The sequence below is a fragment of the Centroberyx gerrardi genome, chromosome 11 (assembly GCF_048128805.1).
Source record: "Centroberyx gerrardi isolate f3 chromosome 11, fCenGer3.hap1.cur.20231027, whole genome shotgun sequence".
NCBI lineage: Eukaryota > Metazoa > Chordata > Actinopteri > Beryciformes > Berycidae > Centroberyx > Centroberyx gerrardi.
The window spans coordinates 9,104,960-9,177,048 of NC_136007.1; the positions used below are offsets into that span (position 1 = coordinate 9,104,960).

At 40.2% G+C, this 72,089-nt stretch overlaps 1 protein-coding gene across 4 annotated transcripts; it reads left to right on the plus strand.

The window, feature by feature from the left end:
* The first annotated feature begins 3,569 nt into the window (after positions 1-3,569).
* On the plus strand, positions 3,570-58,872 carry gabrg2 (gamma-aminobutyric acid type A receptor subunit gamma2). Of its 4 annotated transcripts, none has more exons than XM_071910682.1 (10): positions 3,570-3,685; positions 12,896-13,035; positions 19,001-19,068; positions 22,967-23,187; positions 25,043-25,125; positions 28,073-28,210; positions 50,199-50,351; positions 53,712-53,917; positions 55,858-55,881; positions 58,591-58,872. In XM_071910682.1, exons 1-10 carry the CDS (start codon positions 3,570-3,572, stop codon positions 58,870-58,872), a joined length of 1,431 nt encoding a protein of 476 aa, XP_071766783.1. The 4 variants fall into 4 exon arrangements, with proteins under 4 accessions (XP_071766783.1, XP_071766784.1, XP_071766785.1 ...); XM_071910683.1 differs by having other exon boundaries at positions 58,594-58,872; XM_071910684.1 differs by lacking the exon at positions 3,570-3,685 and having other exon boundaries at positions 12,900-13,035; positions 50,202-50,351; positions 58,594-58,872.
* Positions 58,873-72,089: the final 13,217 nt, after the last annotated feature.

A 72,089-nucleotide genomic window follows, 5' to 3' on the forward strand; every position in this document is an offset into this window, starting at 1 on the left:
GGTGGAGGATTACACTGCTGCACAACTTAGCTAACAATGATATTGTTTTTACTTTCATAGTTAAACATGTAAATCCCTGGGTTTCAGATTTTGCTGACCCTAACAATGATTTAAATCTTGACAGTCCTCATAAGAATGGTAATGCAAAACATACTGCTGGCCTCTGACACATTTTGGATCTTAAACCAAACCAACTTCCACTGATTATCCAGGTCAGTGATGAAGCTAAAGCTGCTCGGTTATATAAACACTGAGTAGAGTTGTGTTTTGTTGTGAGCGTGATGCTGTGATCAGTCTAAATTTATTCCTCATCATTAGAGATAAAAAGAGGGGCAAAACATGACCTACATTTCTTTCTACATTGTTTTTGAAACTGATATTTAAAAGAAGTTTTGAGGCAGGCACGGGCTGAGGAGTTACATCCCAAACCGTTTATAAAAGTATACATTAAATATTAAACAAGGCTTCCTCTCTATACTTCACTCTGAGGATGTTGTGGGTTTACTCTGCTTTGAGGAGTGCCGCATTGCTGATGAAGCATCTTTCAATTCTCTTAAGATGATTAAATCACTTGGAGCCTCACTTGCCACAAATAACAACATGATGGTGTTTCAAATCAGGCACACCTCATCTTCCATGCATGTCACACTTAGGCGGCAACAGCGGCAATCAAATTTGATTGCTACAAACACAAAATAGTAAAAGTAAATAGCTTCAGTATAGCTAATGTGCAAAAAAGGGCACAAGAAAATGGATAGTTATCGTTCTGAGTGAATGAGTTTATAAGGCCACAAAAGTAAGAGCAAACAGTGCAACAGTTTACCATGGCTGCATCCTCATGGGACCTTTAAAGGGCTAGTGCAGCATGTTTATTGTCTGTATGCCTGTGGAATAAATGCTCAGAGGGGAATTTGGGCTAATGCACCATGACAAGATGGCGACTTTGCAAGCACCTGCTTGTTTTGACTGCACCTGTCACTCCGCTTGGTGCTTGCTGTTTTTTGATTCAGCTTTTTTTTTTTGTTGTTGGTGTGTTGCTGGGCAACTTTGTTTTCACTGGATGAGTACAAAATATCAAAAATATGCCCATTGGGGAGTAGAAAAGAGTGTGTTTTAGGGGGAAAATGTTATCCACAGTATGCCTGCTATACACTACCAGTCAAAAGTTTGGATACATGCATTTTTATTTATTTTCACCATTTCTCACATTTTAGAATAATAGTAAATACATCAAAACTATGAAATAACACAAATGGAATTATGCAGTGACCAAAAAAAGTGTTAAACAAATCAAAACTATCTTGTATTTTAGATTCTTTAAAGTCACTGCCCTTTGCCTTGATGGAAAGGCAAAGGCTTTCTTTCCAAATCTTTATATTTGTCTAAAAAAACAAATTTCAAGCATTTAAGCATAAGCCTTTAGATCAAAATGGCTTTAAGATAATGAAAAACATAATGCATTCAATCAGGTGTGTCCAAAATGTTTGACTGGTAGTGTAGTTCTCTACTTTACACCAAGTTTATAAACCACTGTGCTTAGATAAATAGGAAGGTTGAATTGCCCTTTGACCTTCCAACAAAGATAAAACAATAAGACAAATCCAACTCAAATGAAAGATATCTTCAGCATACTCAGATGTGATATCATCCTCAGGTCAGTCAAAACACAAACTGTACAGAAAGATGCTGCTAAAGACAAATGACCTGCTTTGCTAACGCCACTAGCATCACACAGACAACCTTAACAAGCATTAATTTTAATCCGGGCATGTGTATGCGTCACTGTTTTATTTATTTATTTAACTTTGTTTTGTTGCTCCCCCGAAGGTAACATTAAATGAGACGTGTGTGTATGTGTGTGTGTGTGTGTGTGTGTGTGTGTGTGTGTGTGTGTCAGAGAGAGAGAGAGAGAGAGAGAGAGAGAGAGAGAGAGAGAGAGAGACTGCACAGTGTGACAACACTATCAGATGAATTTATGAGATAGTGCAGGCCGGGCTATCATTTTGTATTTTAGATTATGAACACGTATTTTTTTCCCTCATATATTTCTTCAAGGAGTCCTTGGGAAAAAAAAGTTACAGCCTACCAAAGCAGGAGCATTAGCATACTTATGTAAGGATACTGAAATGGGTACCAGAGCACCTTACAAAGGACAAAGCGTAGCTCAGGATGCTCTCCCTGGATTGGTTTCAAAACATGTCAAAAGACTTGGAAAGCCACATACATCATCTATACAGCCCTATACAATACTGATGGATTTGTGTATGCTGCCTAAATATAAATATATCCTCTGGCATAGGCTGCATTCCTATTTAACCTCATTCAGTCAAACAATCAATTAATGTACAAAGGGGTTAGTGAGGTAATCTAATCAGATTCCTGGGTTCCATTTTGGGGATGAGAGCACTTATTTCCGTCACAGCAAATTGGCCGTGAGAGAGAGTTTTCTCTGATTAAAGCAGCAGCAAACTGACAGGAGCTGTCCTTGGTGCTGATTGTGTTTTCTAATGCAGCTCAGTGTAATGGAGCTGTCCGTAGTGCTGAAAGTGTAGCTGGACTCGGGCCTGAAGCTCATGCATATGGACTCCCAAACAGATCCGCATCAGACCAAGGCCCTCCCACCTGAGAATAGTTTTGTAATTAGTTATGATTTAGCAGATAGTTGCATAACTGTCTGCACTGTGGGCGGGGAGGGAGGCAGTGAAACCTGTGATCAAAACAGTCATTCTTATACAGTCTCTCATGAAATAATAGTGAAATTAAAGCTGTTCTTCATTTTGCTCGGGGCCACATGGAACCCTCTGAAGGACCCCTGGATGTCCCCTGGACCCCATTTTGGAAACCCCTACCTTAGTGGTAGCGCTATCTCACTGCTCCATGCAACACATTTATATATTTAAATAAAGATATTATTATTTTTTGGAATTGCCAATAGGTTATGATGGTGACATTTTCACACCAGCCACACCAGCTAGTATTACCTGTATTTTCAGGTGCTGTGCTATTTTAGGTATCATATAAAATTATTATATATATTTTTTTATATTAAACTCCATCGCATAATATACACCTATACTATGCTCCTATCAATAAATAAGACCATAATTAGTGTTTTCCTTGTTTTTTGGTATAGCATCAAGCTAAGGCTTTTTCCCTATTCTCCCCAGCTATGCTTCCGCTTGATGAAACCACGCATGTGTTGATCCGTGCTGCAGCAACGTGCATCAGTTCCTCTCTCTGACCCCAGTGTTAATCTGCATTCAGACCGAGGCTCCAATGGTTTTCTCAGCTGCTGGATATTAGAGTAGCCTATTACGGGGCTTCAGTGTCTGTGACAGTTTTTTTAGGGCCTACCAGGCTGTCGATTCGGTAACAGACACACAAAAACGAGTCATAAGAAATTTAGCTTTCGACTTGCATCGATTTTTGTTTTGGCTGTTTTCGCTGCACCGCACGTCCGCCTCGGGTCTAGATTTTCAGACCCGCTCCTGCTATGTGCGTAATGTATCATAGGGAGGAAACACAGTAAATAGACGGACACGTCCATCTGCAATAAAGAGGAAACGAAGATGGTGATGATGGCTTCACCGAATTTAGCCTCCAAATGCTCGACAGCAATGGCGAAGCCTTCCCTTCCTCTGAAGCTGTTTCTCTGGGTGTTTATATTCGTTAATCTTCCTACAAGGTAAGATGGAGATATTCAGGAGTGATATTTACCCTCGAAACCATGCTACTGTGTCGGCTGTGCTAGTGAGCATATTTCTTATTCTATCAGTACTAAAGGGCAGATATTTGGTGGAATTGTCTTAGGATATTTGAGCCTCCCTCATCTAATACCGAGCCTTGCTTTTAGTGGGATTCTGATGGATAAGGTGGCTGGGAAAGGGAGTCTGTAGTTGAGGTAGAGAATCAAGGCATGCAGTTTGCATATCGCACATTTAACGGTGGTTCGACCGGCTGAATGGGTGATATTGACTCATTTAGTGAGTCACATTGCCACATGAATTGCATTTGAGACGGCTTTTGTGTGATATATTTATTTTACAGAAAGCAAAAGCGACCAACAGCTACAGGCTGGCTACCGTATTGGGCTGTGGACATTTTTTACAGATGATTTGATCTTTCACACATTATTTTTTGCATATAAACATTTCTGTAAAGAGACTAGCTAGTTGTCTAGTATCCATCGCAATTTGTGCGGCGTTAGAAATAGCATATCCATTATAGCGGTAGGCTATGAGAGAAGCTAAGGCTACATGCAGTGAGTGCTAAGCTGTCTTCAAGGATCAAGTCTATTCTAAGAGTCAAAGCCTCATTCTGAATACAAGTGTTGTATTTGGCATAACGAAATATGCAAAGCAACCGTTTGTAATATAAACAACCATCGTGTGACTGAGAGTGCATTCTCATCCATGTATTTGAAATTTAAAAAAAAGAACATATTTCAAAATGGCAGACAATCACACAGAGAACACAACTGTAAAGGCACAATAAGGACAAGGATGACACATATGGACTGATTCTGAGCCTGTGTGCATTCACGTTCCAGGCAAAAGGGCCGTCGTTTCAGTTTTTTACTTCAGTGCAGATTTGAGTTTGTTGGAAGAAACTGCTCAGTTGTGCTCATCAAGACATGATTCCCCTTGCACCAAGATAATAAGAATAGTTAAGAGGAAGCGGATGGTTGGGCTCCTCGCATCGCTTCCGTCTTGTGCTGCTGGAGGGTGAAAAATGGAGGCTGATAAATCAGTCTGCATTCAATCACCGTAGTGCTGAATGCAACCTCAGGGCTCCCTGCTCAGCCTAGATTGTAATCTAGACCCTCTGCATTTCTAATTGTATGCACACATGTGTTCACACAACCCTTGCACACACACATACACATACACCTTGTCTCATTGAATTACATCCAGAATACAGACATATGGCCAGTTTATGTGCTTTATAACTTGTGCATGAGTGAATGAAACCTAATGAATGAACCTGAATTGCAGCTCAGATTGATCAAGGCAAGGTGAAATGTGGGTGCATCCTAATTAATCATAATATGGCGATGTGTGCCACATGAGATCTTCATGTAAACACCTCTGTAAAGGTAATAGCATGGCTCTAAGCTTACATAACAGCTAGTTATGCCCAGTGACTGACATATAATTTTCTTTTGTTCAAACAGATAGTGGAGTGGGCCTATTTGTTGTGTAATAATTTAATGACAGCTATTACACACTAAACATACCTCTTACATAAGACAATATTCATAAAGGCCACTGGTATGCTTTCAGTGTGATCTATGCAACTTTGTCATTTACAATTACTTACAATTATTATTATTATTACTAATGTTTGATACCACATTAGCTTCAGCCTTCCAGCACACAATTAGTTACTGAGATCAAAAGTATTAGAGGACCCAGTTTTGGCTCGACACCCTCAGACTGACGTAACCTAGCAACTCAGGGCTTTTGTGGAAGATGAACAACTTTTTGGCATTAAGTCTCCGTCAGTCAATACTTAAGCTTCAGATCAAGGCCCAATACCCACAAGGAGAGTTTGTAAGCCAAGGATGATGTGAAGGCCATAGCAGCAGGAAGTGATGTCACAGTGAGGGAGCTCTGGTGGGACTCAAGGTCTGCCAGGTGAAGTTTGCTGTATTTCTACACAAGCTGTCAACCGTTTTCACATGCGTCATTAACCTGAACAGTTATTGTGGCTGGCAGGTGTACATGTATTTTGTAACTGCAATTTGTGACACACCAAACCAGGTATAGGTTGGCATACCTTGTTTATGGCAGTTTCATGATTTATTTTTGATTTTCTGAACTTCATGCCCTGGAACATATTTCACTTTCCATTGGAAAAATAATCCTGAATTTGTTCACTATCAGCTAGCCCTTATTGCAAGTTCAAACATGATCAATAAGCGTCTAAAAAGGTTAGATTTTTTTATTAGAAAGGTAGCTACAGTTAGGTTCGCCATTGGCTTGGTGCTAAATTTTCAAACCATGTGATTATGTGAAAGACATTAACTCATATTTTGGGATCTTCTTATGCCTATGTTTAAATGTCAAGTGACTATTGTTTATAAACGCTGAACATACATTTTTGAATACATTTTCCCTCTGCTGCTTCTGACATTTTCTTATCATTTCATGTAATGATAATAATGATAATATATTCAGCAGCTGTTCTCAATGCATGGATACTGTAGAACTCTATTGAAAAGTTGTAAAAAATCCTCTCAAAGCTATAAGGGACATTTTCTCAAAACTTTGCATGGTTTCACAACTTTGAACAAGCCATTATTTCTCTGATATCTGCAATTTATTTTGCAGATTTTCTGATCTTGCTCTTTTACAAAATATGAAACCAAAGGAGTCTCTTCTGGTCCATATGGGATAATCTGGTAGCACTTTTATCTGTTAAGTTGATTTTGTGTACAGAGTGTGGACTCTATACCTTGTCTAGCATTTACCTATGATTTAACTGGATGTTAAACATGTATGGCTCACACCATCTAACAATGCCAGCTATAACAGCTTGCTATGCCAATAGTAGCAGTAATGCTCAACCTGTGTGTGTCATTTTGAAGAGAAATGTGTCACAACAGCCTAACAAATACTTTCCTCTTGCTAAACATACAGGTAGCTGCTAGATGGTAACAACATACATGTATATGCCCACACAATGACCTGCAGTTAACACAATTTCACACAATTCCAAGACACTGAGTTCAATTAAATCCGGAAAATTTACAGGCAACAGTTTCCATTCTCTTTGGCAGCTGGCACACATGGGACAGGTGGGTTAGACTATCCAGAGAGATAATCAGGTGGCTAAAAGTACATATGCTAGCAGTCATAACCCATGGCCATCATACATTGTTTTCTACAAAATTATACACAAAAGAGAACACACATTTTGCATTAACAACCATCACCACTAATAAGCCTGAATAAATATATGCGTGCTTACAATTAGGGTCCAACAATTCAGCACAGTTTTGCAGCCAAGTTGTCAGCTGCTGTAGTTTCATAGGTATTTGACTTTCACAAAGATGGGCCAAATTTCACAACAGAACTGATTTTCTGCCATAATGCTTCCCATCCACATCCCGCCCCGGCACTTGTTGCATTCCAGTTATCTCCCATCTACATTAATTCTCATTAAAAGGCCAACTACAGAAAATGTTTGTAATTGATTTGGTCTATAAGTAACTGGAGAATGTAACTCCTTTACTATTCCATAATCTCAAACAGGAAACCTACTACAGTACTTTGCCCAATGGACTCTTCCAAGTCGTCATATCTGCCTCTTGTCACCATCTGGAAAGGACTGGGTCTACGCTGTTGGCATATCTTTGACAATCTGTCAAGCTGTCATGTATCCCTTAATGAGTATCTGATGAATTTGTATTTTTCTGTGTCTCAGAATCCTTAAAATGGCGCTAATACCATGCAGATGTCAGTTGTTTTTTCCTTGTAGAAGACAGTTGGGCAGGACAGAGGGTGACGGCAGTTAAAGCTCATAGCTACCTCTTGCTTGTGATTGAGAGTCTGTCATATTCATCACCCAGAGGGTATTAAGGTTAGAGTTAGAGCCAGATTTTTTGGATACTGTTATGAGGGTTTGGGTTATCAGTAAGTAGCGCACCCCCTAGTGAGTATTACAATAATCCTGGGTCAGGTGGATTGGCACATGTCATCATAAAGTTGACTGACCTTAATTTCCATGGTATAGCTGAGAGTGTTCACTGTAAGGTCTCTCACTATGGCCACTGCTGCTGTCTCAGCCCTGCAGGTAATAGTCCTATCTTTATCCTCTCTGGATAAATTTAGGTCTTGAGGCTATCCTTTATCCAAAACAGTGTGTGAATTTCTTTTTAAAGGGCACAGGTACATAGCAGGTGAATTGATGGTAAGGGGTAAGGTGTAAGTTTTAGAATTTAAAACTAGTCCCCCAGCGATGTGTTTCTACCCCTCACCTGCAATATGAAGTACCTGCTTTCTCATGCAAGGAAGGGATTATTACAAATCATGGAGGTTTAGTGTTGAATTAGATTTGGACTCTTCTCATAATTCACCTGTCTTGGATATATGCTCACTGCCATATCCCCATCAATATGAAGCCCCAAAGACTTTAAACTTCACTTGATACAGCCACCTTTTCAAATTGGCCTAATTTCTCTTATCTTACTTACCCATTGGCAGGAACAAGATGGTTTTGCCTGTCCAGATTAGCCTAATGTTTCCAATCTATGCGATCTTGTTTAGATTGGACTGAGGGCAGTCTGTAAATAGCCTGTCTGTCTCTACTACCAGAGGTTAAATAGAGCCTAACAGGCCACCGTAGATCAGGTGATTTGTTACTAATAGCTCTGCATGTCCGAAGACAAAATGACAGCCAAACTATTCTATTTCCCTCAATGACAAATGAGCAAGGAACAGGGAGGCAACTCAAAATGCTTGCAATTGGTGAATCTTATTGGTGAAAACTGATGAGCTGGTACAAGGAGCGCCATTGTATTGTGTTATTTGCTTTCATTAAGAACAGTGCTTGTGAAAGGAGGGCTCACATGGGTTGTAGCGACTCCTTGGCACAGTGCTAAGAGAGGTGTGTTGTTGTGTGGCTGCCATGTAGGCACAGGGCCTATTTCATATTGGGTAATAAGCAGAAGGGTTCATTAGATTCTGTTTCTTCATTAGCCACAATTATAAACATGTGGAGATGATAGCTCAAGGGAACTTGATGGGGATGCTGATGGTAGGCAAATAGTGGTTTCCATAACTGATATTGCTATCATTGCCCTCCTCAGACTTCCGTGTGAATGCATAAAACTGCAGAGGATGGGGCAATTCTCTGCAAACGTGTACAGAGAGCTACCTTATGATTTAGCGGGGTGATCAAACCTGAAATGAGATTTTAACTGGAGAGTTTTAAATAATACAGACTTGGTTTTCACATTTTATCGCCCTGAATTGGTTATGATACTCACGTCCTTTTGACTGCTGCATATGGAGGAGATGAGAGTGATAAAGGCTCTCTTGATGATGGCATTAAATGTGAAGGGTACAGTATATGAAACCTCAATGGAGGTAGCTGTGAACACAACACTTTACTCCAGTGCTCTCCACCATCGCACGCACACGCGTCCAAATGCACGCACACGTACATACACAAAGGCATGTACACACACACTCACACATGCACTTGCACAAACACATAGCGCAGGCCTCTCTGTGGACCTTCAGGTACCGAATTAGCAGGCGAAACCTCAGATCTGTCTGCAGTGGAGAACACATGGCTCTTCCTTTGATCTGCTCATCTCTGGAGCATTTCCATATACAGAGAGATACTCCGAGAGATGAATATAGATCATAAAATTGCAGCAGCACCTGAAAAATGCCAGAGGTTTTTTGGGTTCTTACAGTCCACTTTTCATCTATCTATCTATTCATCCATCTCCCAAGCACCCACATGTCTGTCTATCTGTCTGTCTATTATCAGTATGTATGTATGTATGTATGTATCTATCTATCTATCTATCTATCTATCTCTCTTTGGCTCTCTCTTCTCCCTCTTTCTGACCTTTCCTGTTGAATAGAACAGAAATTCAGAGAGAGGTGTTTTCAGGATATTTTTTCACAGCATCCTGTAAGGCACATCTAAAATGGTCCACCTAAGTAATATGATGAAGATTTAATGTGTAAGGCACCGGCGTTAGGGAGGGGATAGATAGCACTTAATGGCACTTAATGCAGTCTAAGGAAGACTGCTGGTCCAAACATGATGCCCTGCACCCAGCCTAAGAGCATGAGAAAGCTATTAGGGCTTCTGTCTTTTTGTTTTCACCATGGAAACACTCTTCTTTTTTTTTGCCACTCCATTTCTGATTCTTTTTTATTTCATTCAGAAGCTTGGCAGTCTTCTTTTTCCTCTCACTGCTGTAAAGCCCTGCTGAAAGCTCACAACTTGTTCAACGTTGCTCTTTTGTACTCTTGCCTATCTCTCTGGTCTGATTCCATGGTTACTGGAGTTGCACAAGTGATCCAGAACTGTGATTGTTTGAGATTTAGACACAATGGAAATTCTTCAAACCCCATGCCCCCATCATCATCATCATCATCATCATCATCATCATCATCATCATTTCTCTCTCTCTAGCTTTCATTTTTTGTCTCTAGCTCTCTTGTTTTGCTCTTTCCCTTTCTCCCTCTGTCTCTTTCTCACTCACATGCACACACACATCATCATCATCCCTTTTTTCTGTCTATTCACTCTCTCTCTCTCTCTCTCTCTCTCTCTTTCTCTCACACGCTCACACACATCTAAGCCCTGCCCACTGGCAGTAGAAAACCTTCCCGTAGCATTTATGGCAGGCAGCATTCTCTGCTTCGCCGTCAGCATATCAATCGCCTCTAATACACCACCACCACTGAAGAATGTACTATACCTCCATCTTCTGCTCAGCTCCCAAAGCCCAAAGTCCCATCATAACAAAAAAAAACAATAAACACAGCAACTTCATTCAGAGGCATGTAATTTACCGAGATCATTCTTGTCTAAGTGGGAGCGAAAGCAAAAAACATTTACTGCTATGGCGTGGCAGCGGTGGTGTTGGTGGGCTCTTGAGACGTCATTATGCTTTCAGTTTCAGACACTTACTGAGGTGAGGGAGTCAGCTCAGGAAAATTGGCTTGTCTACTCCTGCACTCACAGATGCTCAAGGGCCCTAAAAACCCTATTTAAAAAACAACAAACAATTCAGCCGTCAAGTTCCTCAACTTTACCATCTTTGAAATTATTCACTATTTTCATGAGAGTCGCTGACTTGAGAATTGAAAGAGCTGTAGTTGTTTTTTCCGTGCTGTTGCTGTTGTGATCGCTGTTGTAGGTGAAGGTGGTTGTTGTCTCATTCAAACCTCGGGTCAGACTGTATTTGTAGATTTCATTCTTAGCATTTGTTTAAACTTTTTTTTTTGAGTGCCGAGTGGGTGGTGTTTTCTCACACACGATGATACAATGGATGCCAGAAAGTTCGCAGAATCAGAGGAAAGTATTTGAAAGTCAATTTAGTACACTTTAGTGTGAACAGCTTACCTGACACTCCCTGTATTGTGCTGATGCAGCAAACCCAACCCATCTGGGATTCTAAGTAGGTTAAAATAAACAACGTGGAAAGATTTTTCAAATGCTACTTGACCCAGGTTTGGTCTTGTTAGACATTCCCCATTTATATTTGATTCTGCGATACAGCAATGTACCAAGTGCCACAATTAGGGGAAGAATAATCACATTGTTTAATGAAAGATCCAATCCAATCTTCCTTTTTCTCTTTTCTTTTCCTTTTCCGTTCTGCCTCCGTTACACACAAACTACTAATGGATGTTTGGTTCAGTTTAATTTATTTAGTTGTAACAGTGATGAAACAGAGAAGTGAAGCGATATAAAACACTGTAAATTAAAAAATGACAAATTTGTGCAGGTGAGATAAAACACTATCAATAACAGCAACAACAAAACCAATCAAGCAGGAATGGTCCGCATTCCAATTTCCTGCACTAAACAGACTACTGCATTACTTTGTCTTCAGTTTCATTATCATTGTCCTTGTGTCTCTTTTTTTTTTTTTTTTTTTGGCGCTGGGGGGGGGGGGTATTGTTGAATGATGATAGTGACTCTCAACTGGCAACGCACACTAGTATACAGTTGAGTAAGTTCAGATAAATTTTTTCTCAGCCAAAAAAAAAAATCTATACAACACTACAATATTGGATTGCGTCCTTGAAAACTAATGAAATCAACAACCGACCACACTCCCCCTCAAAGTTAATGTAATTTTTCATTGGCCAGCAGCTCTATATATTTTATATCCTCTTGAATGCGCATACTGGGCTTGTGCCATTTTCAGGCCATTGTGCTTTGTAAATTAAGCATTTCGTGTAAGTGTGCTATATGGCATCAGAAAGACTGAGAACCACAGGATTATGAAAAAATCCAGATGTCATCTGTATGCAGGCAATACAAAGACCAGAAGCATTTGAGTTTAGTCCTTTCATCTCCTTTTGACTTCAAACAACAGGCAGCAAACAGTCTGTACCTAAAAGAATGGGGTCGAAATGTGTAGTGTGATCGATCTTGAATAACTAGTGGGTTTCTCATCAGAACACTGGGGCCCAAATGGGCTTAAATATGTTAGTCTAGAATAGCTAATAAGAATCTGAATCTGAAACAAAATGAGAGTCACTTTATTTGCAAAGTATAGCGTACTTTGCAAATAAATCACTATAGCATTACTGCAGTAAAACATCGACAACTCACATAGTGACAAAAGTATGTACTGGCCCACATGGTCCACAGACAACAGGACCTCACAGTGGAAAGGGACGTTGCAGGACATACAGTACAATAGACTTTAATGTTTTATGTACTGAAAGAGTGCATAGTGTGTACATTCTAGACTGGCCATTGGGTTTTGTTCAACAAAAAAATAAATGCTGGCCTAAATGCATGTTCTGCATGGAATGACTAGTACTCTTACAGTGGATTTGTGGCTTAGTTGATTCACATTTTAATCTACTCAAGTTAATACATTTTCAGTGTGTAGTACATCACTGTATTTCACTCTTCTCTGTAATTCACATTTGCATTTGTCCATGTTAAGTTGGTCATTTATTGAGTGGACAAAAACATTTTTTTTTGTTGAAAATCAAGTTTATTTTGGTGTGTCCACTGTCCAGCAATGATGTAGTGGTTAAAATGTTTAAGATTCTGTCTCCCTCGCTGCCTAATATTTCTCTATAAAGGAAGCAAAGCACTAAGGGGAGGGAACTGCTTGCGCTCCTTTTAAAAGAGATTGATAGCATGTGTCTTTTTTCTCTCTCTCTCCTCCCCACAGCTCCTTCCAGACCGATGACGATGATGAGGTGTCTAATAAGACGTGGGTGCTGACTCCCAAAGTGTACGAGAGTGACGTCACACACATCCTAAACAGCCTACTAGATGGCTACGACAACAAACTCAGACCCGACATTGGAGGTAGGCGTTCATTTTTCACAGATGATCCATTTAGTCACAGAATCATAAAGAACCCACACATCTACCCAAATTCACACACACACACACACACACACACACACAAGCACATTGTCATTGCAGTATCAGCAACATCACGATTTAAAGCTCAGAATCAGAATGAGCAGATTAGTTAGAATATTTCACAGACATTGGGACAAATTCTGTCTTTAAGACTTTAACACAGCATACATCAAAAAATAAGAAAAAAGACACTCATCCCCCATGTGCAGATTCCCACCCAGACCAGACCAGGCTTTTTAGATCATGAGGGAACCAATTTGTATCTAAATCTATATCTGCTTTTTAAGCATTATTGCTGTCAGATGAAAACCTCATATCTCCTCATATCAATTTTCAGGAACCGAGGAAAACATCCTTGTTTTCAGCCTGATGACAAAGCATTTTTGATATTATCCAATAAGTTTTGAAAGGGTTTCATGAATCCAAAAGGTTGGAGAATGTTCTCAACCCACAGAGGAGCATGTAATCCTTCAATTATGGTGAAAAAAATGAAAAGCATTACTACAGCATTATTTTAGCCAGTCATGATATTAGTCTTGTCACCCATATTTGCCTGTCACTGCTGCCAACAGACTGTAAAATGGTAAGGATTCATAACTTTGTAGTCTCGCTTAGTCAGACCATTCTCCACACTGAGGGTGCCACACCCAAAATAATGCCAGGGGGAAATATTGTTGTGGAACTAGCATAACATTAGCACTAGTTTTCAACCAAACTTGCTAGCATTCTGCTGCTAGCTGGATGGCTAGCTTCATAGTTGTTGTTGTTGTTGTTGTTACTGCAGGGGGATTTTGGAAGAGGTAAAACACAGTGCAGAGTGGAAGGAGAGGGAGCCGGCCAAAATTTGCTGGAGCTAATGGCAGGATTATCCAAGCGGCCAACATCCGTTAATAACTAATAACTTGATAATGGCATTAAATAAGAATGGTAGCAACACGAGCAAGTCAGCTGTAGCCCACAAGCAGCCAGATGGCCCATGCGTATCCATTCAGGTTGTAGAAGTTGAACACAGTAAAGATTTTATGTACACAGCTTCAAGTGCCTGTGTCCATGCATATACTGTAATTGTGTGTTTGTGTTTGTTTGTATATGGACGGGCACGCCCATCTGCATATGTATACCTATGTTTATATTTGTGTGTATGCATGTGTGTATGCACATGTGCTGTGTGTGTGGAGTGTGGTCAGGCTAGTTGTCCATCATGGTCCTTTGAGCCTTGTCAGTATGAGGAGTAGAGGAGTAGCTTTCTCCCTTCACTTTGACAGGCAGCTGGGCAGGGCTCCATGTCTGCAGAAGTGCATATATCCTCAAGCTTGTCAAGCACAAGAGGAGAAAAGGGAGAAATTCGATACCCTTGAATGCTTGATTCATGGGTCAGTGTTTCTGGGAAAACTGTTTACGTCAAGATCTGTCACACACAAACTGCAGGATTGATACAGACGTACTCATCAGTCGACACTCTTTACATGCTTGCTGCATTTAGCGCTGCGTCGTTGTTCCCCCCGAAGAGGAATTGTCTGTCCTGTAGTGCTCGTGCAGGATGGATGTACATGCAGGGTTGGGGGATTTCTACACAGGCTACCACTGTATTAACACTGCACTCGGCAAGATTTTTATGTCTTATCAGCCTAAATCACAAAATGGGGCTGCAACAGAGAAGAGCGTCCCATCCCCACTAATCAAAACCCTGTAGATTCATTCAGATCTGCCCAAATTAAATTCTGATGTCGGGTATGTTCACTTCTCCGCCCACAGGAAGTAACGAATCGAAACTTAAAAGCGAAATATAAACTGGTCTCCTAAACAGCAACAAGAGAGCGAGCGCTCCATCCAGAGAAAGCTGGACTCACCAACTTTGGATATTTTGACTCTCTCCTCCCTTTGGTATCCGTTGGTATAAAGCGATGCCAGAGGAATGAGCATGCTGCACATGAGCGTACTGTGTGCAGTTTACTGACATCACGTTACATGATTTCTGAAGTTATACATTTTCAAGCTTTAAGCATGACTTATGAATTGACTGAAATGACAGCACAACATAAAAGCAGCTAAGTGTAACGGATATATATATAACGTCATTTATTTCCATATACAATGCTGCGTATAGCGTGGCAAATTTCAATGGCAAATTATGCACTATATAGGACTGTAAAAAGACTGCATCTTATACTTGAGACTTTAGAAGTGGGCTTGTACTATAAAATGAACATCAGCTCAGATCTGGTTTGAAGTGCAGCTTCAACCCTGAGAGCCACCGCATAGCTCGGCTGCCGACTGCCACCGTCTTAACCATCATCTTCAAACGTGCTATGATCTTGCTCTCTCAGCGTCGGTCTTCCAGCAGCTGCCAAGTTACACAGCTACAGAGTGGTTATAATTAGCTGGCTGTACTGTCATCGGCGCTACCAACCAACCAACCGACCAACCAACCAAACAACCATGCCAAGGCAAAGGCGAAGTTGTTCTCCTCCTCCTCCTCCTCCTCGGAGCGCTGAAATACTGGGGATTTGGATTCATTGCAGATTGTGCCACAGTTTTCTCCTTTGAAGTCCATTGTGAGGCTCATTCAATTTTAATGCCCCTGCAGTCTATGTATAAAGATGGAGCAAATGAGAGAGAGAGAGAGGGAGAGAGGGATGGAGAGAGAGAGAGAGAGAGATTTAGAAAAATCCTTCTTTTGATTTATGATAAGAAACATGGCATACAGTATACTTCAAGGTCATTGTCTTGCAGTAAAGAAATTATTTCATAGCATTCACAAACATGGGCAAAAATGGACATGTACATAACATTACTGTATAGTCAATTGGAATGAACAGCTCCACAATGATGAGGTAATGTATGGTGATTCATTTGGTCAGATTCAGTATCCCAGTATGCCCATAATGGGAGTTGTGGCATGCATAATTGTGTCCTAAAAAGTAATAAGCCCCATAGGAAATTTCAGCACAGTCACACTATGTTCGCTGGCATCTCGTCACCATGTTTACTTGGCACCTTTAAGTGCATTTATTAAAGACATCAAGTTTGCAGTTGGCCATATGAAATATGAAAACTAAAATCTGTTTTTATTTATATATTTTTTTTATTGGTGATGCCATGCCAATGACTCTAAAAGTGATTTTGCTGATAATGCAGTCCACAGTCACGCATTTCCCGTATCATATTTTGAAGTCCAGCCTACAGGAGTTACTGATGCCAGTGCGGTAAATGTGCATAAGTATTCATAGCCACTCGCTGATATATCTGGCAAAAAGCCCCACTTTTTATTGTGAGAACTTTATTGTGTGAGTATCAAGTGTAAGCCATTTTGACTATCATTCTTATTTGTGTGTGTGTGTGTGTGTGTGTGTTATAGGTGCATGTGTGTTTGCATGTGTGTATGTGGGCAATGTACATTTGTATGCGCATTCATGTGTGTCTCCGAATGACATGAAAAATGGATGTAAACCCCCTTCTCTCTCTCTCTCTCTCTCTCTCTCTCTCTCTCACTCACTCACTCTGTATCTTTCAGTCTCTTTCTATTTTTCAGTCTCCCCCTCGCTCTCTTACTGTATTTTCTCTCTCTATACCCTGACACCCACATCTCTCTCTCTCTCTCTCTCTATACCCCGGCCCGGCACCCACATAGCTCCCACACATCGAGCTATCAAGCTGGTTGAGTCTTAACTCGTCCCTCCTCTCAGACATACTGTCCAGTCATCCATAAACATACACATTAGATGGCGACGTGTAGAAGTTGATCCAGGCCGACCCAGAGGAAGTGACAGAGCATAGATGTCCCTTTGACACCAAGCTGTCCACTTTCCTCAGCCATACTTTGTCTGACATCCACCCTGCCATCTCGCTCCATAGCACTAAACCAGTGTAGGGAGTAGACATAGAGAGTTGTCACGCACAGATATGGATGAATGTAGATATACAGAGACTCACTCACACATATATACAAAAACACACATGCAAACAGACACGCATATACACTACCAGTCAAAAGTTTGGACACACCTGATTGAATGGACTATATTTTTCTTTACCTTAAAGCCATTTTGATCGAAAGGCTTATGCTTAAATGCTTGAAATTTGTTTCCTAGACAAATATAAATAGTGAAGTTGATGCCTATGTATGAATTTCTTTTCAAAGCCTTTGCCTTTCCATCAAGGCAAAGGGCGGCTACTTTAAAGAATCTAAAATATAAGATAGTTTTGATTTGTTTAACACTTTTTTGGTCACTGCATAATTCCATTTGTGTCATTTCATAGTTTTGATGTCTTTACTAAAATGTGGAAAATAGTAAAAATAAAGAAAAATGTGGTGTGTCTAAACTTTTGACTGGTAGTGTAGATACATGCATTGACATAGATACACACACACAACACAACTTGTCTCTCCACACTGTGTGCACTAGTTTGCCTACACTTTGATATTCAACGAGTTTGAGTTCTTGAAGAGTCATTTACTCAATAAATTTTAATAATTTTTAAAAAACTGAGATTTAAGACTATTTTCCCAAGAGTCTGCTGCTCAAATGTTATATTCTCTTTTTGTCTTTTGGCATTTATTTATTATTGCCCTCTTTTACTCTTTTCTCCGTTGGGGCTAAAAAATTTCATCTTTCCTTAAGTCAAGTCAAGTCGATATATTTATGAGGCACTTTTGGCAACAAAGTGCGTGTGCCTGTGTGTGAGCACTGGGCCGACAGCAGGGCAGTCTGGAAAAGAGAGTAAATGATAGACTATCAAGAGGAGCTCAAAGACCTTAAGCAGGGAAAGAAAGAAAGGGAAAGGGATGAATGGGATGTTACAGAGGGCACAAAGGCATTCTGGTAAATGGGTCTGGAGTTTGGCCATAAATACAGAGAAAGTGTGTGGTTCTCTGACACTGGCAGGAAGCTTGTTTAGGACGAGGCTCTGATGTCTTCTCCACACAGACGAGGGGAAAATGGAGCCTGATTTTCTATTTCACTGGCACTATGTGATGTATCTTAGACCAGACGAAGCCCTGAAAATTCAATACAGTGCGGTAAATGTAAAGTGGGATAATCTGATTAAGGTAAATTATATGGTTGAGTGGAGTGAGTTGAATGTCATTAACTTGAAGTGCAAAGTCACAACCCCTTCCCCAGTCATTTTTCCTCTTAGGGTTGACACACACTACAAGATTTCTTGAACCAGTTAATCACCAAGGCTGCTGTCACAGTGTTTTTATGATTATTATTATTAGGGGTCCAAGCACTGCAGGTGCTGGGACCCTGTTGTTTTTGTTAGGATTCTTCTTCTTCTTCTTCTTCTTCTTCTAGTATGTGGGACATTATGTCGTCATGGTGGCGTCTGTGTGCCGACACATTCTTGTGAACAAAATAACTTCAGAACAACACATGATAGAAACTTAGATGATCTGATTAGATTTTGGAGCACCCACCATGCTGCATCATTTTGCATAATAATGAGGAAAAACGGATTTTCTTGAAACTTCTATAACCCCTTAATGCTTTAAGATCCGGAGTTCATACTGATACCGCCTATGTGCTATATGAAGACACGTATGCTGACATAGAATTATTTGCTAATAAATGCATTAATTTGCTTAATTAATTACCTCATTAGCATAATTCGTTATGTTTTAATATATCACAGTGATTATGGCGGGACATTAGGCAGCTCAAGGGCCTTTTGTTATACATGATACTTAAAAAACATCATGCATGTCTTTCTTCTTCTTCTTCTTCTTTTTCTTCTTCTTCTTCTCCTTTTTCTTCTTCTTCCTCTTCTTCTTCCTCTTCTTCATTGTTAATAGTGATGTTTATGATGATGACTAATATTTGATATAGGCACCACTATAAAAAAATAAAATGTATAAATGCATATCGCTCATCTCTAAAATTGATTTCCCTGTTCTTCTTTGCAGTCAAACCAACAGTGATCCACACAGACATGTTTGTCAACAGTATCGGTCCAGTAAATGCTATCAACATGGTGAGTAATACTACAATATGATGTTCATGTATTATTAATGTTATTATGTTATGTTGCTCTATGTATCACTGAAGGAGAAAGTTGTCTATTTTCTTGCCTTTTGCCTCTTGGTGGGATTTCAGTGTGTTGCTCATGGACACCTCAGCAGGCGGATGCTTGCTGTCACGGCGGATTGGCCGGTCTCCCTAATCACTGTGCTGCCCTACTGCCCTTGTAGTGTAGCATTGCAGTACAGGTGTCAATCAGCGGCTTACAACTGTGCTGGCCTTTGCAGCACAGTGGGTAAAGGTGGTCCATTTAGTGCATGTGATCGCTGAGTCATACCCTGCTTAGAGCAACCTCCCTCCCCCCCTTGCATTAGTAATGCTGATTAACAGTTACTGGGCAGTAGTTGCGTTGCACAATATACTGGCTAGGTCAGACCTCGGAGCAATATATTTGCAAATGGATGCATGCATTAGCGGGACTTGAGATGTTCTCGTTTTTTACTTGCCAAGACTGCAATCGGATACAGTCTGAGGCATCACCTGAAAAAGCTCTTTGTGGTTTGTTTAAATAAACGTACCAAACTATGATTTTCTCTGGATGTGGTATCAGGAGAGGACTTTTTTTTTTTAGGCTTTTGATCCTTTCCTTCTGGTGTTATAGTTAGAGTGACACATTAAGAATTGTGTGTTGGTTCCACTAAATTGATTACCACACGTCAACTACCACACTGTTGTTTTCTATAAAATCTCCTTTGATGTAATATGTGAATTCACGGTTTGTTTTTTATTCCAGTGTTGCCGTGTTAGAATGATAAAATAACCTTGTAGTCACATGATACACATGATACATTTACTCCTACTGACAAGTATTGTAGAGTTGTTGCATTTAAACTGGTGGTTCCATTATGTTGAGGCATTTTTTATTTATTTATTTTCTTTAAATGAGTGAATGACTGAAGCTTTGAATTTGTCAAATTTTAAGTACAGTAGATAATCAGTAGTTAGTTGTCAAAATGTCAAAATAATATATCATGTCTTATTGGAGAACCAGCTGATGTTAGCATTAGTGGTGATAAATGTTAATGTTTTCGTTTTTTGCTTTTGACAAAAAAAAGCTCACTTTTTAAAGTTCTCCTTGTCTGTAAAATAATTAAACACCAGTAATAAAAGCAAATGATGAACAATATGAAGTATTACCAATATCAAACTGGAAAAAGTAAAATCTGAAAGGTAGTTAAGCCCCTTCTCCACCTCAAGGGCAAACAAGTAAACCCTGTTCCATGTGTCTTTGACTCCCATGCGTGCTGTTGTTTTAAAGGCGTAGTGAATGCACGGAAACACAGATGAACCCTATGCTATTTGTAGAATAGAGTACAGAGTAGAGTATAGAAGTTAAGCTGCAGCGATGGTAAAAATAGGGCAGGATAGGGGGTGGCGGCGGCAAGGAACGAGCTTAGCGAGAGAGAAAGAAGGAGAGAGAGACAGACAGAAAAAATCCTTGCCGTCACCACATCGGTGTAGTGTTGTGTGCCGTTGTTTTCTACCTCACAACCCTGCTGGGAGCCCAATTCCATTGTAATTCAGCAGAACAGTTTGCTCTACATGGTGGCAGGGTGCCATTTGAGTTAGTCTTAGCTAAAAACACCCACTCTCTCAATAACTACGGCCGTAGTGGAGTCAGGAAAGAAGCACTGCTGTGACCAGTTAGAAAGTGTGTGTGTGTGTGTGCGCACGCTAGTGAGTGCGTGTGTGTGTGTCTTTGTGTGCATGCGTGCGTGCATGTGTGTGTGTGTGTGACAATAGTTGTTCGCTCACATGAAAGGGTGATTGATTGGTTCGCATTCAGATGTAATCAGCGTAGTTGGTCCAGTGCGTTCACACTAAATCACATGACAAATGTGGCGAGGATGGTAGATTCTCTGAGGAGGAGAGGATTATATTGGAATAGACTGATGGTGTGGGGGTGTGCATCTAAGCATGAACACGATTTTGAATTCTTAATTATGCATTAGGAATCTATCAAATATGGCAATGTTACAACTTGTGTGAGCGTTAGAGAGGGGGAAGGGAAGGGACAGAGACAAACAGACTGAGAGAGAGCGAGAGAGGGAGAGAGAGAGAGAGAGAGATGACAAGGGCATGAGGTTTCAAGAAGCAAAGACTCACAGAGGAATAATATATCATAAATTGTTGCTTTGTGGCCAACAATAGAAGAGTATGGTTGTACTGGGCAGCCCTTAGCTGTAAATCGGTGTCAGTGTATGAATTTGAAGCAGGGCGATGCTGGGAAAGAGCTTGGATAAATAAAAGTGAAAGAAAAAAAAAAGATGGTTATCCCACTCAGCGTGGCCCAGATGAAGATCCTAAGGCTTCGGATCCCTCGTCATCATTGGATTTGAACTGTCTAACTGTCCTTAATGAAAAAAAGAGTGTAAAAAAAAAAAGAAAAAGCCTGCTGAAAGAACAGGAATGTTACTGGGTGAAAATGTTGTTCTTCAAATCTCGTTTAGGACTATTTGGCATGGATTTGGGCTTTATTGTTGGGCTAAGCTTTGTCAGGAAGTTAATGCCTCCATGCCCTCTCGCACACAAATCCCCAGATTTTTTTCCCTCCCTGTACTTCACTTTGAACCTCGGGGCTCAACCATTCCATAAATATAACAAAATAAATAAGAAAGGCTGATAGCTCTCTCTCTCTCTCTCTCTCTCTCTCTCTCTCTCTCTCTCTCTCTCTAGCTTTATCGCTCACTCACTACCAACCCTCTCCCTCTCCTTTCCCTCCCACATTAGACCACATGTCTCTCTTGCTCCCAGCTCTCCCTCTCTGTCCGCGACTGTTGCCATCCTTCATACGTAGTTTCCCGCACGGCTCTCATGCGGACTGAATGGGAGACAGAAGGTTTTGTCAGGACAAAGCACTGCCAAGGCAGCGGGCTATGGGGTTAGATAATACTTCAGCCAAACAAGAGGAACTATTAATTGCCCCGTTGAACATTTAATTTTCAGGTTGAGGGCGTCAAGATGGTCTCGTTCAACGGGGCTCTTTAGCAGGGACAAAAGGATCTCCTGGCCTGAATAGACGGCCATCTTGTCTGAGGAGAAAAGTGCCTGCAAATGTGTTCCGGCGTTACGGTTCCATTGCAGTAGTTAAGTAGCCTTCGGAAAACCAGATGAGTGCTTTTGGAGATGTTTGTTTTTTTGTTTTTAAGGGACTGTGGCGCTTGTAACTTTAATTTGGCTAATGAATCCCATAGCCAGGCAGCCTCTCTAAGCTGAAATTCACCAAAAGACTAACAGAGTGGTTTAGGTTAATTCACAGGTTGATGTCTTTGAAGACCCCATGAAATGGCATCTTTACTTCCTTGATTACAGGGTGATGAGGGCGGGACATAATGTAGTGAAGGATCATTCAAAAGTCTAAACCAATGGAATATGAGTCAGGGAGAGAAAGGCAGTTTTATTTGATGGGGTGCGGAGGGGCGGGATTGTTAAAAAATCTGATGGTTTTATTGGTTAGAAATTTATATTTACGCCTGCTGGTGCAGCATGAGGTCACCATGAAAGATACTCTGTTTTCCAGGAAGTAAAAGCAATGGGAGTTCATTTCATGGGGACTTTAAACAGAAAAGAAAAAGCACTTGTGAAGAGTGTGTAGTGGTCAATTCAGAATTTGAATTCAGCTCATGCAGCCTGTGTTTTGATTTGATCTCATTGCATCTCACAATAACAATTTATACATCGCTGACAACACTGGGCGCAAACAATACTGTGTGCCAGCTTTTATATTCTGATAAGCAGACACTTTTATCTAGCATCGTTATATAAGCTTCAGCATTTACCCAGAAGTGCTTCGGCCCTGTATAGTTTTACATAACAATTCCCACAAAACTGTGTGTTTTATCTGCCATCAGGAGTACACCATCGACATATTCTTCGCCCAGACCTGGTACGACAGAAGGTTAAAGTTCAACAGCACAATGAAGGTCCTGCGTCTCAACAGCAACATGGTCGGGAAGATCTGGATCCCGGACACCTTTTTCCGAAACTCCAAGAAAGCCGACGCCCACTGGATCACCACGCCCAATCGCATGCTCCGGATCTGGAATGACGGGCGAATACTCTACACTCTCAGGTGAAACGTCAGGAAGGCCTAAGACAAGATAATGCCGGTTTCTGTTGAAGAATATTACACCATCTGTGGTATAATATTCTGCAGCCCACAGTGTGATTGTTTAATTGGGTGGCAGGATTATGCAACTCTATCAGTGCCATCTCATCGCACTGAAAAGTTCAAGCCATTCTCAGCCGTTTTGCATCCTATCTTCATGCCAGTATGCCTAAACCTGAGGATGAAGGATAGTGCCTATAGTTACAATTATAGCAAACCAAACCAAAATTTTGAGATATTTTGGTCTAGCTTTCAGATGTTGGCATGACAGCCATCACAATGACTAAGATTAGTTCAAAATCTATAGTATACAAAATGAATTTCAGTATTCTCAAATGACCAAAACAATAAAATAAATAACTAACAGAACAATGACAATAGTTGAAAATACATAGCCATATTACCAGAAAGAGTAAAAAAGTTCAACAAAGAGTTCAAAACTTGTCATGTCTCCACAATCTGAGCAGATTTTTTAAAATTTTATTACATATATTTTTAAATGTTTATTTTATTTTATGTATTGGGATTGCCATTAGGTGCCGTTAAGGTGCCTGCTAATCTGCCATAGAAGGCATCTGAAATACCCAACAAGTTACTCTACATAAATGATTCATCTCACTGATTACTCTGAACAGGCCGTGGGCAATTTCAAATTTGAGCCTGTTAAATTTGACATTAATTACCAGGCAGAGATTTGTCTGTGTGACAGAGTCAGACTGGCAGTTTTCTATTTTCTGACAACTGAACACTAGAACAACATTATCCAAATTTGGTGTCTCCAGGTTGTCTTGGTTTGACTCTTACAGGGAGGTTAAGTCTTAAAGAAAATAATTTATAAATATTTTTATTAGTATAGTCTGTTGTGTCCCTCTCCCTCCTCAAGAGCTGGGGTGTTTTTGGGGCCGTTTCTAGCAGCCAGACAGAGCCACTGCTCTGATTGGCTGGTAGCACTAGAGGATCCACCCCCATTCACTGCCCCAGAAGTAAGATGTTTGGTTAGTTAAGTCAGCTTTCCACCTAACAAACTGACCATATTCTGAGTTTGTGAGTGTAAAACCCATGGAAAACTTTAGATTATCCATTAGACCCCACCCCAATTTAACACCCAGAGAGAAGGTGTGTAATGCAGTAGGATATACAGGTGTAAAATATTAATTGCGCTGTTTATCATGTTTAGTATGCCATCATAAATACAGTAGGATGTTACACTGACACCACAATGTATCATCAATGATAATGGGAGAGAAAGTGAACTCTGCTCGACTCAATCAAGCCGTGATGGATGTTCTCCTGCGCAGAACAGTACCCCTCCACTTCATTAATTTGTTAAGGAACTCAGAATTTAACCAGTGGCAATTAGCACGGCCGCTCTGATTCAGAGGAAAATGATACATGACAATAGTGAGTGCATGGATGGGTAAAGTCATTTAAGGTCATACTCTCATTAAGGGGAAGTTTAATGACTTTGCCTTCAAAACTCCCTGAAGTGTGAAGAGAAGACTGCTGTGTTGTTGCGGAAAACAGAAATTCTGTTGTGTGAAATTTTAATTAATAATGCCTGGTGTTAATACTGATAAGGTTAGGGGTTGTATTCTTAGTTAGGCAATGCATCCAACAAAAGTAAATGTAAACTCGTAAAAAAAGTAACAGTAAACTCTTTTTTTTATGGTAAAACTGCATCTCAGGTGACATGAATTACATAATATTTTGTATTGTATAATAAATGTACTCTCTATTGTTGAGGTTTTGCATATTATAGATTTAGATTTTTTATATAATAGCAGTTGATACAGTGGATGCAAACAATGTGTCTCTGCAGGTTGACCATCGATGCCGAGTGCCAGCTTAAACTGAACAACTTCCCAATGGATGAGCACTCCTGTCCCCTGGAGTTTTCAAGCTGTAAGTTTGGCCATATGCTGAAACCCCACTGTCTCACCCCTCCCTCTCTTGCTCTATCTCATCTATCACACACACACACACACACACACACACAAATACACACACACCTTCCTTGGCACTGACACCCACTGTGGCCATGAACAAGCACCATATGAGCCCAATGAAGACATCATTATAAGCACTATGCGCAAAATACGACTGTGTATTCTAGGCCAAATTAAGGAATTCTTTGGATTTCAAAAAAGTAAAATGTATTGCGTTATAATTACAATATGATAAATGTCAGCACATATATTTTGTTCATTCATTTATTCATAGAACATACTGGCATTCTGTAAGTGGACTCCATATTAGGTCTAACATTGCCAGGCAGACATATTGAGGATTATGTAACTGAAATGGTTCAATAACCAAAGGAGTGATTGATTTGCCGACATTTTATCAATATTGTTCTGAAGACGTTTCAATGGATGACACAAGTCCGACTGAGCCAATCCTCCATGTGAGGAGCGGATGGGGGTAAGTTATGCTAATGAGTCTGTTATGGAGCTACAGAGAGATGCACCATGGGATATTCTCCAGAGAGAATGCTTCCTAAATAGCTGCAGAGCAACAAGAAAGAGGAACGGGGGGGGTTGTAGGCCTAAAAACGGAACAGAAGCATGCATTTAAATTTGATGAAAGCCGTGGATGTTTTCGGCACTCCGAAAATCGGTTGATGTTCATGGGCTCCATCTCATAGAAGCAGCAGGCAGAGCAGTGAGCAGCGATTCATCACGCGGCATATTTTCTCAGCACGTGCCACAAAGTGTGCCTGTTACAGCCGTGAAGCATGGTACATTTTCTAATGCAACCTCTCTTGCAGTGGTTGTAACTCTCCTCAGTTTTAACTCTCCCCAGAATTTAGATCAGTGCATTCAATCAGCAGTGAAAAGAATAATTTATAGTTGACTTCTCTTCATCGGTAGCCCATATCTTCCCCATATATTTCCCAAACAATACAGTATATCATGTCAGGTTCTGCAAAAATGCATACTCATTTTTATTTCTTGATTGCAGCAGCCATTCAGAATTGGTTACAATTAGTTCAACAAAGTCTAAGTTTGATATTCATCTCCAAGATCATTGTTCTTCTAACTTCCCAAAAGGACGCTGAATCAATAATATACCCTGGATGCATTGCCAGTGGAGGGGCAGACTGGCTGGCTGGCTGGCCGTAATGTGGGAAATGGGCAAAGCCTTCCATCCCATGTTCCTCTGAGGTCCGGCATTACTGGATGTCTGAGAGCACTTTAATTATAAAGCCCATTAAAGTTTGCGCTGAGGAATGTTCGACCCCTCCCGCCCATCCTGCACACAGTTCATCCCTTTGGTGTCCTGCCCACTAGACTGAAAACTAAAGAGAGTTAGCTGGAGATCATTAACATATAGTCAAAATGTAGTGCCAGTACCGGGGTGCATTTATTTTATCCAGCGCATTCATTTAATTTGCTATCAGAGAGTTGGAGAGAAGCTTAATTGTGTACCACAGGAAGTCATGCACAGTGATTTTTTGTTTGTTCGTTTGTTTTTGCCATCTATTCTTTTAATCTGACAACCAAAGAGAAGTTCAATAATAGAAAATCATATTTGATTATGATAATACTTCTGCCCTTCTCAGTGAAGCAGACCTGAACAGAGAGATTCCCATTGCGGTTTTTACTGGAATACTCATGAGGTAATCGAATTCAAATCCAACTTATAGCAAGTCATGGAGCAATTTTGTTACATTTGCTTTTAAATCGTCAATGTGTCAGAAAAGTAGCTTTTTCTCCACAGATGGGCAAGATATGTTGTCAACATGGCTTGCTGGAGTCTGCAGTGTAATGATACTTTAATGAAACTGTTTATTTGCAAGCTACACTATAGTTTGATGTGGAACCTGCTTTGTTTGACATTTGTGAGTACGGCAGTGTTCATCATTGGATTGCTCTGAAATGAACTGTCACAGGAGACAAATAAAGTTGAACGGTATTGTTTCATATTCTATCGTGTTGCATCACATTATATTATGTCTTATTGTGTCATATTGTAAAGCAGCAGGCACATCTAAGGGGGCATATTATCAGCAATGGTGAATGGTGAAACCAAATAAAACTGGAGTTTTTATCTTATTTTTGGACTGCAGAAGACATTTTAATAAATTTATCTCGGGAATGGTTTTATTCCAACTTAATTATTGCCATGCAGATAGTCTTTATTCACATAGGACATGGGTCTTCCACCAAAGTGAATGTGATGATACTGGCTGCAGAGCAGGTTTCCCTGGAAGACAGCACTCTGTGCCATCTGTCCTTCCAGTGTCTTTGGTTAACTAACCTGATCTTCATGCACCGGTCCCTCTGGAAGACTGAAACGTACCAGTGGGATCAGTCAGTTGATTTTCTCTTGTTCTGATCAATGTAATATCACAGCACTCAGCCACTCAAGTAACCTTTACATGGCAGAAATAGACTTTGTAATTACATTTTTCTTCATTAAAATTTTCATCTTTGCCAGAAGGTATTTCAGTGTTACAAATACAAATCTCAAGAGTATCTTGATACAAAATGCATTACTTATTAGATTTTTTCATGAATGCTGAATACAGATCACAAAAGACAAGTAAATAATGCAGAAACATGCAGTGTTAATACTGCCCATCTGTGTTGAAAGGGATAATAGGACAGACAATACAAATTAAAGAGCATATGAAAAATGAACGTGTCATTCTTTACATCACAATTCCTATCTTCCCTTCCCGTCCCTTCTCTTCTCTCCTCTTCTCTTCTCTTCTCTTCTCTCCTCTCTTCTCCTCTCCTCTTCTCTTCTCTTCTCCTCTCTTCTCTTGTCTTGTCTTGTCTTCTCTTCTTCTCTGTTAGTATCTACTCAGCTCTAAGTCTTGCTAACTCCCCTCTCTCCCGTCCAGATGGTTACCCCAGGGAGGAGATAGTGTACAAGTGGAAGAGGAGCTCAGTGGAGGTTGGGGACATTCGCTCCTGGAGGCTCTACCAGTTCTCCTTCGTCGGCCTGAGGAACACTTCTGAGATCGTCAGGACCGTCTCAGGTAAGAACTCCATCCACTCAAAATAGTATTTTGTAATGTCATTTTTGCCCTTTTTTAGTTTTATTTATTTTTACTGATTTGTACTGTTTATCTAAAGAAAGCCGACTGGACACACTCGCTCTTTTCCACCAAAAATCACAGGACAATAAAATATTTAAAAGTCAGTTTAGTATATTTTTATTACACGGCATATACATTATCTATCTATCTGAATTGTCCTAATGTGGTAAACCCCACCAATCTGAAGGCCACTCTAACTAGTAGGTTGAAACAAACACTAAAAATGATTTGCAACTATTTCCATTTTCTGTTCCATTTCCATCCTATTCTACTGTATATGTCTGCTTTTTTCTACCCAACTCTGTTTCAAGAGTTGCAGATATTCACAGTTTTGAAAAAAAACAGACACCCACTCTTACAGAATGATTGCTGGTGTAAAAGTACAGTACATTATAGCTTAGCTATTAAAGTTATGAGACACTGTGATATCTTTACTTACAAAATGGTTGTTCAGGTAAAAATCATTTCTGTTTTTAAAATATTGACTGATAAATTTCAGGTTGCAAAAGTTTTCCAAAATGGATATTAGCATTTTGGAATGAAACCTTTTCATTTTTTTCCAACTCTACTTTACATTAATCTGCCATCCTCTAGACAATTGTCCTTTGTCGTGTGCTCTAACAAGAGTGCATGAATTTAGAGTATGTGGTGCCCATTAAATAACAGAGAGAGCAGAGGGAATATGAACATTATTCATACAGAATTTTTTATTGTGTATTGGCTGTATTCCATTAGAAAATAATGCAGGAATATGGCTTTGCTTGAGGGAGAACAGCTGCTTTCTGTAGACAGTGTTCATGTCTTAGAGAATGGCTAAAAGTGTGTGTTGCATGCATATGCTTGTTTGTTTATGTTTATATTCATATGAGGTTGGTAAGTAATGTATGTATTGTTGTGCAATACAATCATATGTAAATGTATGGAGTCTTTATGCAATCTGGGGCTTGTCTGTGGTGTGAAGCAAAGAGCCTGCCGGAGAATGTTACCTTTGGCAAAAATGAAATCTATCTCATTAGATTAACTGCATCTGCCTGAGGAACTGACTGAAAAGCTAAAATAATGTCTGTAGAATCAAAGACTTCCTCATAAATCCTACTGTTTAATCACTCAGAAACATGTGCTGGCATGCTGCTGAATGAGAAATGATTAAAAGAAAAAGACTATCATATGTATGCCTATTATCACCATCATAAATGGTGCAATCTTCTCCTTTTTAGCTTCCTGTGACAGTGATTGTAAATTCTGTTTTTTTTTTTACGAGATATTCAATTTATTTAGGCTATTCCCTTAAGTGAGTATTGATCAAGGGGAATGGATCTTTCTTGGCTATACTCCATCCATTTAGGACATAGGCTGGGAGGCTATACAATGTAGAGGTAATTGTATCAGACATGTGGTAGTGGGGTCATTATTCTTGCTATCATCTGCAGGTCAGTATGTCTAGTTATTAGTAAACTGTAGACTTCTTCCCTTTCACAATAAGAGCCTTGTTTGTCTTGTGAGAAACAGATAACACAAATGCATATTATTAAAAAGTATTGAACAGAAAAAGAAAAATACGCCCTGTCATCAACAGTTTTGGATTCTAATCCTCTCTAAAAGAGCGAGAAGGAACTGTGCTATAATGTCTTTAGTATTACTTTTTTTAAGGTCATTATAGTTTAAGCTGGTTGAGTGTTGAGCGGCCAGATTCATCGATCACAAAACAGACAGAAAGTGGATGTAGTGTGGCTGTTATTTGGCTTGTTAGAATTAGAAACTTTGATGTCCACGGCTAATCTCTCACCTCTCCTTACATTCATAACTCATTTACAGTCTTAACTCATCTGCTGAACCTGCGACTAACCAAACACTGTGCATGACGCTTTCCGCTTTCTGCTTTTTGTTGTTATTCTTTGAAGTTAAATCATACAACAAGGCAACTGAATGACAGTCTAATCCAAGTTCTCACCATCTCCCTCTTCCCTAAACAAACTTGAAGATTGCTTCTTCAATTATATGGGCTAAATTGACTTTGACAATTCTGTGATGTACCTGTCTGGTCCCAAAAAAAAATCAGCCAGTTTGTATTTTCTTTCTGTCAAAATAGATAAAATTCTGATAGAAATTTATGCTTCATCAACTTTGTCTATACAAACCTAAAAGCCAAAAGCATAAACCAATGCTATCTGTTGAAAAATACCAAGTTTGTTTAGGAAATGAGATATCCATCATTTGACAAGTACCGCCTACTCTTTCCTGATTGATTGCATAAAATGTAAACAGATCTTGGTACTTTTTTTAAATATACTAGGAAATTTAAGTCCTTGAATGACAAATTGATGACACTTTTGCAGACTGGATCCTCTATATTTTAGATATATTGAATGGTGAACTTCACATAAGATGTTTTGTTGCTGTTGTTGCTGTTTTTCAAAAATGGATTTATAGTGTTCAGTGGAAATCAACTCTTTACTTGAACTTGACTTAGACAGACAGAAGCGATGGATGGAATCTGATTGGCCCCGAAACAAGAAAATGAAACAACCGCAGAGTGTCAGTCAAGCTCATGTGGGTGTGTGTGTGTGTGTGTGTGTGTGTGAGTATGTGTGTGTGTGTGTGTGTGTGTGTGAGGGCCACTTTAGAGGTGGATATTTTATGTCAGTAGTTGGCGGTGGTGGAACTATATATACTGAACAATGATCTGTTAGAATAAAGAGTTAACCTGGAGGTGTTATTGTATCTGGAGTGTTTGCTGACAGTGTAATATAGCTATTATCTGTTAGGTAATCCACTGCTGTACAATGGTGGAAAACAACATTGAAATGCCATGAACCCAGGCTCAGCTGGCATTTACAGGAGACCCATTTTATATCTGCAAAAGTTTGATGTCAATGTACTTTTTAGTAATTCAAACAAAGTCACTTATTAAAAGAAATTATCCATTACAAAATATTTTTAGGATTATGTGATATATAATTTAAAGCTCTGAGTGAAGAGGCTATCTCTCACAATGTGCTTGTTTTTTTTCCACGTTGGGCCACAATTAGCCATTTTGTCAGTGTTGTTTTTTTGTTTTTTTCCTGCTTGAATCAGATTCCTGACAGAGCAAAATGCTCGGTTTGTTTTCAATGGCAGCTAACAAACCAAAGCTCTATCTCTCCGCCATGCACGGCTGCTTCGACAGCTGTTTAGTCTTTATGTTCACACACACACACACACACACACACACACAGAAACACACATGCACACACAAATACACACACACACACATACACGAGCTAGCCACATCTCCCCACGGTAATACTAACTGAAGTCACTAAGCACAACAGAGGTACTGTAATTCACCACAGTTCAAGAGAGTGTCACGGCAGCATGAAGCTCAGCTGTTTGCTAACACACACACACACACACACACACATACAAACACAGAGAGGGGGAGAGAGAGGCAACAGCCATGAGCATGCAGTCGTATGACCAAAGCATGCCTTTACAAATTGAAAAAAAGACTGCACACTCCTCATTTTTTTCTGTTTTGATCAAAACATGAGCTTTTAAAGTGAAAGCATGGAAGGCAAAAGCATGTGGGAGGATGAGCTGATTTCTAACATTCTCAGACTCTCTCTTGTCTTTTTGGTCTGTTATTTACATAAACAACCATCTGCTCTCTTGTCAGACTAGAGAACCTTGACTGCGGCTGGGAGACCTCTTGTGTTATCTTACCGTCAGTTCGGCTATCTGCCCTGCTTCAAGATTCATGAACACAACATCTGTCTCAATTATAATCAGATGGGAGGGGGGGAGGAGGGAGGGGGCAGCCTCATGAACGTCTAGTCATGTTAACTATATCTAATGGTGGTAGGTAATGCTCCGGAAAGGTGAGCTGAGGATGTAGGTATTTTTGTTAATATGCTGTATCATTGTCAATCAGCGGTTGTTGTGCATTTTAATTCTAGGGGGAAAAAAGATGATTCTAATCATCATCCTAGCGATTAGGATGTGTCATTTTTACTTTGGTGACCACTGACTTTTGAAACTAACACTAAATTGATTGATTGACTTTATTCTCGATGGAGAACAGAAAAGAGGAAAAAACAGTACACAGAACATACAATTTTACAATAGCAATAGTTAAATATTTATAGATATTCCACACTACACCTAAACTAAACTACAAAGCGTGTGGGTGGGTGTGGGAGTGTGTGGAAAAGTGTGTGAGAGTGTGTGTGTGTGAATTATGGTGTGTGTAGGCATGCACACACCATCCACATCACCATGAAGTTTGTGTGTATGAAAGAGTATAAATTATGGCCGTAATTTACACTCTGTCATACACACAAACTTGTTACTTGTTAATAATTTTAGTAATCTCGACTGAAAGGTTTCTGCTAGTGGCGGACTGTCTGTGCTCTCAGGCCAGCAGGCCGGCGTAGTGAACAGAGAGACCGTCCTTCAACCGGAAAACCCGGGGTCGAGCCCTCATGTCGGCGAGCATCTGCCCTGCTGAATTGTCCTTGAGCAAGACACTGACTCGCTGCCAGCTCCGGGGACGCTGCTCTGTAGCCGATCCTACGCTTTGACCTCCTTGTTGGGGGGGGGGGGGGGCAAGTCAAAAGATTAATTACAATCTTTTAAATTTACTTATCGAGTTCTATTTTAGTCGGATGTGTTCACAGTGTTTGCTCAGTGAGTACAGCGTACATGACTTTGCATTTTAGAAAAGAGCAGCCATTACAGCCAAAAGTTAATATAAAGGAGCTCCAGCACTCTTTTATTAGTATGTTTAATTAACTCTCTAAAGTGCTAATCTGCGAGATCCTCATTTTTTTAAATTTTTTATAATGGGGACATGATTGGTTTTCATGATTTGGTTTGGTTGTTGCTATGGGGTTTTTGCACTGCATAATTCCCAGAGATCACTGAGCAATCAAACAGTGCGTCCAGTACTGTGAGGTTTTTTTTTATTTCATTAATTGGACATTCTGTTCATGAAGTTTGGGTTTCTGAAGTTTCTGCTCATGCTAACTACCTAGTTCTTCTATTTATTCTCAACAAATTGCTGTTGCTGCTTCCAGAAATGTGGATTTTTTTTCCCTGGAAAGACGTACCAGAGACCGGGTGTTTAAAACAACAAATCACTGTTGTATTACATCAATCGACAATAGAGAGTAGCAAAACGGACATAATATATATGAAAATGTCACAGATTATTACTTTAAACTGTGCTGGAGTGGGTCAGGTAAGGCAACAGAGGGACAAATGGAAACGGTAAGGCAGGCAGACAGGCAGGCAGGTGCATTGGCCTGATGCAGACAGTGATGACTGTGGTGAATAGCCAGAGGAAGAGATTCCCTCTCATTCCATGAGACAAGCCAGTCTCTCCCAGGCTCAACTTGTCACGGCGCCACTCTCATGCATTCATGTATTCTGCACTTGTATTCTCTGAGAGTTTTTTTTTTTCTTTTTTAATAAAAAGGGATGATGAATAGTGATGCATGATACAAGAAAGATTGAGAGATATTGAAATGAAAGGGGGTTGGGGGGGTGATGTGCCATCTGCTGCTCTGCTGCAGTTGTATTTTAGGTTTTTACGCAGGCTATGTCTGTTTTTATTTGGCTTTCCTTGTCTCTGCCTCAGCCAGTGTCCAAAGGCTTGGTCTCGCAACATGTCAGTTCACATCAGAGCCGCCCGTAGTGCCTGGGAGCCTATACCTGCATTTACAAGCACACACAGACTTAGACACACAGGCACACACACACACACACACACATTTCCACGCACATGCACACACACAGACAGCACACAGACCTGGGAAAACAAATATATACGGTCCCACAAAAACACACAAAGGCTCAGACACACACAAACACACGGAAAGACAGGGACACCTGCACACACACACACACACACACACACACACACACACACACACACACACCCATCTCCCTCTGGCTCCCTGCTGCTTATGACAAGTAAGGAGCCTTGGAAGGACACTGGTGGACAGAACGGAGAGAGATAGAGAGAGAGAGAGATGGAGAGAGAGAAGATGAAAGAGATACAGAGGATTTGGCTGTAAGACATGGCATTTGAGGCACTAGGTACTCGGCTAACTTTATTGCAAAGTTAACCCTTCAGTGACCAGGTTAAGCTGGGTGCAGGGAGCTGTGCTCAAACCCGTCTGCCAGCCTGGAGATCAGGAAGGATCAGAAATATCACAGTGCAGACAGGAAGAGAGAGAGAGAGAGAAAAGAGAGCGAGGGAGAAAGAGGAGCAGTGGACAAATGGTAGAAAGAGAAGAGACATGGGAAGGGAATGAAACTGTAAGGAAGGTAAGGACGTTGGGACAGAATAGTAGGAGTTATAGAAGTAGAACTTTATTGATCTCGTAATTGGAAATTCCTTTTAACGCTGAAACACGTGAATAACATTCTGATCACTGTTCACACAGTGATTCCCACATGTTGGCAGTTTACTTTGGTTAAGTGAGGGGGGTGGGGGGTTGCTGTGTGCAAAATGTGTGGATATATCTAAGTAGACTATATGTTGGATGCATTTTTGTCCACATTTTTTCTAACAAGCTCAGTATATGATCTTTGGTCAGGCACTTAAGTCTCTTATACCCTAGTAACTATAAGCTAATGAGGCTAGCATTGGCTAGCTTTTTCTGACATTATCTGACATATCTAACATTATCTGACTATTCTATATACTCCTAATTGATTATCACTACTTTTGTGAAGCTAATGTAACATACAGCAAATTACAAATGGCTTGCTGCCTCATCTAGGTTCTGTTTCAGCACAGACAGTATCTGAAATACAGTGTGACCCTGTAAATAATCCCATGTGATGTACTATAGATGCAATGACTTACTGTCGTCGTACTTCACTAACATGCTTTTAGTGCTTGACATTGTTAAATCATTTATTTTTATAAATGACATCAGCAACAAACGCCAGGTTTAAATGCCAACTTAGTGCGATATAACACAGACAATCAATCTAAAAGCAAAATTTACTTGGGAGGCTCTTTATTTACCCAAATAGAAGTCCAGCACAAAATATAGAGTTATGCAGGACATGACAATTATTGCCTATTCTGCTGGGAAGCTACACTAACAGATGGGTCAAGCAAAAAAAGAGAGAGATACAGATGAAAGAATTTAAGATGCAGAAATACATTATAAATGCAAGTGTACGATAAACAGAGAGGAGGTAAAGGGAAAGATAGTGTGACAGGAGAAGCAAGGTCAATGGGTGGTTTGTTTTATAAAGAAATGGGCAATTACTGTTTTTGTCCACATCTATTTATACCTTTGCAAATGTAGCTAGTGGGGTGTATTTACATTAGCCATCAAATACTATTCCAGGGATCTCTCTGCTGGCATTGCCTGTCTTCCAAGCACATTAACGGAATAAATGAGTTGAAAAAGCATCATTTAGAAGGGCAAGAGGCGTTCCTCCCAAGCGTAAAGGGAATCAATGCCATTTGCTGTCTTTCTGTCTTGATCTGCCACTCTCCCCCCTTCTCTCTGCAGTGAATCATGGAATGGTTTAAGCAGAACATCGGATGGTTAATTTGCTATCCTTGTGTGTGTGTGCGAGCGCGTGCATGTGTGTGTCTTTATTTATTTAAGCATGCTCTGCTGTGAGCCTGTGTGCACGCATGGTGCATGTGTGCATGTGTGCATGCATGTGTGTGTTTAGAAGTGTCTAAGAGTGCTTCAGTGCCCGCCTGTGTGCATGCATGAATGCATGAACGTTTGTATACGTCCATTTGCTCGCATGCACATTTCAGTGTGCGCCCTTCTGTCTGTTTTTTTGTATTGAAAGCTATTCTTGGAGTGACCTTCTAGAAGCTGTGGCGTGCGGCCCTGTTGTCTGTGTGCGCCGGCCTGTGTGATTCAGTTTGAGTCGAGAAAGCCCCGGGACACATCAGTGGCCCTTTCCCGATTATGGAGCTCCACAGTTTGCAGATGATTCTTTGATGGGGCGAATCTGGAGGCATTGTGGGTGAAAGGAAGTGGCCAGGCAAGGGAGAGAGCGAGGGGGTGACATACACACCCATGCGCACCTACATACAAACGCACACACACATGTACGCAGTCACTCTCTTGCATACCAGAGGATTCCCCTTATAGCATAGTAGAGTGCATCGTTGTTCTCTTCTCTTTGGCCTCTCAGTGCTGCATATGGGGACCTAGACCATAATTTAAAGGGATAGCCAACTAAAATATGCAATTTCTCATTAAAATTTTATTTTTAGTCATTGCTGGGTGTAAAAAAAAAACAAGAATCTGAGCCATTTTGCTGAGGCGGGATTAAAAACTACTTTCACACGTAAGAGTGGGGAAATCCAATCAGAACACGACCTCAACACGCCGCTCTCTCTCTCCAGTCTATAGTGAAGCTCCCTCGACCAAAGTGCAGAGAAAACGCCCAGGCAGCTCTCTTGAGTTGTATCACTATAGAAAATGCAATACCCAATACCAAAGCCCCATTTTATTATAGTGATTGAATGCTAGGAACACTCAAATCTTGGTGGATGATGAACATAGCATGCAAGAGTGATACTAGTCTTGTTTAGTCTTTACTAGTGTTTACTGATATGATATGATATTAAATAAGAAAATTGAAATTAACATTTTTAACTGGGTTGACCATCCCTTTAACCTTCATGTACACACACACACACACACACACACACACACACACACCCTCACATACAACAAGAGAAATTCAACCACAACTGCAACAAACTAACCCAAGATCAAGAAGCAGCACATCAGGCACCGACACGATTTTGCCCTTGGAATGTACATTTTTGTAATGCAATCATCAGTCAGTGGTTCTTTCTTTCTTTCTTTCTTCCTTTCTTTCTTTCTTTCTTTCTTTCTGGTATATGTGTGTTGGGCTTGATGAATCCAGGACTCGGGTTCCATCAAAGCTGTGTTGTGTTATCGTTGTAATGCCAAACGGAAAAGCTATTCCTTTGAGGAAATCCACTTGAAGAGAGACGGGACAGGCATGTGGCAATATTGTCTCTGTGTCAGGAGGTTTGTGAAATCCCCCAGTGGCGTTGCGGTAATGAGTACGACACACATGGGTTCAATAGCAGAAATCCAAAGCAAATTAAGGGGAAAGTGTTATCGAATTCCTAGAGAAAATGATGCCGGTGAGACAAGGAGGCTTGTCACCGGCTGCCTGCTTTAATCAAGAAAAGTTGGAGAGAGACAAAAAGCAATAAACCCAAAATGTCAATAGGTTTTTTATTGTTACTGAGGCAATACATCCCTGATCAAATGAAACAACCGTGAAAACGCAAGCATAATGTGTGAAATTATTCGCTTTTTACAATTTATAGTTTGCCTCGATTAGTACCAGAGGATTCTCTGGATTCTCAAAACAATTCACAATGATACAAAACTGAAATACATGAGATCTGGATAGACAGAATGCACAGACCTTTTTAAAAATGCTCAAACATCAACTTATTGTTGTTTGGGGTCAGTTTCAGCTTGTGTCCAATATCTCTATAGTTCTCTATGGTGCATGCTAATGTTTTAGCACACTGTGTATATTTAGTATACAGCAGGGCTGGCTTTGCATCATTCCCACACTAAATTCACATTGAGGTGAAACTGCTACCAATCTTAATGTTTCAAAACAGTTAAGTTGATAAAGGAGAATATTTGTTGAAAACGACACACTGTCTTTTTCAACAATTATATTCCTTTGATTTCCTTTAATTTTACACCTCAACAGCCAATCATATACAGGCTGTATATTTTAATAGTATGCACAAGAAGATATAGTCTACTTTAAGTTTTTTTTTTTGTTTTTTTTTTGGTGATCAATTCTTTTATTGGAATCTTGAAAGAATAAGTACATAGCTTGTGGTAACATTAGTTCTTCATTTCATCTTTCCTGTTCCCAAAATGTTTTTTGTTTCTCTTATAAAGCAATCGAGAGACACAACATATACAGAAAAAAAACAAAAAAAAACCGGGACATAACAAAACAAAAAATAAATAAATGAAATCAAATGAAATAATTAAAGAAAACAAAGGACACAAAAAGGACAAAAACCTAAACATACGCTTAACCTGCATTAAGCTGCTAAATTGTCTTCACAAACACAAACAAACAAAAATACTGGTGTGTTCAGTAGACTATCCATGACTTTATGCTGAAAATGAAAACAGTAATTTAATCATAGTAATAATATGTTGCAGCTTTTTCATCCGTCACAGCATGGATGACTCCATCTTTGCTGAAGAAGAAAAAGGTTAAGAAGCAGTGAAACAATCCATTAGCCGTGGTGCAACTCTGCTGCTATAATAGTAGCTCTCTCTAATCTCTCCCTCACTCCCTCCCTCCCTCCCTCCCTCCCTCCCTCTTGCTGCTGGGTGATAGTTGTGATGGGCAGGAGTGGGAGGAAAAATGCTCTGACTCAGCCAGAATCCTCCTTTTGTGAAGTTAAATACCAATTTACACCCCTCCCCTCCCCTCCCCATCCCCTCTGTCATCCCTCCACACGCATCCCAACCCGCCCCATGCACAATATTCACCGTCATAAATGTCTGCTCTCTCTCTCTCTCTCTCTCTCTCTCTCTCTCTCTCTCTCTCTCTCTCTCTCTCTCTCTCTCTCTCTCTCTCTCTCTCTCTCTCCTGCTTTCTGTTTCTCTCGCTCTCTCTTTCTTGCTCTCGTGCTCCCATGCATTAACATTCATGGTCACAAATGTATTCTCTCTCTCTCTCTCTCTCTCTCTCTCTCTCTCTCTCTCTCTCTCTCTCTCTCTCTCTCTCCCCTCTCTTTTTATTTTGTGCCCGGTGTATTCCTGTGTCCTAGTTTGTCACACTCCCTCCCTCCCTCTCTCTGTCTCTCTCTTTCTCTCTCTCTTTCTCTCTCAGTTGACAGTCTAATAAGCCAGTAATTAACACCTGAAAACTGGGAATGGTGATAGGCCATAGGAAAAGAGATTGCTTTGGGAAAATAAGGCTCTTGTTTTCCTCCTCATCAACCACCACCTGCATATTAAAGAGCTCCTGTGGTGCACAGTAGAGAAAAAAACAGGGGAGTTTAAGGGGGGGAAATAGAATTTATTTATTTATTTTTTGTTTTTTTCCCTGTTTTTTGGGCTGTTCTGTTAAGTTAGTCCTCTCTGTTTCTGTATGGATGTTCTTCTTTGGAGAAAAAGGACAAGACAACCAATCAAGCACATGGGAATATAGAGTACAATGACTGAAGGTCGGGGAATAGACTAATCCTTGTAGTGTCCAAGGCTTCCCATTCCTCCTCTCCTGCAGCTTAAAAGTCCAACCCCCCTTTACCTTCATTAATATAACTGACACTCCTCACGATTTTTTTTTTTCCCCATCCCCTTCAGTGACTACAAACCTTCGCCGCAGCACAGGCATAGCTGCAACGCAACGAGCGTCAGAGACATAAACTAGGACACTGGAATACATTGAGCGCAAAATGAAAATCATCTCATTTGCGAGAGTGAGAAAGAGAGAGAAAGCGAGTGGACATTTCTGAGTGTGAGGGTTGCTAGTGCCTGCTGTGGGTTGGGATGCTGGTAGGCAAAGATGGGAGGCAGGCGGGGGAGGGGGGGTTGGCGTGTTCGGAGGAGAGAAGAGAGGAGAGGATGCTCGGCCAATGCAAAAACAGGCCAAGGCTGTCATAGCTGCCTTTTTGGAGGCTTGTGTCCCCCGTGGCTGCTGCTGGTGCAGCCGTCACACTGCGGCGTCCTTCCACCATAACATTATCTAACAGTGGGAGGTCAGGCTGCAGTTGACGGGGTCGGGGTTAGATTGTGTCTGGGGGAGCATTAGGGACCACAGAAGCCTGGAGGTGCGAGTGGGGAGACAGTCACACACATATGGTACATGCACTGTATTCATGATGAAATGTTTTCACTGTATGTTGTGCTCGGCAGTTAAATGCCTGTCTCAGTCAGGCTTCGTTGAACTCACAGGACAAACCTAGATAAATAAATGTTTAATAAAATTTAAAACTACTATTGTCATTACCACTACTACTACTATTATTACATCTGCTGCTACTGCTACTACTACTACTGCTACTACTATTCATTTTATTATAAGAAAATGCCTCTTTTTCTGATGCATGTCCCATGTCTTATAAGAAAGGGGATAATGTATACTTTATGAAGTAGACAACCTTTCCCCAGCTGCACAGTATAATTTGCTACCAAGGCTGTATTTCCCTGTAGATATACAAGGAGAAGTGGGCTTAGTGGCAAAAAACAAACAAACAAACAAAAAAAAAAACTAAACAGGCAGGGATACTCTCTTTTCCCCTGCTTATTGGGGGGATACCCAGATGTTTTAAGAACCAATTGTAAACGTATGTTGTGCTTTTTGTCAGCCCTGCATGATAGTAGACGTTGACTTTTAGAAAATTTGGCTGCCTCAGGTGTCAGTAGACTGCAAAATTTTGCTTTGTACTGAAAACAGACATAAAGAGAGCCTGGTAGCGTTGCTTGTAAGGTAGCTGCACCATGCAAGTACCTGGATGGCCAGTGTGTAAGCATAATACCTCTTAGGAAGCACACAGTATGTGTTTGAATAGTGAACTCTTATTGTAAAGTGGCATGAGGGAGCGAGGAGTACTGTCTGCCTAGCAAAGTATTAAGTTTCTCTTGGGGAGAAGATGTTGCTGAAGTCTCCCTGTGTTTTTTGAAGGATGTGTAGAATGAGCGATTTGAAGACATGTGATGTGAAACAGCTATTACTACAGCTACACACACTACACACACACACACAGACACACACACACACACACACTTGAGCTACACCTAATTGTCTCTCCTCTTGCTACCGTGTTGAGACTGACTTGTTGTAGAGGCGGAAGTCAGTTCAAAGTTAATGCTACTCTGTGGAGCAGTAGTGCCCGGGCCCGGCCCTCACTGCTCAATAAATTGGTATAAAATTACACACCAGAGTCCTTGGTACTCTCTCCACTCTGCTAATTGGCCTACTATTCCATCCGCAACCCAGGGTCTCAAAGCTAATAGCACTCAAAATAAGGAGACAGCAGTCGTGGTACATTCTATGTCTGGATGATTTGTACACGGCAATAGAGGATAAAACTAGAAGTATAATAAACAGAATGAGGAGTTTGTGGTTTTCCTTGAACCACAATTTCACTCGACATTATTTGAATTCTAGAGAACCACTTGATATAATACACGTATTTTTTTTAAGTAGGGGGGGTTATGTTTTGTGTTTCTCAGTGTCTACAGTAGTAGAATTTAGCAGTGTCTGCATTTATGTATAATATAATCTGATAAGTATGATATTACCTTAACCATTGAATGCAGCACAGCATGTATTATCTGTGCATATTATATATGATAATACATGACACAGATAATACATGTCATCCTGTATCTGGGGCCTATTAACATATAGGCTGCGGTAAACATTAGATTCCAAGTCATCTCAGCCTGGACGCTGTTTACTAAGAGGATTAGCTTTGCCTTCAAACAAAATGTGTTACCCGAGATGAAACTCTCCATGAATCTTTATGAGATGATGCATTGTTAATATTCATGCTGGATACCTGGGATCATGTATGAACTTAAGCACATGGAGCACTTGCACATGTACAGTATTACATCATTGAAAAAAACTCATTCAGGACCCAGGTGTGTATTTGGTGTTTTTGTGCAGGCGTTTTTATGGCAAAGCTTCTTGATTAATAAAGGTACTAAAAATAAAGCATTACTCAAGATTTATAGGCCTATGTCAATGTTATAGTAGTAGTACTTAAGCAAATATTTGTGAACATGAACAATTTTATGTTAAAGCTCAAATCCAGACTCTAAAGCATGGAATTACTCAATTGAGATTGAATTGGAGACTGATTTTGTGGGTTCATCCAATATTCGCCTGCACTTTTACATCCAAGTGAGCTTTATATTACAGGTGTGTTATCGTTAAAGAATAAATTGTGCCGTTATGCCCAGAAAAATCATCCTGAAGACTGTCATAGTCGTCTTCACCATCTTTTCCGGTTCCTTCTCTAGGGAGCTGTTCATTTTTGTGACACCACACTTTAGGGGGTGGAACAACCGCAGGCGAGAATGTTCATTAAAATAGACCAAACTTTCCTAGGGCAATATATAAGTTAGAATACAGCAAGTGTTTACTGGTTCTTCTGGGTATATTTTGTTCGAATCTATCTATCTGTCTGAACCTTTTATTTTTTTTTGTGACACTTCTCTGTCACTGTTCACCTGTCAATCAAACAGTGTGTCCAGGACTGTGACGTCTTTTTCTTTTGGATATTCTGTTGACAAAGTTTGAGTAGAATGGATTGAATCACTACTGTGTTATATAAATCAGTGATAGAGAGCATTTATTTATATGAAAATGTTGCAGATTATTGCTTTAAACAACAGCAAATATGGTCAGGATTATTTCAGCACTTTGGACAGCTTCTGTAAATGTCCACTTAACTCTATATTCAATAGTTGCTCACTGCTTTCAGAATCCATTTATCTCTCTCTCTCTCTCTCTCTCTCTCTCTCTCTCTCTCTCTCTCTCTCTCTCTCTCTCTTTAACTCTCTTTCTCTCTCCAACTGCTTCTGTCTGTCTGCATGTCTTAATATATCTACTCATCTGTCCATCTATCCGTATTTCCATCTTTTTCCGGGCATTTTTTTTTATTTTTTGGTAACATATGCACATAGAAGATAACTAGCTTCTGTTTTAGAGGCCTCTGGAAAGCTTTTTGAATATGAGTGTTGAGCTGCGGCTTTCTTTCATTACCAAACCACCAGATTCTGTCTTCTGCTCTCTTTGCTTTACTTTGCACGAATTAGATCTTGTCTTTCTGAATTGCAGCTTATCTTTATGTTGTTGTTTTTTTTTTGTTTTTTTTCTGGGAGCACATCTGGGATTAGTGAATTTACTCATCAGTGCTGCGATTGTTCTGTGAGGATAAATCTGCCACCCCGCCCCCATGCCAAAGCCAGTTCAAATGGGTAGAACAGAAAATAGGAGCGAAAAAAGATGATGTATTAAACATGGGGAGAAGGGAGGGTGAGGGTTGAATTTTAGAACTTGGTGGTTATGCAATGAGTGTGAATCGCATCTCTCCTCAGTGTGTGAATAAGAAATAATGAAGCCATTTTTAGACAAGGTAACCTGGAACATGTATAAAACCGAGAGAGAGAGAGATAGAGAGAGAGAGAGGCTTACGCTTTTGAAAGTAGAGGCTTGTTTTTTTTTTTGGTTATTTGAAGTGATGGAAATACATTCATGGATGCAGTTCGGGTTGTCTAGAAGATTTGTCAAAAAATATTAGGATTTGGAGCAAGTAAGGAACAATAGTTGAGGCAAAAAAGACGTTCGGAATGATTTATCAATCAAAATACATATTGCACCAAAATCAAAACGAGTTGTGGTACTTTTTAGAGGACAGTGGGCAACTTGTGTCAGCGCTTGATAAAAGGATAGCACTTTTACTGGATTCTTTATATTGTGGAGAGCTTCATTTTTAATGTATTCTTTTGGTAATAAACTCTTCAAATGATCCTAAGGAAAATAGTTTCTTCTTACTGGCTGTCATAAATCCTATACAATTCAGCCTTTCTCTCAGTAATTTGAAGGCTATTAGTGTGTCTGAGAGAGGGATAATCATCTGTCTCTGCTCAAAGTAAACACAATGTTTACAACAAAGCAATCAAACTCTGCAGACTTCCTGTCTGGTGTTTAATCATGCTGCTGCGTCGCTGCAGTTACTCACAATGACAACGCTGCGTTTTTAGCCGTGACATCATATTGCCACCCACTGTCGGGGTAGGAATAGCTGCAGTAGCCTGGGGAAGCAAATGCTATGCCATGGTAACTAGTTACTCACATAGCCCCTAGTCATGTCACCGAAAATGGTGAGTTAACATTCTCTGCTCTCGTAAGTATTGTTGACCCTGGAAACTAGCCATGGCATAACCCCGGTCATTAGCAAAGCCCCTGTCTTTCTCAAACCCACTTATACACACACACACACACACAATGCACACAATAGCGCCTACTGTCACCTCTGATATAGATGACCCTCGACAGGAGAGGAGCTCAGTAAGACAGCCTGTCAGCGGCTCTGCGATGTGTCTGGCTTGTCTCCCGTCACTGGATGGCCAACATGTGCCTCAGGTCTCTCCCTGCCCGTCCACATCCACACCAATTTACAGCCTGGCTGCCAGCAGAATGATATTCTCATGTGACAGTTTTTCTTCTGGTCAGCAAATCCTGAATTACCATGTTTCATTCCCATGAACTCCCCTATGGCTATTCTGCAATAATGTACGGTCACACCACCATCAGCATTCCTGGTAAGGTCAATATTCTCCTGTCAAATATGGAACATTATAGCAATTCCTATATTCAGTATAACAGTTCAACACTCCATTATTTATTGAAAAAATACAGTAAAAAATCCTTATTCTCATTGCCAGTGGGGTAGAAAGCTAATACGGCAAGAAAGATAGGCTTTTCCCCTCTGCTGTGTGTGTAATTCTGTTGAGTGTGTTGTCTCTGTGGCTTTTAACAACAAAGCAACACTGTTTCCTGATGAATGATCATCCCCGCCAAGTTATTATTGCATTCCGTAGATTACATCAGCTAGGTGCTTGTAGTAAATCGCTTTCGCAAAGGAAAATGTGTGATCCTAATAAAAATACTCCAAATAATATCTTAATACAAACCGTAGTTTTGAGCTGTTGTCTTGTCTGGTTGATTTTTCACACAGCTGTCATCAGCGTTTTTCATTCCTGTGTGACAAATAGAGGGGCACAAATTAAGCTGAATGCAATGAAATCACAGCAATAAGATAATAGGATTCGGGCATTTTTAACCTAGACAACAGAGAGGCAAATGAAAGTATGAGAATGATTCATTATGAGGAAATAGTGCAAGGTAAAACATTGTGTTTCTTAACTGTCCTATTAACTGTCCAGTTTTTGAGTGGACTGAAAGACTGATTAACCTCTTTTTCAGCATGAAAGTTTATCATTTATGGTCATGAACCTCAATTTCAAATATCCATTGTGGGTCATTTTGACCCATGGACTTTAATACCTGTCGGTGATTGCATAGACCCAAAATAATCAAAAGGCTTTGCATTGTATTATATTAAATTTATCTATGTTTAGACTGGTACTGTATGTCAGCATCACCTATTCCTCACACGTGAACACTCCCACACTTGCCACCTACACACACACACACACACACACAGACACACACACACAGATTCAGAACATGATGTCAACCCTTCTCCTCTCCAAAGACCATATGTCATTGGATTTATTATGAGTACTAAAGATTTGTCAAAGGATAAAGCACACACACAAGCATCTTTAAATCAAATCCAATAATAGCACACAAAGATAAAGAGGTAGAGTCGAGCTGGAGATTATGGAAGATAGCCAAGCGCTGGATACGTGTGAAGTGCTGCAACATCATAGCATCATGTAGGGTGGGAAATTAACACCCGCCACACGCCAAATGCGGGTAATTTTGAGCGGTGGCTGGTAATTTTGTTTAGTGAACCAGGCACTGTGGCAGGTGAACAAAGTTCGCCCAAAGTGGGGAAGAAAAATCACCAGTTAGCAGAACCTTAGCTCCCATAGTAACACTTATACACTTATACACCTATACATCCAATATGCCTTTTTTTCTTCCCATGACCACTCCTGGGCACCGTACTTAGCAATGTAGTTTCAAAACAAATTGTTTTCATATGAAAGCTCATTACCAAGGAACACATTAAACAGGGAAGCCTCACCACCCACTAAGTCAGTTTAGCTCATCCACCCTGAGGCTAGAGAAGACTGTCAAACTGGAAGCAGAATGTGGCACATATTGTTGGAGTTCAGAGGCCAGCAGACACAGATAATAAGAGAGGAGATGTGTTGCAGCAAGCAAAGGAGCAGAGGAAAAGAGATATTTCAATGAGAAGTGGTGACATGATGAGCAAGGCCGAATGTACGACTGACTGGCTGGTTTTTCGAACCATGTTACATAACTGTATTCACTTCCGGACAGCGAACAACCAAACATTTGCAATCAATAACAAATATAATTCATCCTGTACTGTTTTAATTTTAGTTTCCCATAAATCAATCATGCTCTATTTGTCTTTTTAAAGTTGAATATCACTTTTACCTTGTAATTATTTTTCTTCCTGTCCCTGTAAATAGATGATTATAGCGCACATAGTTTTGAGATGCAAAAGGCTTGTCCAGTTTATGTCGGCTTTGATATTAACCCATTGGATCTTTTTTTAAATATTCTTCACATACACATGAATTCATGGTAACTATGGATCCTCTACATGAAGACATCGTTGAACCAAAGTGTAATCTAAGGGTCTGCGCTTCTTATTCGTGTCAAGTTCATAGCTGATTGTCTTTATATGTCTAAATATTTATAGATATGTATGAAATTTGATATTTAGCTTCTCAAATATGCATGAATTCGCATCACTTGCCTTTTGGTAGGGAACTCGTCAAAAAATTTTCACCAAAAGATCCAAAATCATTACATTAGAGAGTGTGTGTTTGGAATTGTGTAAGGTGTCCAGAATTTGACACAATTCCATTATCATATTTATACTTTTAACACTGATTATAGAAAGTGTCTGGTAAACAAAATGAGCAGCTGGTTCATTTTAGAAATCTAGCAGACACAGTGGCTAGTGGATCAAAAGGTTCACATCCCACTCTGATCATGTGTGACGATTTGTTCACATCCTTGAGTCGAACCACAGAAGATAAAGTGGGAAACAGTCCGAAAAAAACAACCCAGAGCTTCCTGCAGACCTTCTGAAGGTGTAGTGCGAACAATAGTGTGAACACTTCCTCATCTGTTGGCTCTGACAGATGGACGGTGCTGGTTCAGGTTACTGTGAGGACTGCGTCTGGCTCTCATTAGGAGAGAGGCAGGCGCTGAGGCACCGAGGCACAGGACCCTTTGATGTCCCGGCTGCAGTCTTGTGAGAAATAACACAGGGACCTTTCATTCCCACACACACAGGCAGGCGGGCGTACACATGTGCGCAACATCTTTTCACATCTACCTGCATTAACAAAGGCAGTTACAACAGGGGTGTGTATGTGTGTAGGCGTTTAGAGAGTGCTTCCTCTACACAAATACAGCCATGTGTGCATGCAGACAACTACAGGCATGAACACACCTACATGCATGCAGCCATACATAAGGATACATACGGACACATGCATACATAAAATACATACATAATAATAATGATAATAATAATAACAATAATAATAATAATAATAATAATAACTTTATTTTTATAGCACCTTTAAAAACAAAGTTTACAAAGTGCTTTGACAGTGAAAATAAAAGCAGAATACTCAAAATTAATAAAAACAAAACAAAACAATGGAACAGTGTGAAACAGGAATTAAATTAAGAGAAGAGGACAGATTTGGAAAAGAGCATTACATGAATACAATACATTAATTCTACTTACACACAGATACACATACAACTATGTTGTGTAAACTGCACAAAATTTCAAATTGTTTAACTGAAATTTGAATTTGTGGGTTTACAGCAATAAGAATCAATTTCACATAACACTATTTTCACCACTTAACTACAGATCAATATTTAAAATGCGTACTAAAATCAATAATGTGCGACCCGCTCTAAGTATCCACTGCACACAAAGCATAACTGTGTAATCTAATGCGCTCACCCAGCCCATTGATTGTGTTTGGATTGCTTACTTGTGGAGTGCTAAACTGTTTCCTCCCTGTAAAGCAATACCAGGGAATCCCAGACAAAACACACTTAAGCAAGTGAGGGAACTGGAAACCATTTTGTTTTGAGTGGAATCAGGAAGTCATTTACAAACTGATGCATTGCTACAGAGCCGTAATGGCAGGCTAGCTGATACAGATGCATCAGTCTGGCAGAATGGAGAGCGCTGGTCGATAACACCTCCTCAAAGTGTCTACCTGGCAAGCGCTGTAGCCTATAATGAAACTGGCAAACAAACTAACAGAGGCGTACGGCGGGAGTGTCTTACACCAGCCGATGACCCGGCCCCCGGTGGTGGAAAGCCCATTATCATTAAGAGTGTGAGGAAATGTGAAGGAGGAGGCTGAGGCTTTTGTGCTGCTGACCAAGCTGAAATAAGTGTATTAACTGGCAGTTTCTCAGCTGCCAGGGGTCTTTGGCTGGGGAACTTTCAGGCCCCGGCTAATGTAATGTTAATAAAAACAAAATAGTGGGCTGCGGGACCCCTGAGTGCAGCCTTCATGTGTCTCCCGTACTCCTACAAATTGAGGCAGCGCACCGCAATATGCCGCGCACCTGCCCACGTCAGCAGAAAACACACGTGGAGATATGAACAGTTATGGTTGTGCCGCTGAGGTTATTGCACTTGGTTTATTTAATGATGCTATCAATGGCTCGGTGAACACAGGTGCATGCTGGGATGAATCACAAAGGCTTGGTCTCTGTCCGAACGCTACGAGGGACGCACTCAAACACATGTTTGCAGACACAAAATACACACACACACACACACACACACGCGGTCGCAGACACAAAACACACACACACGCACACACATACTTTCTCAATTTCTCTCTCTCTCTCTCTCTCTCTCTCTCTCATCATCTCATCCACAAACAAATATACAGATGTTTGGTGTTTTTCAATCAACTACATGCAGCATGTGTTGTGCGCCCTTTCTCGTGAGGTAAATTACCAGGTTGCCAAATTACTTAGTGCTTTATTAACGAAACCCAGCTGTTCTTTTCCCAGCTGCAAAGGCCTCCTCAATGCACGTGCTCACAAACACACACACACACACACACAGACACACAGATACGTGGCTGAGAGAGTAGCTGCGTGCCCTGCAGGATACAAGCGCAAAGCCATAGCAAGAGGCCAGCAGAGGTTTCCGACACCACTAACAGTTTGATGTTAATCAATTAGTAGACAACCCACACTGAGCTGGAGGCCAGCACTGAACTGCCATTAAACCCAGAGAAACAGACAGAGGCAAATAGGTAGACAGCTAGGGAAGACAGGAACTATTGGCAAACATCACAGCATTGTCAAGGGGACAGCCAGGCCAGTGGTGTGTGTGTGTGTGTGTGTGGGGGGGGGGGTTGTTATGTCTGTCTGTTGTATGTACAGTAAGGTTTGTATCCGGTTGTGCGTGTTTGTGCATTTTAGTCTCCTTGCTGAAGGTGTGTGTGTGTGCGGGTGTGTGTGTGTGTGCGTGTGCTTGGCTTGCATTTTAAACAGGCGGGCCAGCTGATCCAGATTGTCAGGGTCAGGTCTATCTGGGCTCGGCTAACCTCAACCTCCTAACACCTAACATCTGCTGGGGTCAGAGGGTCGGCCGAGGGACAGCTCATCATCAGCTGGATGCTGGTGTTAATGCTCCAGCTAACTACTGGCAGGACAGGAGGGTGTGTGTGTGTGTGTGTGTGTGGGTGTGTGTCCAATCGAGCCTGGAACCAGCCCCGTGAATCGCTCCTTTTGGTTTTCCATTTGTCTTCACTCATTAACCGCAAGACCCTTTGGATTTTGCAGTGCACGTGGTTTACAGATGTCCTCCCTCCCATTTTTCCTGAAATATATCGGATGCATTTGATAATTTTCTGTGTGACTATTTTTTATGCTGACAGCCTTCTCTAACCTGAATAATATTAAATAAATTGTCATATGTGCGATATGTGTGATATTGTATGTACAGTGAACCTCTACACTGTCAATATGTCTCTGCACCAAAGTGACCCAGATATATTCTTTAGCATTCATTGCACTTGTCTATTAAAGTGATTTTGATCCCTCATATAAACGAACCATACTTTATATAAAGCCCTTTCTCTTCCCCTCTGTTCTCCTCTGCTTTCTCTCTATCCAGGAGACTATGTGGTGCTGACCGTCTTCTTTGACCTGAGCAGGAGAATGGGCTACTTCACCATCCAGACCTACATCCCCTGCACCCTGATTGTTGTCCTGTCCTGGGTCTCCTTCTGGATCAACAAGGATGCTGTACCTGCCAGGACATCCTTAGGTAAAAAGAATAGATACATGATTTTATCGTGGCCTCCTTTCTGCTAGAAGAACTTTGACCAGTTGTAGTAAAGGCCGGCTTCTATGTGGTTTCTCACATTCAGTCACTCCAAGCGATTATCAGGTAATACAAATGCAGTCAAATTCAAATCCAATCCAAAACGGTAAAAAGTCAAAGTGACATGACATGAATTATCATTATTATTATTATTTTTTTTTTTTTCCCAAAATGTAATTTTTACTAAATGTGACATAATGTGATTATTAAAATTAAATTAAAATCCATTTTGGTCTGTTAAATGCCACAATAAACAAACACAGAATAAATGGTAGAAATTATTATTATTATTATTTTTATTATTAAGAGAAATTAAGGGAAACCCTTTGCTTTAATTCATTTCACTCATTTTCATAGTAGGTCCACCTAGCCCAAACATACATGCTGTAATCATACCAGAGAGGTTCATTTGCCGCCCGGTCCTTAATTACTCCCCACTGTGAAACACATCAGGAAACCTGTGGTGGTCAGAAACCACCTCATATTGAAAAACACTCAAATTCATTTTCTCCTTTCCTCCTCTCCTCTCCCTTCCTTTCCCCTCCCCTCTTTTCTCCTCAGAGACAGGGCAGCTGCTAAGGAATCTAGTCCATCTTGATTAGAAGAGCCTATCCCGGCACATATGTTTTTATGCATGCCTTAATGAGGCATTAATTATGCAATACAGCAGGGAAGATGCAGAGATGCAGCCTCAGCGCAATAATAATGCAGGTGGCCACTTCACTGAATGCAAAAAAGGACGAGGGATGAAAAAAAGAGGGCAAATGTGAGGATTTTGAGGAAATCTGTCAGCTTTTGAACTCGCCCTTGGCATCCCGAGGACATCCTCAGAAGATGCAGCGTTCACTCGTGATGCAGTTACATATTCCTGAGTCAGCTTCCCCTCGGCCCTCAAGGCTTTAAACCCTGACCTGATGTCCTCGTGATGCGATCATTAGCGAGCATCACTGAATGTAAACCAAGGAGGTTTACATTCAGGAAGCCTTATTCAACATTTACCGCCATCATTGCTGTGTCAGTTATTAATCCCTCTAAAAATAAGTTGTTTTGTTTTCTTCAATTGGAGGTGAAACCATCTTATGTTCCTGCAGCTCCGGACGTGATTTTCAGCCGAAATAATAACGCTATTAATTGCCTGCTAAATTTGTACCGAGAGTCAAATATCTTAATTTCCTCTTTGAAAGATAACGGGGGAGGAACACGCAGCCAGTTGGCTAGGGAGGGGATTAATGCTGATGACATAATTCTTAATCCTTCAATACCCATCCAGCAAAATATCAAAATCACTCACAATGCCGCAACGTTAATCTTGAAACACAATGATGTCTCTCATTCCACATTAAACATCGCCCCGTATATATCGGCTAACAAGATAAGTCCCCTCGCGGTCTATTTGATGGAAGGATGGCCGTCTGGTTGGTTGGTTGCTTGATGAGCAGTGGTCTGTTTGTTGGTGTTTGGGGCTTGTGATGCTGCTGATGGTAGTGCTAATCTGTCGTATCAGTGTGCTTATCAACGCATTTCCTCGTCATGTGCCATCACCCCGCCTCCATCCACATCATCATGTGAGACGGAGTGAGAAAACGAGGTGAGAGGGAGAGAGAGAGAGAGAGGGAGGGAGAGGGAGGGAGAAATGACCAGATGGTGGATATGGAGATTGTAGTATGTCAGTCGATGGCGGCTAAACCGTAAAAACCCGGTAAGTATGTGGATCAAGGGGACAGTAAAACAGTTGGTCACTCTTCCCTTATGGGCAAAACGCTAATATGTCAGACAGCTAACAACTAAGAGTTTGCAATTAAACAGCCCGTTTCTCCACGTTTCATAATCCTTTCGTCTCTTCGCTAATCCGTGAAGCGTTCCATTGCTCCGTCTTCGAGTAGCGATCAGCCGTCATTATTATTTAATCGTTTGATTTCCCTTAGTTTCTGTGAGTCTGACCCTTTTATGGATAATCTGCATAAAAGATCAGCTGTGTACTTGTAAACTAACATTAATATCCTCAACCTGACACCTTAATATTTCTAAACTAAACTGTAGTTGGAAGAGATTGGAAAATAATCGGGGTTTTAGTTACAAAAGCAGCTTATTTATAAATGTTGCTTAAAATAATTCATCCATGTGTATCATTTTTATTTATTTTTAAGCAATCTTTAAAGTTTCCATTGTGACAGTTTTGTGAGGGAACAACCTAAATTTTTTATGCGAAAGAGACCTTGTGGGTTCCTTGTTTTTCTCAAAGACAACTCTTTAAACGAAAAGAACTGAGAGATGCATTCATGAATGTGCATTCAAGGCTCGGCTTTGATGGCTTCTGCTCTATTTGGGCAGCAGGGGGGCATGGGGAGTAAGGAGACCACCTTTCAACAAGAGGTGCCATGTTCATGGCAAGCATCCGCCCTGCTGAAGTGTCCTTGAGCAAGACACTGAATCCCTACCAGCTCCAGGGGCGCTCCTCTGTATCTGATATATCCCTATTTGAATCAATAAATTATCACATTATTATTAGGCCTCTGTATCTGATATATCCCTATTTGAATCAATAAATTATTTATTTATTTATTATGGTGACATTATATGGCACAAAGTTTAAGTCTCCCCAACAACTTCCCCAAAAACGAATCTGTCACGTTTTACATCATCTGGGGCCTCACTTATGCAGATTTCATCCTCAATTTGATTTAAAGATCCATGGCTCTCCAGTGATATTTTATTCCAAGCGGTGCATGTGTTCCTAAGTTGAAAAGTTTCTTAGCACAGGAAAAAAAAATGGTGCATGATCTGTGAAAATTATTGAAAACGTCCATCTGGACTTGAATGAATTTCAAGTTGCTCCTTTTTCAACTTCCTAAAGTAGTCTGAACTCATTTTTGGGAGCATATTCTGCATTAGTAGCACTTGATCATCATGATCGTTTATAACAGAAGACTATCTGAATAAAGCTGTGCAAATGACCTGCATCGTCATTTGCAACTTTCTCCAGAATTTAAGCACGCATTAAGTAGGTGCTTGACCTCTGTTGCGTCTGTGTATTCAAAATTGCCTTGAAGAGGAAACATCAGATCATGAAGACAGTGTGATGTACTGTAGATATTATAGTGTCTTGAACATTAAAATAACCAAAAATAGAGCATTTAGATGCCAGAGAATGTGGAACATAAAAATGAAAGAAATGACACATACTGCATAAGCTCATCTTTAAGACATAGTGCAAAGACTTATATTTTCATAAACATAAACATCCTTCTTTTTTGTTGCTATAACACAGACATAATTTTCTGTTGTTTCTGCTCCCGTTCCCAGGCATCACCACTGTGCTGACCATGACCACGCTGAGTACCATCGCCAGGAAATCCCTTCCGAAAGTCTCCTATGTGACCGCCATGGACCTGTTTGTCTCTGTCTGCTTCATCTTTGTCTTCGCCGCGCTGATAGAGTACGGCACACTGCACTACTTTGTCAGCAACAGGAAGCCGAGTGCCAAAAAGGACAAGAAGAAGAAAAACCCGGTGAGCGTCCTGCTAAAACTAACTGAAAAGTTCCGTTTTGTTTTTTTTTTTTTATATTACTCAAGGTTTCAGTTTTTGGCGAAGGGAGGGTGTTCCCTTTGACAATGTAGCAACAAATAACATGATCATTTTTCTTACTGTGACAGTTAGAATGTTATGGGGTAGAATATTAAAATAATGCATCTGAACACTGCTTGATGAACTTCAATGCCCTATATTAGAATGAGCAATATGCTTTTTTACCATATTTGGGTGAAGGGTCACGGATTTAAACACTTGAATTTATCCCCACACTGCCCCTCCCCCCATCTCTCTCTCTCTCTCTCTCTCTCTCTCTCTCTCTCTCTCCCCCCCCCCCCCCCACCCCCCCCCCACCCCACCCCACCCCACACACACACACACACACACACACACACTGTATTACAGTATAGGGATAAGCCCTAGGGAAAGCTATACTACAGTGCTCAGCATCCCTAAGGGAGCATCTTCCCAGAGGCCACCACCTCATATTACTCAATGGGCGAGGCACGTCGGCTCGAACCTGTCCTTAATCCGACACACATCTGTCACAGTTGTAATTTAGACTTGTGTCACATGACAGGAGAGTTGGTCTTATAGGAGCGTCAAATCCCACACACCATCATGGTTGGAGCGAGGCTGAAGCTCCATGATCTCTCTCTCCAAATACATGAACAGTTTACCCTGCACAGCAAGACTAGAACAGGAACATTTTTATCCTAATTAGCTAGAGCCAGCATGTGGTTCCAGATTTGAAGAGTTTGGTTTGAAAATTAGTCCAAATCTACCATTTGAAAAAAAAGTAACGTATTGTCTTACACATATATAGTGCTAAATAAAAACAAGTTATGGTACTTTTTAAAGGATTGTGTAACATAAATCCTTTGATGACAAAATAATGACCTTTTTATGGACTGCATTTGCTATACTTTAGAGATATTGAATGTTAAACATCTCTCTATAAATATGGATATATAGCATTTTGGAGCTGAACTATTCAACTGGAACTTAGGGGTAAGTGGGGCGCTCTAGTTTCAGCCTCTGTAACTAAGGTTTTGCTGCAGGGTCTAAAGTAACTGTCTCGGATGAATGAATGAATAATGAAGTGGAAGGTGTAATGCCAGTTTGCCATCTCAGAGGGGTTTTCTAGGTTCTCTGCATGGCCTGCCAAGATGCAGGAAGGGGGAAGTAAGCAGGGAAAGGGGGCCTTTGACTGAAATCCTTTTGATCTTCATGAATAGTTAAAAATATGAAAATAATAGGAAATCGAGGAAATGAAAAAAAGTTCAGAAGTTCCTTTGATTTTCTACAAGCTGTTTGAGTTCCGTATCATGCATGAACGCAACAAATGATAATATAATCAGCCTGTTAATTTATGCATACTGGAGCTGATAAGGTCGTAATGCTTGATAAATGAAATTCTTAAAATGTGTTTTTCTTGGCAAATGCTTAACACTTAATGTGAAAACATAATGAACTCTTTTTCAGATGATTCAGTGAGATAAATCATGTGTTTTTTAGCAACAATCATGCCATAACTAAAATGAATGTCACCATTTCCTACTGATGTAAAGTAGCCACTTTCTAAAAAAACTCACAGGGACTATTTGAAATGTGTATTGAGGACATAACTAATCTTTGTAACTTTGTCAGCAATAGATTTTCCAAGGTGATCCTGGTTTAAGCAGCATGTGAGATATATCCTACCATGCATCTCCCCCTGTCTGTTTGTAACATGTTTGTCTCTCTACAGTATATTTCTTCTCTTTCCATTTTGAGTTAGACAGTATATTACCTGTTGTTATTTTTGACATTCTCTGTGTGTGTTTCTTTCTTTCTTTGTCTTTGTTTTACATGTATTCTATGTTTTGTGTTACTCTCTTTCAATTCCACATATTCTTTGTTTCATGTCTGGACAAAAGCTCCTCCGGCTCTTTTCCTCAAAGGTATATTGCCTGTGTCTGAGTTACCCTCTACTGACTGCATGTGTCTGCTGCATTTTGGCTCTCTGAGCCCCCAGCACCTCACTGCTTTTCGTCTGTTATAGAGCAGATACGCCTCTCTGTATTCTCTCTCTATCTTCCTGTATTCTTACTGTACCCCCTTCCTCAGTTGCTAAGTGGGAATCAGAAATAACATTAAAAAGGGGCTCTCTGCAGTGCACAGTGCGGAGGCAGCCAGCCAGACGTACTTATGCAGTTTTTTAAATTGTAAATAAGCATCCCACACATCCCATGTCCAGAGGAATGTATTAGCCCAGGCCCAGTATGGATTCTCTCTGGCTCCCTCTGTCCTGTCTCACTCTCTGCTGTTGTCGTAACCACAGTGAACTAGCAGCCGCTGCAACAGCTTCCTCTTCTTCTTCTTCTCCCTTCTCCTGCCAGTAAATCTATACCTGTGTGTTTGTTGGGCTTCTAAACCTGACGCTTCCTACAGAGTCAGCAGAGCCTTAACAGACTGAAATAGACAACCCCTGCACTGTGTTAAGTCTAATTAGAGTCCGTGGGTCCGCTCAGCAGATTAACACACGGTAATCTTTAAACACCCAGAAAGCATGCAGGGTGGGCTGGAGCCGGCAAAGAGCTAAATTTAACCTGACACACAAGTTAAGACAAGATAATCTGCTTTTCAAATACAGTTCCACATGAATATTATGGAGGTTGGATCTGCTAGATTTTGAGATATAACGTTATTACGAGCCTAAACTATTGAAACCATCTATCTACAGAATGGAAACACCACGTTCAAACATTCAACTCAATCCAGATATTTAAGGGATCCACTAAGGATCCTGCGTGTTTCCGCCTGTTGTCTACTCAGAGAGGTTGTCTACTTTCAGCCAGTTAAAGTTACCAATGCCACTGTGTTGTTTTTTTTTTTTGCTAACACCGGCTCGGCACGGCCTGGCTTGACCAGGCCATGCGGCAGGATGCTCTTTACGCTCCTTCTGCTTGAGCTTCCACCGCGCTTCCTCCAGTGCAACCAATCCCCTTTGAGAACCGAGTCACATAACCTGCTTTGCTAATCCCCTCATTAACTTAACAGACTGTCAATTAATAAGAACAAAAAAAATGTTGAAACTAACCCATATGTTTTTTTGTGTTCATGGTTATGTATCGTTTTCAAAGGGACGACAAACACCCTTGTGCACTAGTGCTGGGCAAATGTTAAGCTACAGGGGATGAAGTGCTGTACTGTTCAATTAAGTGTTTCAAGCTTGTTTGAGGATGCATGCTTCCAACAAATAATGTTATGTTCAAACCAAACCAAAACAGCAATGACCTCATTTTTTTAAGCAAGCATGCCCATGTAAATATATTAAAGAAATGGAAATCACAGAAAGAACAGTCCGTTTACAGCCTAGTGTTGTCAGAGGGTTGTGGGAGGTAAAAAATACATCTGATGAATAGTAATAAGTGTGTTCTCATATTCTTACAACTCCGAGCATAAATACACCTTGTAAATCACATTTACAGTGTTATTACAGTAATTTCCAAGTTAGTTCTTGGCGCTCATATAGTACAAAGACAGGACGTCAAGAACCTCTTACGTGACGGCTTGCGGCACTTCTTCGAAATGAAAGCCGTGATGTAAAATTCTTAGAGGTTGACCTTTGGAGTACACTAGACTCACTGTGTATTTCTAAATGTTGAGGTTGACACCCTAGTTTATCTGCAAGGTCAGGGAAACTTTCACTTCTGCCAAAGGCGGGAAGCATTTAATCTGCCAAAGAGCCAGAATTCCAATTTGTGCAAAGGTGGCATGGCATTTTCAGATAAAAGCTGATGAAAACGCCCTATTTGAATACTAATTGTCTCCCTTTAGAGTGACAGAGCCAAAGACTTGCTGATGTCACTGTCCTATTTTAGGAGCCTTCACAAATGAAAGGCATGTGCCCTCCAGCGGCAAGCGGAGCTTGAAAAGGAAGTTTATTTTAACCCGTTTAGTGACAGGAAGAGTGGGCTGGAGGAATACTGAGCTGTGTGCTGTACGTCTGCCAACAGAACGCTCCTTATCTCTAAGCTTAGATCCCCGATGCATCATAAGCCAGTTACAACATGTCGTGAATTTATTTCAGCAAAACTCTTACAAGCATCCATACAGAACCCAAATTATGTCATTTTGTTGAGTCACTGGGCATAAAAAAAGACTGTGCTTAGAACAAATGACCCACGTTTTTTTTTTCTCACAGCATTTTTAAAGCAGCAGCAGTAGCATCAGAATTAAAAATGGAATAGAATTGCCCAGCACTAGCATCATATGTCTCCTAAATAAAGCCAACAAAGGCTACTGTACAAAAAAAAATAATCTCAGCATTGCCTGAGAAGCCAGCTATACCCCCGCCTTTACCCAAAGGTGTAATTTGCATCATGAGTTCCATGGGGACTGACCCATTGTCAGCTATAAGTCTCGCTAATTACAACCACAGGTGCTAGTTATGGGCCTATTTGTATTTCCTTGACATTTCCTTTAAAGGGGTCCATTGGCACGTTGAAGGTGCAAATTACATTTTGCTGACTAACAACAGAAAAACAGAGCGAGAGAAAAATTGCGGCTTAAATTAGGTCCCCTGTTATGTCAGTAGGCTCTTGAAGATAGATAACGCCTCGGGGGGCTGCGGTGGCTAACTGTGTGTCATTTTGTCCTGTTAAAAGCAGACACCCACGGTAGACATCCGCCCGCGCTCAGCCACGGCCATCCAGATGAACAACGCCACGCACATGCAGGAGAGGGATGAGGAGTACGGCTACGAGTGTCTGGACGGGAAGGACTGCACCAGCTTCTTCTGTTGTTTCGAAGACTGCCGCTCCGGAGCCTGGCGGCACGGCCGGTTGCACATCCGCATCGCCAAGATAGACTCGTACGCACGCATCTTCTTCCCCACTGCATTCGGTCTCTTCAACCTGGTCTACTGGGTCTCCTATCTCTATCTCTAGGTCCGGTTGTGTAGCCAGCCTTATCATACAGTTCATTACATTCTATACATACTCTGCTCCAGCAAGGGACATTTTGAATGAGGGGGACCCACTGAAATGCCCAATGTTTTCATTCCAATTAGCCCTTTTATCGAATGGTGATTATTTCTTTCTTTTCTCTCTTTCCAGTATTAGTTATCTTCTTATGCAGGCATTGCAAAAGTTGTAGCATCATAACTAACTGGCATGAAGGGGTTTGAAGACGTGTAGTGAAAACATTGATTGTGCTAGGGGGTTAGCAGGAATCTCACTTCAGTTATTTTGCATGAGTAGATTTTAGCAGATTCCCTCTTTTCACATGAGGCTTTTTCCCTTGAAATTTCCTGTTAATTTCTTCTCAATGGGATCTTCACTGATTGCTTTGTACACTGACCTAACACCAATCTAACCCAACGAAGGTCCAAAAATAATGTGCTTTTTTTCCTCTTTCTGGGGAGGCAGGGACGCTAAAAATGATATTCTAATCAGACACCTATCAAAAAACTCTGAATGACCTCATCTCATACAGTGTTATTTATTGTTATATTGTTTGAATCCATCGAACATACAGTACTAAATAAGCAAAATCTGAAGCACTTTAATAGAGCTATGTTAAACAGTGAGTATGGCTTTGAGATTCACTTTGATAGGTTTTATTCAGCTAACAGGTTAGCACAACTAAACATTGCATTTTTCATGTGTGGTCAGAGAGCTAGATTATGCTATTTATGATCAATGGTCGACTGTACAGACACTGTATATATTTTACTATTACATAGTGGTTTACATTTATTGCATGCACCTTTCAGGCCAAAAATCAACATGTTTTATGGTCTTCTATTGTTGGCTATGGAAACTAAAAAAAAAGAGCACTGTTGATTATCATTCAGGATTTAATTATACTTTTTTTCTAGGAAAATTGGAAAATGGAATTATAAAAATGTGCCCAGCTTTTATCTTTTTAAGTTGAGAATCATCTTTCCCTACAGGTAGGAAGATCAGCCCAGACTTTCAGGCCAGACAGCTGTTTTATCATTCTCCTATCAGCTATAAGCTTACAGTATAGACTGCACTGACCTCTCATCCTCTGCTCCATTTGCTGTTAAAAGCAATCATTTACATAATGAGACACTGCTGTTGCATCTTGGTATTGCAAGCTTTTCCAGGAGAAACAGTACGGAAACAAGTTTGATTTTCTCATAAAAATAAAAAAATAATAATTGGGTTGCCCTTTATTATTCATCAGCAGAGTGTGATAACCGCAGCTGCATTGCCAGAGGTTGGTATTTGTCATCGAGTAGAGGAATACAAACTTATACGCTTCTAATGCAAACGGCAACACAGACGTGAGACACTTTGAAATCCCTGCAGTGGAGCGGGGCTCGTTCTATCTGTGTCATTTTTTTTAAGGTGAGAAAAAAAAAACGACTTACTGCTGAAATATTAATAAACTTGAGAGCTCCACTCAAGTAAAAAAAGCATCTGCTTGTGGCCAGAACAGATGCGTAAGCCTTACTATCGATGTATCTCTCTCTTTCTGTCTCTTTGAAGAAAAACGCAGTGAAAATGTGAATGATCTGACTTTGGAAACCGATTGAATGGGCTGGGCAGAAGTTCAGTTATTTTCATTATTTAACTTTAGTTTTTCTTTTCTTTTCTTCATTTTTTTTTCATTCTTTTTTCATTTAGGTTTGCTTTTAATGCAGTATCGTTGTATGAAGAGAGCAGAACACAGCTAGAGCATAAGAATTGTGAATGTTGTGTATGATATACACATGAAATATAACCCTTACAGCTCAATTTTGATAGACACCAGTATGCAACAAACAGAGACAGTGCTTCAGTATGATTTATAATCTCAAAATGAATAGGTGTAAATCATAGTGTTTTATGTATGTAAATTATAAAGGGAAGGAAACACTTGTCGAGCCCTTGGGATTTTTGTAAATGGGTATATATTTTGTAATTTCAGCATTGTTACAGTATATCATCATATATTAGATTTATTGTATTATGCTGGACTGACTATGTAGGATATCGTGGGAGGGAGGGGGGGTATTTATTTATTTATTCATTTAAGATATTTATTTATTTATTCATTCATTTTACTGACAGAAATTGTATTTTATGTTCATATCGCCCCTGAAAAGAAACACAGAATACTGTCATTTATATCAAAGACACATTTTTGTTCGATGTAGTAATGGAGCTTGAGCTTATTTATCTTGTGTTTTCTATGTTGTGATCGACGTACACTAGTCTCACAAAGGCCTGTCAAACTATATCTGTTGAAGTTGCAACATTACCTGTCGTGCAGCTCCTAAATTGTAGACTTAAATGCTTTCAGAAAAAAAAAAAAAAAAAGCCCAAGCCACCAAAAAAAAAGAAAACATTTGGTTGTCTCAGCAAGTATCAATGACATTTTTATTTCCACTTTTTCCGCTGCCATACAGTTCATCTTCATGGGTTTAATCTTGATATTTGCCATCATCAATAAATGCAGCAGTTATAACAATAACAACATCTGCATTTACCAGAGTAGCTTATATGTCCTGGAGTTCTTCTTTCCCTTTTGTATTTAATGGTGGTCCTCTTGTGTTGCGAAGCTGCCACTTAGTAATCTTAACTCGTCTTAAGTGTGCACATACTGTATCTCTCACATCTTGAAGGAAATAGGTGTGTCAATAGCAATGTAGATTGGTCATCATCAGTGTTTAGTAGTTTAAAGAAGCGTAGGAGGTGAAAAAAAAATGTCATCAAGTGCCAAACTCTGCCACACATGCGATAGAGAATATCGAAATATACAGTAATATCATTTGTGATTCCACTTATACTGCAGGCCTACTTTGTGGGGAAAAAAAGGAACATTTCTTTTCTTGGAGAAAATGCTGTACAGCAGACTTTTGCCACTGATGTTTCCTTTTGAGATACCTATTTGCGGGTGCATTTGACATGCTATTTTTTTATTCAAATTTCATACAGTATAGAACCAAAAGCATGAGGACAAGTATTATGTTTATTCAAGCATATATAATCTGTCCTTATGTCTCTTCAAATATAGACCAGACCGCTAAAAACAAAACGCATCAGGGTGAATTAGAAGACTTTTCTGATTTTGTATTGTTTGGAGCGCAGTCAGACTGTATCTGACATTATTTACAAACCCATAGTACTGAGAGTCTAGCATGTCTTGTCTTTTAAGAGTGGTGCAAAAAACAAGCATACATTATGGTATTTTTTATTTTTTTTCCATGATGATAAAAGCTTGTATTATTACTGTTTTGTATCTTTTCAAACAGTCTACTGTAACTGCAAACATAAAGATATTGATTCTGGAAGGTGTTAAACCGAACAGTGTTGATAATCACTAATGTGTGCACAATGGATGGATATTTCAAGGAGTCGGGACTAATTGAAGCATTATTTCATCTGGCCTCAGTCATTTGCCTGCATCGACATGGACATTTATTGCACTGTACTTATTTTCGAGAAAGTGGTTTTATTTATTTTTGGGACCCATAAATGAGACCTATATGTGAAGAGCACATGTAGATATTTTCTATTGTTATGTATTTTGTCAAACTGCAGAAAAACAAAATAATATACCACACTGTAATTGCAGAGCCGGGTAACTGGTATCCAAAAACAAAAGAAATTTCATCTGATTCCCATAGATATGTTAGTCGTTTGCCATCTATGTATATTTCTTGAGTATTGTATAAAGGGGGCACTGATGAATTCTGTTAGGGTCTGCATAATATACTATATATGTACTGGAAAAAAAGTCCTTTTCATAAGGGAATTGCACACAGCTGTGGAATTTTACAATAAAATGGTTGCATTTATCAGTGTGTATTGATTTTTTGTATTTCAATGTTTTTCTGCCATGTTATGGAATGATTATGTATACAATTATTACTTACAAGGACAAAAAGCTTTGAACTACCTGCACATAAGAGACAAAAAGAAATTGGGGGTGCAGGATTAGTACAACGTTACCTTGGTGTTTTGGTCCAATATGTCCAGTGTCACATCTTGTTCGGCTTATTTGAGTAGAAACCACACACACAGTAAACCTAAAACATCTGAGATAATGGGGGGAAAAAATCCTGCCAAAGGTGAAGCGCTGTATGACGGCAAGCATCATAAAAACAGAGACATCCATCAATAACAGTTTTCATTTTATATGGATCCACCCTCATAGGACACTTTTGTGATTGGCAAAATTCAACACTGAGGCTATGCAAACCCACCTGAGAAACATCAGGCTCCAAATGTCATGACAAATGTTCCAGCTGATATGGAAAATGTGGAGGATTCAGCCTTGAAATCCCCAGAACTAACCCATAGGGCCAACAAAGGGCCTGTTTTGGTATGCTAATGGTCACCACCATTGAATGAACTGCATAAATCAGACTTTATACAGCTGTGAGTAGCAACTAGTAACTGTCAGTAACTGTCACTCTGATAGAAATCCAAACATCGAGAGTATAGAAGTTATAGTTTTATAGACCCAATCATTGTGTTAGCAGCAGTGATGTGGTAAATAAAAAAACAAAACTCTGACCTTCAGTCCTTGATCCACAAAAGACAAATCCACCAATATAAACAAAACATTTATCAACATTTGTTGTTTTTTTGTTGTTGTTTTTTTCCATTAAAAGGCCCTATGTTCATTAAACTTACAACAGTTTGATATTATTTAGTATGATGCATACTATGAATTTGTGTCAGAAAGAGTTACGTCAGCTTAGGTGGGTAAACATTATGCCATGAATAAAAAAAAACTGTGTAAACTGAGTTTTGGTGGGTTTACCCTCCACTACATCCCTGATTAGCAACACTGTGATCGGCTATATTAAAGAGTGCTGCTATGATAAATTTGCTCAGCTTAGCTTTTAATTTCATGTATATGCTCCAAAAAGAGGTGTTGACATGGATAACAAGATTCACAGTCACAATAGCTAGAGAGTTATAAATGTCTACACCCACACTAACTGCACCAACTACAACCAAACTACATATTTCAACTCATTCATAGCCAAAGAGCAGTTATACAAATTGTAATGACATTAGATTTGTCAAATGTGTTGATATCCATTTTTAGCATTTGCAGCACCCATTCATCAAATTGAAAGTGACTTCAATGAATGATGGGCTGGCCAGGCTACGATAAACATATTTATCCAGTTTTATTGTCACTGGATGAACTGCCATGGAGTCATAATCAATTTTATCATAGGCCACACGTCTTACAAATTACAATTGATATACGAGAACCCAGTAACTTTTTAATAGCTTAGTCTGCAAACGCTGCATAAAAGCTTTATGGTGAGAGGTTTAAAGCTACAGTATGCATTTCTCCTTGAGGAAGCAAAGTGTATTTGCTAGTCCTGCCGTCTTCCCCCTCAGTTGGTCAAGTTCACTCCCCAACACTCATCACTCATCTTGATGAGCTGTCTATCTTGAAACAGCATGTAACCTGAGGCTGAGGTAACTGGTGTTTATAAAGCCACCACCGATGCTGAGCCTGTCTTGTCCGCCACACATTTACCTTCACTGTTCGTTCTTTTCTTTCTGCTCTCCACCATTTTTGTTGCAGCTGTGGCTTCCTTGTGTTGTGGCCGGTAGCCTCACCCGCTGACCACGCCCATATGACACACGCCCACAGCAAATGGTACACGCCCCAACATCTTTGACAAGCCAATTTCAGGCAAACGGTTTTGAGCATGTGCACACAGGGCCACAGACAGACACAGACTGATAATATATCTATCTATATATATATATAGATAGATATATTTTAATATGAAAAAAGTTGTATATTGCAGCTTTAATGATGATACTGATTGGGCAACGCTGCAAATCCATCTTAACAAGTAATTTAGTCTCATATTCAGCCTTCAGATCTAATTTTTCTTAAACCAAGAGAAAAATTCTGCCAGTGAGGTGAGATAACTCAACTTGTTTCCAATGCATTTTCACTTGTTTCAGGAATTTTCTAGAAATTAGTGTCAATATCGTGTCAGAATAAGTCAGAATAAAGCAGATCACTGCACTACTATCAAAAAATGACATTGGATTCTACAAAGTTCTTGAAACAAGTTGATTTGTATTGGAAACAAGTGAAATTATCTAACCCCGTTGGCAGATTTATTTAACTTATTTTAAGAAAATTATGATTTTAGGACTCAATAATAGACTAAATGACTTGTTAAAATGAAGATTTGTTTGCAGTAAAAGAGGCATACTTGTAGAATAACAGCGTCTGACTTCTAGAACAAGCAACTGGACAAAGATGGTTTTAACATGCTTTTGGGAGTTCCAGCCCAGGACATTAGTTTTAAACATGATGTAACTCTTTGCCAGAACAGTATTTTTGTTTGGTGGGTCAGTAATAGCGGGAATAGCACGGTCTGGTCTAGTCCGGTCTAGTGTTGTGGCTTTCTGCATTCCAGGAAAGTGTATTTGCTTGGCTGACGGACCCCGGCTCTGGCACCTCTCCCTCCACTGGGCAGGGTGGCAGCTGCTGAGGACAACCAGCGAATCCCTCTGATCATTACACAACCGTCTGCAGTGTACCACAGCAGCGTGCCGTCATAGCTAGCCCTTTCATCAACTGAGGTGCAAGCTCTTCAGCGAGTGCGGAGCTGGGAGTACAAGGAGTCCTGCATGAATAATGCAGGCTGCACATGGCTCACTTTTGAGGAGTTCACCCCCTGCGCTCCCGTCGCTGTGTTCTTCAACATGTGAGGTGATTTATGACTGAAGCCACAGAGATTCGTTCCAAAAATTAGATATCCAACCTGTGAACATAATCGACACAAAATGACTGTTAACATGAAACTAATATTAGTGATGGATTGTTTATGATGGTATCAGCAAGCCAAAGATATTTGCTTATGAATTAGTTACCTACTGGATGGTCAGATGTGAGCCGTAAACATGAGGTGACTTTTCTTTTTTTTTTAAATGGATATAATGTATAGGATTTTGGAATGAATGGAATTTTTGTTTGTTTGTCTTTTGTTAGTACATTTAAAACAGATTTACTATACTATGATATTAGTCTTTATTTTGAAATTATTACTAAGTTATTACTATAATGCTCTTAAATTATTACTTTTATGATATCACTATCAGGGTTATATGATTGCATACATAGTCAACAATAAATATATAGGTAGACAGAGAAGGGAATGCAGCTTAATGAGCTGCATTCCCTTCTCTGTCTACTTATATTTAAACCTCGACACCAACAAGCATCTTCTTTGAAACTTGGTAAGCAAAGCAGCGCTCCTCAGCTTCATTCTATGAATAAATATATAGGGTTCCAACCCCTATAGGATATAAAATCCCATCTTGAGATCCCTCTTGAAATCCCTATGGTGCCTCCTACTCCAGGTGATAGCAATTGTGTGATCATACTCTCACACAGTTATCACATAAATAAATAACTTGCACAGAGGATTTTCCTATTTTACAAAAGTAAAACTTGGGTTGGACTTTGTTGGAAGTTGAGAAGGGACAAACTTTGAACTTTTGCACTGTGATCCGTCTGAGCACCATCACCACTGGATTATGTGAAAGTTCACATGTAGTTAAAGAGTCACTCTCTAACACTTTTTTTTTTCTCACAGATTATACCAAAGCTAATGCAAAGCTTAGCAAGTAATGTATGACAACATGCTTGGCAAGTAAGGGTACTGCTTCATTAACCTACAGTGCATTGGCTCTGTGGTAAAAGAGATTGCAAAAGCATGTCAGACATACAACAAAACGGGGATGATTGGAATATTGAAGAGACATATTGAAAATGAAGAGGGGAGTTCAAGTAAAAGGGACAAATGTAGCTTATGCTATGGCCAGTTCACAAACTGTCAATCATTGTGATATGGCCTTGCTGTAGATGAAAGCGCTCTGTAATTCAGCTTGGATAAATGTAAGCCCCATTAAACCGTGAATCCATAAAAACTCATCAAACAGACATCTCCATTGATTCTTTCCTGTTTATCAATTAATATACCATTTCATTTGAATAATGCCCATGAAAGGGGCCTCTTTCAAAACCAACCATGTGTGGGTAATTTGAAAAACTATCATGATACTGGAGATATCACCTTGTCACATCAATATGCTGTGGCCTTCATTAGCGGTGACATTTAACGACTTTTGAACTGTTCAATCTATGATGCGCGTTTTAAAATGTCAACTGTAAAATAATCTGACCTTTCACACTAATTTAGACTCCGCCCCTCGCGCTGGCACTTATGTCTTAGGACTTGTAGGAGTGACCGCCATGCTGTCTGTGCGTTTGCAGCTATTTTCAAGCGGCATGTGAATGTTTCTGATAGACAGTGTGTGTTCCTGCCGGTGTCTGTGTCATGTTTTTTGTCTCTACGTGCGTGTTTCTGCTTGGTTTCCCACACCCCTCATTAACAGCTCAAACGTAATCTGCTTGGGCTCAGTAACAGTGTGAGTAGGGCAACAGAGGGATGGTTGCATAACCTCTTCCTTTAGCCAAGTCACTCTGTATAAACAGGGATTAATTACCAGGGCTTACTGTCAAGATACGGCGATCCACAATCGCCACAGGCAGATGATGAACAGAGACCAAAATGCACTGGGACTACCAAGTGTGCACGTCTATACACACATGCATACACACAAGCACACAAAAGCACACACAGGCATCAATGTCTGTCATTTTTGAAACTAATCAAAACATTTTTTTTGTTTACCATATGTGAAAGCTTCTCATTGAATAGATGAAGATTAAGCACACACACACACACACACACACACACACACACACACACAGTCTTACTTACCGTATTTCCTCTAATATTGGCCCGGGCCTTAATTTACCTCAACTGCAGAGGGTACCAGGCCTTTATTGGAAGCAGGCTTATATTAGAGACAGGCCTTTATTTCTAATTCCCTCTGTTTGATAAGTATATTTGCTCATATTTTAGTACGAAGCCTCCTTGTTTTCTGATCTGCTTCTGTTGGGGTTCGTTAGGTAGCCGTTTTTTTGTTACTGCAATACATTACCGATAATTACGGTAATCGACGACGGCATGCTCCAGAGACTTCCGCCGGCCGAGCGGGCTAACTTCCGGTTAGCCCTCTGCTAACTTGAATGGGGATACAGCTACTGCCATCTTGTGGCACTTGTACGTTACTACAAACTACAGTTACATTATATAACAGGCACCAGGAGTTTACCGGTATCCACCGTTGTTTTTTCCTTCGTTTTTTTCCCCGGCCTGTATTTGGGGCTGGCCTTTATTTGTTCGTGTCGACCACGGCCCCGGCCATTATCGGAGACCCGGCTTTTAATTGACTACAGGCCACTATTAGAGGAAATACGGTAAGTCACTTCTCGGGTATTTACATAGACTTACATTCATTTCCTGGAGACTTACCCTAACCCTAACCATAACCACTACTTGCCTAAACCTAACCCTTACCCTAACCTTAACCTAATCCTAACCTTAACCACTGACCCAAAAATCAGCTTTTTACCAATTGGGGACACGGCTTTCGTCCCCAATCAACTGGTCTTGTCTGGTGTGTGTCCCTGAAAGTGACTTAAGTCATACCCACACACACACACACACGCACACACACACACACTCACACACAGACACACCCCAAGCTGTTAGATCCTTGTCCCACTGTAAAGTCCCATATCTCATAATGAAGTTTAATATCTCCAGCTTCAAAAAGGCCAAAGAGGACAAATAGGGGGATTGATGGGAGGTGAAAGACAATTGAGAAGACATTTGATTTCTCAACTTCAGTAATTAGCAGAGACTTTAATGCCTGTAGAGATCACTGACATTCGTGCTTTTTAATTTGCCACCAAGCTTTACTCTTGTAGCTGCACTGGCCCCCAGTCTCCCCCATCCAGCTCATATTCAGATGGGACTCTTATGATGATTAGAGATCCCAATGATTGTATCATGCATTGATGTATATCGCTGTGTTTATTACATGTGTTCAGTGGTGATAGATTTCCTCTGACTTCCTCTGGGACTTGTCTTGGGATGATAAGAGTAAACAAGTGCTCTCTGATCTGTATACAGCCTCTTTGGAAGTGTAAAATACCTTCTATGTGCTAGATATCATGACAGGATGCTCTTTTACATGTTCAGCCCTTTCATTTTTTTCCTCCGCATTTACATTTTTCATATGCAAAAAAAAAAAAAGAAAACACTGAAGTTCAAAGAGAAACCCTGTGGTGTCCTCGGGTTTTAAAAGCCTTTTATTTTTAGCTGCTAACTGATCCTCTGGTGACTCAGGTTAAAGAAAAACAAAAAACAGCAGATTGGATGCACTTACACCTTTGGAAATGCCACTGAAATTACCTGAAATGTACAGGAGCTACAACTCTATTGCAAAAGTACAGTTGTTTTGTCAAAAGTGCACTACACACCTAGTGCATTGGAGAGTAAGAATTACCTCAAGCGTCTGTTTTTTTGGTTTTTTTCGTATTGGCTTTGCACAAATCTGACCCACACAATGACAACTTCTTCATATCCTCTTCTTTTCCATAGCAGGAGCCTAAGCAGTGTGAGAGCCTTGCATGATGTCTTGGTCTCTAGACAAGGTACATTTACCAGGAAGTGCTGCACTCTATGGGCAACAAAAGTTCAATGACCCTTGACGCTTGTAGCAGTAAACTCTGCGTTCCCCGCTGTCCTTCAGTAAAGCTACTTCTTGCTTTCATCTGACCTTGCTGAAGCTTGGGAAAGGTTGTTTTTATTCATGTCTTATTTCCCTGTTGACTTAATAATACTGTTTCAATAATGTATTACAAATATTATGTACCATTAGGAAACAGTATTATTAAAAACAACTTGATTTATTAGAATAATGATGATTAATTAATTACGAAAAATATTGGTATCACTTGTAATACTGCATGGTTTATTTATTTGATTATTTAACTTGTTGATTTTTGTCTGTTTTTAGGATTTAAATTGGACCGAAACATTGCAGGCTGACCTCTGCCCTTTTACACCAATATAGAGAATGGTATGTTTCAAATGGAGAACATAAGATAGCCATTACTAAAATGGACAAAACCTTTAAAATATGGTTTTGTCAAGAGTGGAAGTAGCTGATTACATTTACTCCCATTACTGTAATTGAGTAGCTTTATTTATGTATTGTATTTGTACTCGTTTGGGTATTTTTTAAAGTCAGTAATTTTACTTTTACTGAAGTACATTGTAACTGAAGTGTACTTAAATCACATCCATTACAGAGCACAGATTTTGTGGCTCTCCATAAGCATCAGAAACTGGACAATCATAAATTGGCCAGTTGTGAGTCATTCAGCAAAGAGAAGAGTAATTTGGCTTTACTTTGTTTGTGCATTTTATTTTGAATTTTCTATTTTTTCTCAACAAGCAAAGTTGATGAGGAGGAGGACAAGGAGGAGGACAAGTCACACTTTCTCTCTGATGCTAATAACATCTACAGTTGGTCACCTAGAGCCAAGAGGATAAATATGGGCCGTTATTCCACCAGCACTTAGCCCTGTCAAATCCAACCAGTTGTCTCTTGGCCAATTTGACAGGCTTAGCAGAGTGCCTACATCTGCTTATTGCAAGCTTTTTAGATTTGTTTAATAGATGCACAGAGAGGCTGGGCTAAACAGGTCAAATCAGGGAAAAAAAACATGTTAGCAGGCTAGACACTCATCTAGTGCTTTCAAACTCCCATCCAACCCCACATTTTTAGATCTAGGGTGACTGCAGCCGTCCATTAGGCAGAGTTAGTTTACTCAAGTATTGTACTTTTCTGAGACTTCATACTTTTACTCCACTACATTTCAGAGGGAAATATTGTACTTTTTACTCCACTACATTTATCTGATGGCTGTAGTTACTAGTTACTTTGCAGAATAAGGTTTTACATGCAAAACATACAATAAGCTCATAAAATATGTCTCTAACAATATGCATTGTTAGAGTTTAAACTAACCTACAGTATATGGAGCAGTTAGACCGACAACATTAAAATACTTCTTACAGGTTAATGCATCAATAATTTAACACTCTGAAAGGGGCCGTTCTTCAGAATCAGTACTTTTACTTTTGATACTTAAGTACATTTTACTGCTAATACTTCTACACTTTAATTTAAATAAAGTTTTGAATGCATAATTTTTAGTTTTAATGAACTATTTTTCTATTATGGTATTGCTACAGCAGAGGTTGGCAGTTACCTGCTGTCCTTTAAACCCAGGGACTCCAGCGGCCAACTGCACAGTGCTGGTTTTGCTAACAATGGCCCTGAATGATGAGTTAAACTACTTGGATAAGTAAGCCTCCTTGTTCTGCATTCTGTTGATTATTGAGGCCCAAGTCCATTATTACAAGCAAAAATCATACTATTCCACTTCGAACATCAAAAATATTGTCAGACCTTTCATCAGCATTGAAGACAGGAGTGGAAGCCCCCCAATCACTCACAATGATCTGACTGGAGCGCTCAGGACACACACCAATGCATAGGCTAAACAACCAAATTTGATGTAGATTTAATGCAGAATAGAACTGACACACACACACACACACACACACACACACACACACACAGTAGCTGCTTATTTACTGTTCTCTGTTTTATTATGGATATTAAATTCCTATAAAATGTGCAAATGAAAATGTGCATGCGTTAATTCCATCTCGTTAAACCAACCAATTTTAAAATGGTGTCACGTCAGCATCAATATTATCAATCTCATCATCAATATAAGCCCAATTATCACAGGTAAGTGGCGGCATTTTTCTATATTGCCTATGGCAGCACACTGGCAAGGTCCGAACCAGAGGGTGAACCATATCTAAAGATCTATTTCATTAACACTATTATGATGTTATTATTATTGTTTAGCTGTGCTGAATTTTACCACATGAATCTGTTTCTGCTGCCAACAGGAGACAGGAGGAGGAGGTCATGTTCTGCCAACCTGTTGAGTCTCTTTGGAGTGGTGTGCTGGGGAGCCGGGACATCCTGCAGGCAGCAGCAGAGGGGAGGATGAGGACCAAACTGAACTCCATCCTGAACAACAACTCCCACACCCTCCACAGTTTGTACCTTCAGCCTCCACCTCATCCCCCAAAGGTGCAACACAGCACATCCAAGGAAAGATTTTAGTTTTCCACCGCCCAATAGGACGG

Coding starts and splice junctions, on each gene's coding strand:
- gabrg2 (XM_071910682.1), top strand. CDS start 3,570: ATGGTGATGATGGCTTCACCGAATTTAGCCTCCAAATGCTCGACAGCA. Junction 25,126..28,072: donor TCCCCTGGAGTTTTCAAGCT/GTAAGTTTGGCC, acceptor TCTCCCGTCCAG/ATGGTTACCCCAGGGAGGAG. Junction 28,211..50,198: donor GATCGTCAGGACCGTCTCAG/GTAAGAACTCCA, acceptor CTCTCTATCCAG/GAGACTATGTGGTGCTGACC.